Source organism: Beta vulgaris, chromosome 8 (genome assembly GCF_026745355.1).
Source record: "Beta vulgaris subsp. vulgaris cultivar EL10 chromosome 8, EL10.2, whole genome shotgun sequence".
NCBI classification, from domain to species: domain Eukaryota; kingdom Viridiplantae; phylum Streptophyta; class Magnoliopsida; order Caryophyllales; family Amaranthaceae; genus Beta; species Beta vulgaris.
This window is the reverse complement of record NC_079209.1, coordinates 2232761-2289475: the sequence shown is the minus strand read 5'-3', so window position 1 is coordinate 2289475 and position 56715 is coordinate 2232761. Positions and strand designations below refer to the sequence as shown.

General features: G+C 37.2%; 6 protein-coding genes and 1 non-coding gene across 13 annotated transcripts in view; 4 read left to right on the top strand and 3 right to left on the bottom strand.

Moving 5' to 3' along the window:
* The window catches only part of LOC104900593 (hypothetical protein), a 6745-nt gene extending 825 nt beyond the window's left edge, over positions 1–5920 (bottom strand). Inside the window, exons 1-15 of one of the 6 annotated variants that reach the window (XM_010688054.3) lie at positions 5630–5906; positions 5472–5538; positions 4921–5014; positions 4719–4802; positions 4536–4625; positions 3553–3618; positions 3282–3369; positions 3138–3187; positions 2783–2998; positions 2618–2688; positions 2308–2377; positions 1953–2018; positions 1217–1369; positions 798–928; positions 8–117 (exon numbers count right to left, since the gene is read on the bottom strand). In XM_010688054.3, the coding sequence (XP_010686356.2) occupies positions 15–117; positions 798–928; positions 1217–1369; positions 1953–2018; positions 2308–2377; positions 2618–2688; positions 2783–2998; positions 3138–3187; positions 3282–3369; positions 3553–3618; positions 4536–4625; positions 4719–4802; positions 4921–5014; positions 5472–5538; positions 5630–5738 (1458 nt within the window). In that variant the 5' untranslated portion in view covers positions 5739–5906 and the 3' untranslated portion in view covers positions 8–14. Of the gene's footprint in view, positions 1–7; positions 128–797; positions 929–1216; positions 1370–1952; positions 2019–2307; positions 2378–2617; positions 2689–2782; positions 2999–3137; positions 3188–3281; positions 3370–3552; positions 3619–4535; positions 4626–4718; positions 4803–4920; positions 5015–5471; positions 5539–5629 lie in introns of all 6 variants that reach the window. The other 5 variants (XM_010688055.4, XM_048634848.2, XM_048634847.2 and 2 more) reach the window with 5 other exon arrangements.
* Positions 5921–5945: 25 nt separating this feature from the next.
* On the bottom strand, positions 5946–6018 carry TRNAE-CUC (transfer RNA glutamic acid (anticodon CUC)). Its single transcript has one exon. It is a non-coding gene; the product is annotated as a tRNA-Glu (tRNA).
* A 1325-nt stretch (positions 6019–7343) lies between these two features.
* On the bottom strand, positions 7344–12216 carry LOC104900592 (peroxidase 19). The gene is made up of 3 exons (XM_010688053.4): positions 11882–12216; positions 10112–10312; positions 7344–8083 (listed from the first exon to the last, which is right to left on the bottom strand). The coding sequence occupies exons 1-3, from the start codon at positions 12140–12142 to the stop codon at positions 7505–7507; spliced, it is 1041 nt and encodes a 346-aa protein (XP_010686355.2). The 5' UTR covers positions 12143–12216; the 3' UTR covers positions 7344–7504.
* An 8717-nt stretch (positions 12217–20933) lies between these two features.
* On the top strand, positions 20934–38001 carry LOC104900591 (apoptosis inhibitor 5-like protein API5). Its single transcript, XM_048634393.1, has 17 exons — positions 20934–21072; positions 21162–21319; positions 22349–22510; positions 24090–24189; positions 24288–24353; positions 29027–29121; positions 29250–29324; positions 29822–29971; positions 30480–30545; positions 30624–30689; positions 34276–34386; positions 34638–34727; positions 34837–34943; positions 35429–35540; positions 35721–35786; positions 35868–35971; positions 37416–38001. Exons 2-17 carry the CDS (start codon positions 21188–21190, stop codon positions 37609–37611), a joined length of 1698 nt encoding a protein of 565 aa, XP_048490350.1. The 5' UTR covers positions 20934–21072; positions 21162–21187; the 3' UTR covers positions 37612–38001.
* Positions 38002–39168: 1167 nt separating this feature from the next.
* On the top strand, positions 39169–40104 carry LOC104899365 (uncharacterized). Its single transcript, XM_057391190.1, has one exon. It carries the CDS (start codon positions 39169–39171, stop codon positions 40102–40104), a length of 936 nt encoding a protein of 311 aa, XP_057247173.1.
* A 276-nt stretch (positions 40105–40380) lies between these two features.
* Positions 40381–40815, top strand: LOC130589697 (uncharacterized). The gene has a single exon (XM_057391189.1). It carries the CDS (start codon positions 40381–40383, stop codon positions 40813–40815), a length of 435 nt encoding a protein of 144 aa, XP_057247172.1.
* Positions 40816–52280: 11465 nt separating this feature from the next.
* Positions 52281–56246, top strand: LOC104900590 (hypothetical protein). Of its 2 annotated transcripts, none has more exons than XM_048634391.2 (3): positions 52281–53753; positions 54612–55682; positions 55934–56246. In XM_048634391.2, the coding sequence occupies exons 1-2, from the start codon at positions 52646–52648 to the stop codon at positions 55664–55666; spliced, it is 2163 nt and encodes a 720-aa protein (XP_048490348.1). In that variant the 5' UTR covers positions 52281–52645; the 3' UTR covers positions 55667–55682; positions 55934–56246. The 2 variants fall into 2 exon arrangements, with proteins under 2 accessions (XP_048490348.1, XP_010686352.2); XM_010688050.4 differs by having other exon boundaries at positions 52287–53753; positions 55947–56246.
* Positions 56247–56715: the final 469 nt, after the last annotated feature.

Below are 56715 nucleotides of genomic sequence, written 5' to 3'. Positions count from 1 at the left end.
ATATTACCTTTACACTATGTACAAAAGGAAAGCTCCAGAAGGATTTGAAAACGCCTATGACCTTGTAGACAGCACAGTTGCTGCTGTAAATAATGCTTCCTTACCAATAGGCAATATCTGCAAGTGCCTGCGTGTTAATTATAAAAAGTTTCAATCTACTCAATTCAAGGTTTAGCTGTTTAATGCAGCATAATTCCAAACAAAACTTCTCTAATAGATAAATAGAAAGACTTGATTACTTGAAAGTTGCAAAAGAAATGGAAATCTTGACCAGACCTTTAAGACTTGAAGTCGTGTATGCGACAGAGCTCTTAATGTATACACTATATGATCCCTTCCTTTCTTTTCATAAGGCATGCACAAATTTCGAGATTGAAATATTACCATTGATCACTTATAATACATACTGATAAAAATGGAGTATATAAGATAATATTATTGTGAAAGTACCTTTTAAGAATATTACAGAAGTAATTTTATCAACATACCTAAAGAGATAGATATTGGTAATCAAAGAAAAGTTATGGAAATCTTGCACATCTTAGAATAGGACATGGAGAGACTAGAGAGTAGTTGGCTTAACTACACTCTGCCACACGGTCCACACCATTGTTCAATCGTCCACGTGCATAGACAGTAAAAGACTCAACTGGACTGCAGTGGAGCTAGTATATCATGTCAAATCAGTGCAACAATATCATGCCACCTTGAAATTGCATAAACTCCAAATTTTGCAAATCGCCAATAGCACAAGACAGGAAAATAAGTAGGATTACATAGAGAGTTAAGACTCTTACTCATCTGTTTCCTTGAGCCTGGTGAAGGCAGAAATTATATTCTTGCAAATGCTTGCTAATGGACTGCTTCCAATCCCTTTTGAATCAAAGAACTCTTCAAGAAGTTGCTCCTTGGAAATTGACATGCAAGCCTACAGCATAACATATTGAAAGAAACTAAAAACATCATGCTGTCGTTATATTTTGTGTTTTTTAAGCATACTAAATTATATGCGAGATTTGATGTAGTCTGACATATTTCTAGTCCTTGTAGGGCAACAACCACGTCTTCCCGGAGAGTACTTATTAAATGTTCTTATAACCAAAAATAAAATCCGAATGTAAGATTGCAAGCACATTCCGTTAAACAAAAATAGAAATAACGTTTCAACTAAGACAAAATGTCTCATTCGAGGATTGGGGGAAGATAATATAATCACCTGAAGAGCATGTGCTAACAGTACTTGAACTGCTTCAGCACCAACTTTCTTAACAATGCCTTTCGTACTGGTGCTATTCACAAAGCACTTGAAAAATCCAATATTTGTTGCATCATCTTGTGAGCCTTCTGACTTCCTCTTGCGAGTAGAAGGCTGTGAGCCATATTAAGGTTAGTGTAACAAAGAGGAAGATGGTAAGATTTTTAGCAACACACCATGCTTCCCGATCTTAACAACCAACTAACTGCACTTTTTTATGGCAAAGGCAGCCACACATAACAAATGTGAAAGATGAAAAAGGATTAACTTCATTGAGTAACAAAGGGCATTTGGGTATTAAGCTGGATGCAGCTGGGAACAACACAGGAACAAGGAAAGAATGGCTCTCGACCTTCGAGGCTCTTGCGAACAGACATTAAATCGAGAGTGAAGAAGAAACAACATATCTTTATGGGAAAAGTAAGTAAGAAGCATTCTATGGCAAAGATTACCTATACCAAACAGGGTATGCTTAAATTCACAAAGAGAATCAAGGTGCAAGCAAAAAACTCTCCATTGAACGATTTCTCTTGCTAAAATTATCTTTAAAAGGATACACTATTTTGCACTCTAGAAGCTGCCAATCAATTTTTTTTTTTGAGTTGTCTTTTGACATATAATTTGGTCACATGTAACTAAGAGAAAACTAGCAACAGATTTTATTGCAACTTGGTATGAAATTGGATGTAGAGCTTACTTTGACATTGTATTTCTGGATGTATTGTGAAACAATTTCCAGCTTCAATCTAGGTTCATCTAAAGCCTGCAGAAGTGTTGCAGAACATACAATGACAATAGGGCATATTACAAAAAAGAATAGCTGATCCCCATAATTCCATAATGAATTGGCAAGAGTAAAGAGACTGCATTCATTGCAACCAAATATAAGATAAGACGAGTAAATACCAATTATTTCATGACTAAGTAGACGAGAAGTTTAATTTTTTAGAGAGATTCAGAACCCTTAATCCATATATAAGTGACTTAAGAGAGCAGCACTACAGGCCACTACCAAGTCTAGGCAATAAGACCTGTACTTCTAGGATATATACCTGAAGAAACGGGGTAATTATGTCTTTGTCATAAGAGAGCTCATCAATTATCAACTCAACCACAGGGACTCTGCAAACATGCCAGAGCATAACTAGGATTAACAATACACGGAGTAGTACCAGACTGACATTAGCAAGAGGGAGAATCAAGAGTCATGAGGATGAAGGGCAAAGGCATGCTAAAAAGAAGACAGAGTTCATGCACAAAATTACATTCCAGAGAGAGGGATATGCCTTAATAGAGTGATATTAAAACCTGCAAACTAGTAACAGATACTTCAGAATTTTTTTATAAAAAGATAGGGGATACCTTGCACCATCTGCTCTCGTAGTGAGGCTTTGCATATCTGCCTTCTTCCGTGACAGGTCAAGCTCCGTCATCTGAAAGCATCAACCATCATGAGTCGTGACTTTAGAGTTGAGCAAGGATGTTAGATAACCTCTCTCTCTCAAATAATGGAAGTTGCAAACATACCAATATTATAAGTTTTTTCACAGCTTTACATGTACACTTCTCTGCTTCTGGTAAACAAAGACCTAAAGCTGAATCGCTATTGTTATACATCACCATTGAAGCGCTTTTTGCAGTTAAACCAGTATCACGATTTACTGAAGCATTCCCAAGGAACAGATCACACAGAACAAAGATACTATCATAAACCAAGTCCTTGTAAGTTATTTGCCTCGACCCCTGTCACAAAATCCACTATGAGTAATCTTTATGCAAAATTGGTTAGAGATTAGTTTAGTGCATTAGAAAAGGAATCTTGGTCTCAAAAGATCTCCACAAAGAAATCATCGTATTCTAAATTTCCAATTTTGAGACATACCAGAAGCTTATTAAGCAACGAATCTCTAACACAAATCCAATTCGAATTCTCTGAGGTCGAAAAATAGAACTGGTCAGAACACCAAAAACGTAAGTTGTTACATAAGCTGTTTGATAAGCAAGGAGAATGGACATAATGAGTTACCTCGAAAGTGGTGGTTACGAGGTAAAAAGTCTGCTTCAAGAATATAAACTAAGTATTGAAACAGATACATTTTAGCAAGGAGCTCTAACTGCACCATAGTAATAAAGAAGATTAGCAGATTAATTCTCTAACTAAAACTCTACGCCATAGATCAATGAAGCAAATATCACATGGTGTCACGTGGATTCTGATATGATTGAAAACAATAATAATGATAATAGTAGTAAAAATTTACAGAACTATTTAGCAATGAGAGACAGCAACAGTATACCTTTGTGTCTGACGATTCTGGTTCATTAGCCACTTTACTGAGACTCTCTAATAGAAGCTGAAAACCCTGAAATAACAAGTGTGTAGTTAAAGGAAGCTCCTAGCTTAAGAAGTTAGAGTAGCTGTAAGAGATGTGGAGAAGGATTTGGACCGAAGTGAGGATAAGAATAACCTAAACTCCATTGCATGAAGTACATGTGATATAAAAAAAGACTGTTTAGATGTTAACAAAGGCCCAAAAGAAGATAATTGATATTCAGAAAAAGCCAAATCATCATCCTCTTCCCTTACCTCCATTTTCGTCAAATCAACCAATACATAACATTTACAATTACCAAAAATAAAGGACAAATAGTACAGTTCTAAAACTTTGACACTGATTTTTCTCCTAAACTTCAGTGAAACAAATGTATACTCCCTTGCCAAAATTAATTGTCACATTGAACAAATACCATACAACAATGATATGATAATTTATTTACAACAAGACCACCCAAGAAAATCATTCAATCATATGTATCAAGATCTTGATAAGTGCGACAAAATTGCCAATTTAAGAGAGGTGACAACTTTTCTAGACATCCCAAAATAGTCACTTCCTCCATTTGTTTTTTTAGTTGCAATACTTTCACTTTTCCATTATTCACATGCTGACTTTGACAGTATTTTCTAATATATAAAAACAAATGTTAATGTTAGTGTTGGATTTGTCTCAACTTATATTCTCTACATATCGACTTTTGATAATCTTTGCTAAAACACATGAGCTATATGACTATCATCTAAACAACGGAAATAGATTTCAAGCTAGATAAAACGTAGTGAAAGTCAAAAATGTCAAAGATGTTACAACTAAAGAAACAGAGGATGTCTATTACTACCAAATCTATACAACGGAAATAGTTTTCTAGCTAAATAAAACGTAAAATCTTGTCATTTGCAATACCCCTCATAATGACATGAAAATTTGATAATGTAACTCACAGCAGCATCAATCGGTTCCTTAGATCTCTTCTTTGCTGCATGCTTGTCACTCAAGGCAACATCTGAACCAATAGCAATCGGCGACCAAGCCTAAAAACACAACATGAGAGACCTCATCACATTTTAACCATCAAAACTACTGCACTCGTTTTATTCAAAATGCACAATTACAAGCCCCAGTACCTCTTCATAAACAACTAACTCAGTACGTTTGTCAGGATTTCCTTGCTTATCATCTCCATCGGATAAACAAACCCGTGGAAAGTGCTGCATAGTCAACAACAACAATTCCGATAATTCGTTAGCTATACTCTTAATAAGCTAATCAAATGTTTCCAAATTCAACAAGAGATTTTTACTTAATAATATTCACAAGAAGCAGTACCTTCTCTAATTCACAAAGGAGCTGATAACTAGCTACTATAAGTTCCAAAGACTTGGTCTCCCTCATAATCTCGAATATCGCCTTCATCATTTTGCTACAATTTTTCCCATAATATAAATTCACACATAAGCAAAAGAATATATATATATATATATATAATTGATAATTCCTCTATTTCTAAATACAAGCAACATAATGACTTTCACCCATGCCAATGCACCACTTTGACTGTTAATATATTTAATTATTGATTAGTAGAACGTCTACAAATTCATATTCCGAAAATACATTTTGTGACTAATCTAAGAATACATTCTATGATCGCATTTGTATTTGTATATTAGCTAAATGCGGTCAAGGTTATTATCTGAATAGTGCAAGATTTCCAATGTTGCATGTATTTAGAAACAAAGGTTGTATACTTAATACTTGTATATACTTCCTCCATTCTAAAATAAGTGAAACACTTTTGAAAGAACTGTTTCGCTTATTTTAGAACGGAGGAAGTACATAACATACTATACAAAAAGAAAATTAAAAAAACAAATTACTTGGTAGGAGGAGTTCCATTTTCTGGAACAATTGAAGCAAAACGAACAGCCTCAAGAAAAGCCAAGCCTAGGGTTTCAAAAATCAAAAATTCAGATTAGTAATTGTAATTGTAGATTATCGGAATTTAATGGAAGAAATTGGGGAGAGAGAAACTTACGATCATCATGAACATGAGAAGAATCAAGAGAACAGAAAGATTCAAGAATAGCTAAAGTGTTCTCCTCCATTCCTCTGTTACTCGTCGCTCTTCGTTTCGATTTCTCCATTTTCGTCGCTCAACTTTTTCTCTCTCCTCAGTGAAATTGAATTGGGGGTGAAATTGAAAACCCTAGATGTTGTAATTGCGAATGCTGTATAATGTATTGATGTTTGTGTTATTGTTACAGTGGTACTGATAGTATTTAGTTGATGTTCCCGCCAATTCTGAAGGAGGGGAAAGTGTGAGAAAATAAAAAATAAAAAATAAAAAAAGTTTCCGTTGCCGGGACTTGAACCCGGGTCTCTCGGGTGAGAGCCGAGTATCCTGACCAACTAGACTACAACGGAGTTGTTGATGAATTAGTTATTTGGTTGCAAAAGTTTGCGACTAATGGTTCTTCTACGTAATTTATCTACATTACTCCGACACGGATACGGGTGTCGTATCCGAGTAGGGATCGGAGGATCCGACATCCTACTCCAAAAATTTGGCCGATACGGCGACACGGTCAAGAAGGTGTCGAGACCAATATTCTAGATACGTCTATCATTGAAAGTGTCGGAAATAATTTCCCGACACTTTATTTTGATAAATAAAAAATAATTTTAAAATTATCTATTTTTAGAAAATTTATATAAATTCAATTTTATTAAACACTCACAGTATATATAGTATACAAAAATTGAAAAAAAAAAAGAAGAGTGAATTTTTAAAAAGGAGAAGAAAGAAAGAGGAAGAAAGGTCTCGTGGGAAGGGAGTAATTAGGAAAAAAAAAGTTAAAAAAAAAAAACTCACAAATCATAAGCATTTAAAATAAAAGTAAAGTTCACTAAAAATAAGTTGTAATCAATTTAGCTTTACAGTTGTCATGCACCTCACATTTATTATTTTTGTTGCACCCCAAGTTCCCAAAACTAAAGCATTACACTATTCATCCTTCCTATCACGCCATCTTCTATCTCTCTTCTCCCTCTCTCTGGTTCTTCTTTTAACCATTATAATGGCACAACTATTCCGGCCCGATATCATGCCCTAACTTACAAATTTTGAAGGCAAGTGCAATGAATTAGGTAATTGTTCTCCTTTTTCTCTATGTGTTTCTTTCTCACTTTTCCCAAATGGGTATCAGATAGGCAACATTTTTCTAATACGCGTATCGACACCCCATTTACAGGCATTCGAGCGTCGTGTCGAGTCGACACACGACACGCGAAGTAGAACAGGGTGTCGGAGTAACATAGTAATTTATCATACATCCGGGGTGTATTGCGAGCATGGTACACTCAAAGTTATATATTTGCTCATTTCTCATTGGAAAAATTATTTTTAATAAATTAACCTTTGCGCGTTCTTCTTAAAATAAGTCTACCTTTCGATTAATTATGAATAAGTTAACTTCGTATCTGTTTTTGCTATAAATGAGTTAAATCACAATGTCATCTTATTAAAATGTGTCATGTATCATTATTTCAATGTCATAATTTCAATACCTCATAAGTTAACAATATGACATAGTTTTATATAAATTATAGTATATAATAGCATTATCATTACAATTATCTCTCTCTTACTTAATTTAATTAGTGACATACAAAAAAGTACGGTATACTTAATATATAGCTAACACTACATCTCGAAAGATTGTCATAAAAAAAAAAAATAATCTCAACAATTAGAAAAGGGGAAAAAAAGAATTACAATAATCACATGTTTTTCTTTTATCCATATAAGCCATGAAGACAAGTACAAAGAAGGGAAGGGGAGATTCGAACCTGTAACCTCAGTACCTCAATCTTAACCACACGGCCAAGACATCCTTGGTTGTAACAATAATCACATGTGCACTCGACAATCAATCCTCTTTTCTCCATGTTTCTTTCCCCTTTTCACATGAATGTTTCCCATTTTCTCCATAGCTTGTGCAAATGCTTGGAAGAACTTTTGTTTATCCTTAGACAAGCTTTGAACAATAGGCTTAGTTCTAGGGTCCAAATATAACGCTTGATCCGTCACCAAAAGTCCCATATTTTTCTCCAAATTTCCATAATATGCATGATCAAATGTAAAAGGAGTTGTAACATCAAATGGTACCACAATATCTTCATTTCCACCATAATGTGGACAATACATTCTTAAAGCTGCTAAAAACTTAGGATCAATATTTGGTGGTAAATTTTTAGTACCTTTGTTATTGTAAATTCGATCTATAATATACTTGCAATGAGAATATCCAATTGTATGTGCACCCGAGAGAACAACAAGATCCTCCATTGTTAGCCCTTTTGAGGCGAAAAGCTTTAGTAGTTCATCAATAGTGGAATTAGTTTGAGGAATATTAGAAGATACAAGGGATGCTTTCGAAATCTTTCCATCCCATCTCCCTTTCTTCACTTCATAATAAGGACCTCCTGCCTATAACATCAATTGAAAAATAAATTACTATAATGTTAATTTAATCATCAATTCATGCTAGCTTATACTCCGACTCCGTTTCAAAATATAAGACACGCATGATGTTCGAGGTCGAACTTTAGCAATTAATTACTCTTAATTTACGTGGATACAAAATTTAAAAATTAATGTTATTATAGTATTTTTCAGGACGAATTTGACGGTATAATTTTTATTTATCATATTATGAATGAGAGATATTTGTGGTCAAAATATTTTGAAACGGGTATCATACTTTGTATAAATTTTAGTTCAATTAATTATTCCCTTTTGTCTTGATTTATTTGCCTAATTACTAATTAGTTTTTTTTTAGGTTTTAAGGCAAGCCTTTAGCAATTAATATCTTTTAATTTGTTCCATATTAAGAAAACTTACCTCACCTAATAGTATTTATTTATAAATAGAAAACATGATAAAACTTATCAACAAAACTTATAGGACTTTTTTATGACGGAAAACTTATTGGACTTGACTCACAACAAGAATAACTTGTGGATCTAAAGCTGCACCCGATTATTATCTTAATTAAGGTTTGGTTGAATTTTCTACTTTTTTTTTTTGTTTTTGAAAATTTTATATCTATATTTTTACATAGTTATTTATCTGTTGTAGATATGGCATGACATTTGATTAATAAAATGGTTATTTTTTCCTGTAAAAAAACCATCAACTTAACAATAAGTGGTTTATAATTTGGTTGTATGAGAAAATATGGGAAATAGAAATTCCTACGAACTAAAAATTTGGTGAGTTGTTTGGTTGACAATAAAATAGCAAAACGAAAGAATTTTGAGTTCCCATAAAATGAAAAAAGTTACTTACCTAAATCCTCCTAAATAAGTAGCAATTTATTTTCTATAAATTATCAACCAAACAATTTAACCAGGATTCATAAAAATTGCAATTTCATAAAAATTGCAATTTCATAAAAATTGCGACTTCCCGTATAAACCAAACTACCACCTAAAAAAAGCATCAACTTCCATATTTCTCTTCTCCAAGTGCAGTGTTACTGTTCAATTATATAACTCAAAGCACCATGATTTAATTTAACCTTGCAGTTTTTGAGGTGAATGTAACCTTGCAGTTTGTGCAGCTTTTTTGACTCCAAATTTCATGATTTGGTGCATTTAATTTGCTGTATCATATTTTTCGCGTATTATTTCAATAAAATTGGACATTGTTCCTACTTTCAACGTATCATAATAAGAAACCTAGAAAGATTACCAGTCACGGGTTTATTTTGTTCTAATTGGTTGATCTGATTTTTGTCGTTTTATTTCAGTTTTAGAGTGTTTTGTTTAAGATTACATAGAAAGCACTAACCAACATTAGTCTATTTGTTAATTTCCAAGTACTACTCGTGATTAGGTTAATAATAGTGATCTAAATTAGTTTTATTTGTTGTGCAAAAGTTGGCGTGCTTTTGTTTTATTGTCATGACTAGAAGTTGCACATTTTGCTCGTCATGCTCAAAACAAAATATTGATTAAAATACATATTGTTACCATCTTGATTCTTGTTTAATGGTTAACTATAGGTCTATAGCTCAGATTACCAATGCAATCATACAATAATTTGAAGACAGTTAAATTAGAGGGTTTGACATTATATTCTAAATAAAAGGATCACTATTATGTAGTTGCACCATATACTTTCTCACGTTTGCTAAGACGCTTTTTTTAACGTTAATATCTCTAATTGCGTATAAGTAAAAATTATATAAAAAGTTGATATTTTGAATCCTCGTTTTGAGATGAATTTAACCAGATTCCACTTGACTATATTTTTTCTTATATAATAGTGAGATAAAGCTTGTCAAAGTTGGTTGATGAATAGTGATCAAATGTCAAATGGTGCAACTATTTTGAAAGGGATAAAGTATATAGGATAACATTTTTCCTTTATATATACTCTTTCAAACCAATCAAATATTTCGATTAATTCTTTATCAAGTTAGTAAAGGATGTGGAAATGTGCAAACTTACCAAATGAACATAGTCTCTAGTCGAAATTGTAAGAATATCTGAACAAGACACAACGCCTGGACATTTGTTGTCTACCAAGGCTTTGGCTTTGTTGATAAGTTCAAATGCTTCAATAGGCAGATCCTTGTTTAGTGGTGCATCTCTTTCTACTAATTCTTTGCTTCCAGGATTGGACGATATCAATATCGATGCATCACATCCCTTTACAGAGAAGAAATAATTCATATATATATTATTGTATTTTAATATCGCTTATCTTTTTCAAAACATATAGATTAAAATAAGTAAATAACCTACTTTCTAAGACAGATGCACATATGTGATCAAGTCAAAATCAAATAGTAATTGGTCTAGTGGTAAGGTTTATATCCCACATCCTTAAGGTTGTGGGATTAAACGCCAATAAAGACACTTTGAGTATGTGATTCCATGACCTTCCCTCTCCCCCTCCCACCACCACTTTCAACGAGCCTTACATGTGTAACTGACTCGGGGTAATTTATACAAGGTTCTGATTCATTAGTACACTTCTCCTTACCACGATTTTTATCTAGACGAGTAGATACATGGATGATGCAAAGTATGGTTTCTATAGGCTAATACAATGATTGTGTTTTTGATAGTAAGACAACTTAAGGAAAAAGGAAGAATATAATTTAATAAAAGAATAAAGATAACTAAAGGAGTGTAATATTGTCATGTCTTTCCAAAAGACTCAAGAAGATTCCTACTTCCACTTTTAAGGAAGCCATTGTTTTATGTTCAACTAATGCAAATAAATCATCACCTTACTTACACTTTACTATGCAAGTTTGTAACAACTAGTCAATTCTCCACTTTTCTTTTCTGTTTTCTTTAAGATAAATAGTCCACTTTTTAGGACACCACAAGGAAAATTAAACTTCCATAATTTTCTAATTTTACAGATTTCCGTTTTTGGTGCAATACACCTCAAATCATTAATAGGCCATCATAAATTTCCAACATACACATATAAGTAGTGTATTGGTCCCCCTTCAAGCCGTAAAGAACCAAATAATTGGTGCATCACAATTCACATACTTCATATCTAAAGAAATTCAGGAAATAAATTAATGAAACTTCTAAGTTTTACCCTTTATATACTAAACTCAATAGACACAAGTATTCATGTCCCATTAAGCTAAATGTCACAAACACAATCTAAAAGATGAGACATGTGATAATCAAAGCCGAATCATTCTAATCAGAACTAGTTTAGTTGATTAAAATTTTATAAAAGCTACACGACTACATCATAACCCTTTACGTTACATGGGACTTCATTACATGAACATGCTTAGTCGCTTATGTATGTGGAGTACTACCTTAATCGCAGTGATAATAACTACTCCCTTTGTTCCAAAATATAGTTCCCATTTTCATTTTAGGTGTTCTAAATTATAGTTTTCATTTCTATATTTAGTTCCATATTTTTCCATAATTTGTCTAGAAAAACCGTCTCCCATCATTTATTTGTTTCTCGAATTATCTTTTTCCTTTGTTTATTCAACCAAAATGTTACAATTAATGCTCTTTCACCAATTATTTTCCATTCTCTCTCCTAAAATCATCTTTTTCCATACAATATTTATTTAAATAAATAAAAAATCTTTACTATCCTCTCAAATCATACTTGCCTAACTTACCGTGATAAAATAGAAATGAGAATTATATTTTGGGACGGAGGAGTACTAATTAGTTAAGCCAGCCATTATAAACCTAAGCTTAGAGAGTGTGCATGAAATGTACCTCAACAAAGCAATCATGGAAGAAAAGCCTGATAGTGGCGGAAGCAATAGCAGGGGCAGCTTTAAACTGCTCAGACGTGAAGGAACCCACAAGCTTCTCGACGTCAGGGCATGTCTTGGCATAGTAATCTACTGAAAGCTGTCGATGGTGCGCAGAATGAGAGGTGTTTATAGTGTTCAAAAGAATAAGAAGGATGGTGCATAATGTGGGTGTAACAATAGTAGTAGTAGAAGTAGAAGAAGAAGAAAAAAGAGAAGACATGTTTTGTTTGGGATAAGGGCAGCTTAAGGACAAAGTGAAAGGGTACAGGAACCATAGTGTTCAGAGAGAATATATGGAAAACATAGTGAGGAGTGAGGACCACTACAAGAATGAGAAAATTTTACTGTGTGCCAAGTATAAATTTAAGTACAATTTACTATAAAATCAATGTACCTAGAAAATTTAATTTATATTTCGTCGGTTTATCTGTTGTGAAATAAGTGAAACACTTCTCTCTTTTATATGAGAACTTTTTTAGAGAAGTATTTCACTTATTTCAAAAAAGTGTATACTGGCCAACTTTCTGTTATGTACTTTATGAATAAGATAGAAATAGGATTATAATTACTCAACATCAACATTAACACCACAATGTCATTAAAAAAAACTCCAGCCCTCCTCTTTGCTTGCCCCATTGAGTTTTTATCATTGTTTTTAATAATAGTTGGGTGGTGTTGATGAGAGATTAAAATGGTGGAACGTACGATCAAATTAAATACAGTGATGAATGTGAAAGTAAAATGGTGATTTCTTATGATAATTTTTAGTATGGGATGACTATCTTTTAGAAATATCGTCTCGGAAATTGAAAGGAAACTAAGGGCTTGTTCTCTTCAACATAAAACAGCTGAACTGAACTGAATTGAACTGATTGGAGCTAAACTGAACTGAACTGAAAATAAGCTGGAGAGAAACAGGCCTTAAGGTAAACAAAAGAGAATGATGGAAGAACATATGTGTGAAAGGCTCGGTAAAAGGCGGTTGAATATGTATGAAAGTTCTTCCCATTAACAAACTAAATTGGGAGAATTTGCATATATACTAATCTCTCCGACAAAAGTAAAACTTCATGTAAACAATTAAAAGTTTTCTATATTGTTCAAGAATTGAAACTTAACAATCGTCAACTAAACAACTACACATTCTTCTTATTTTAGGAACTTTAAAAATCGATAAATTTGAAAGCACCATATATCCACGGACACGGTTATTCTGTTTTTTTTTTTTTTTGGTTAATTCTCAACCATTTAATAATTCCTATATTTGGCAAATAGAATAGTAATACTTTTAGTGTATTCGGTGAACATTGCGCAACAGAAAGTAATGTAGTGGATCCATAAAGAGAAGCAATAAACACCCGTGAATGCCACAAAAGTAAACTAGGTCGTATTTAAAAAGATCCTACCAAGTACGTTACATGAATACTTGTAATGAATTTTTCAGGATGTTCTGTTAATAGTTAATTCGGCCGTTAAAGCCAAGGCTAACAATATTTATGATGTACTAAGGTACTATACACAATTTATTAAGTCATTGACTGTACTTAAATTATTAGGTTGGTTAGGTATTACTCCTACTAATGTATAATAATCCTTCATCTCAATTTGTGTGCCAATGCAAGACTACTGATATGGCAATATACAGTATACTATAAGAGCCATGTCTGTCTTTTGTGAGGTAATGACTTAATAAATTCTAATTTTGATATATAAGGAGTTGGATCGTATTTGAAATTTGGGGGTAATTGGTACATTGGGAATAAATAAAATGAGATCCAACAAATTTTCATTGATAAAAGGTTTGCTTGGGTGAAAAATATTTTTATGGAAAATAGATTTTCTCATATTCCTTTATTAAATTTGGAATTTGGGGAAAATGGTCTTCCTAATGATGGAAAATAGTTTTCTTCCGTGTGAAAAAATTTTCCTTTCAAGTAAAGGAATGCCACGTTTTCTCTCTATTCCTTACCTTATATTCTTACTTTCATCCACGTTTTCTGTTTGAACTTCATTTTTCCTTTTCCCTCTAACTTTTCATTTTTCAGAAATAATATGAAAACCAAAAAAAGTTGTTTTTAGTTGTCAGTTCTCAAAATTAGCATGATTACTATCATTATGATCAAGTTTAAGTTTATAATACTACTTATATCATATGATTCTAAAATCATAAAAAATCAAAAATTGAAAACTGCCCGTGATATCCAACGGGCCCTAAGCTTTATGGGTTGTGTGGGGGATTTTTTTTTGGTTAACAAAGCCATTCATTCATTAAATATTAGAGTTCAACATATTACAATCCGAGATAAGTTGTTCGTTACAATAACTAGGGGGTGGGGAAAATCCTAATTATAACACATTCACCATCTATGACCCTACATGTCTTGGCCATGCTATCCGCCAATTGGTTGTGCATTCTGCTATATATAGTGCTTAATCTGAATCTTCGGCCGTCTCGCTAGCCACTGCCTGCATGTAATTATCACATTTGCATACAAATCACAATTACCTAATTTAAGAATATCGATTGCATTTTGGCTGTCGGAATAAATAATAGCCTTGAGTAGATTATGTGCCTCCCCAAAGTATAAGGCTTCGAGGATTTCAAGGAGTTCGCTACAAGGGAATTTTGAGCGTAAATTCTTTTCGCAAACCCCACAACCCATGAGTAATTTCCCTGACGAACCACCACACTAATCCCCGCAGCGTCAACATGAATCATCAAGTAGTCCGGAGGATGAACAAATTAAACTCCATGGGAGCAGGTTGTATTGTGCTTAATCCTCTGCGTTGAAAGATATTCCCGAGTATGACCCATAGCCCGAAAGCACAACACCATTACAGGCGAAGGTTCTCGGCCATGGAAGACATAGTTATTCCTATCCTTCCAAATTTCATGACACAAGTAAGGGAAGATAGACACCCCCAGGGAATCTCTCTATATGTTTTTGGCGACGACACATTCTCATAAATCTAGTCCTAGAATTCCCTTCTGAGAAATACAGGCATTCCAGGACACCTTCAAATTTCACTACTCTTTGCACAATCCCTCATGATATGAGCGCCATGGTCGGTATGGTTATGACACCTAGGGCAAGCAGAATCCTGAACAATAATTCCCCTAATAGCAAGGAGGTGTCTATGGAGAATACGATCCTGCCATAGTAGCCACATGAAAATTTTGATTTTTGGTTCATATTTCCTTTCCAGATCCAGGATAGGTCCGCCACATCCTAATTTTGGGGCAGGAGGGAAGCATATGCAGAGCTTAATACAAAACCTTAATGACTGACAAACTTTGAGATGAGAATATCCTCCGGAGAGTTTTGAGTAGAAGGGGGTAAACTAAGGATACGACTGACGATATGGCTTGGAACGAAGAAGAATGGTTAAGGGAGATAAGTCCCCAATAGTGGGGGATTTGATAGTCGACTATTCTCATAGATAGATAAAAAGATGGTATAGACCCTTGCTTAGATAGCCATTTTTTTTTTCTTAGCTTTTTTGCGTTGCTGATTTATCACCCTCCAAAAATAAGTATCAGAATTCTCTTACATATATGTTCGACTTTATACAAATAAAAAATTCAAATTGACAATATAGATATAAATCATATAATCTGTGAATTTTTTTTGAGTTTAATTCTCTTGCTCTTCAGCCCTCAAGACAATGAAAACTCGACCATAATATAAATACGTGGTTATGTGATTTTGCAGAGAATTGATGGTGCGCAATTGTGCATATAAAAACTGAGGTCCCAGCTCCTTGCAGTTGCACATGCTCTCAACTAAAGCTTCATAACACTCGTGGCAAATTAGGCCAGCTTTTACTCAACATTTTCCCAGTTCTTTGTCACCACTATTTCTATAAAATTCTTTAACGTAAAACATGTACAAAGCTACTCAAGTGGGTAGAGCACTCCCCCTTGATCCCTGAGGTCAGGGATTCAATCCTTACCCCCATCATTATGCTGGGGTACTTCCGTCCTTAGCATGTTATGCATGCCTTATCAGCTAATGTGTTGGTGTTTCCTACAGACTAGTAGCCTTGTAAAAGTTAGCCTTTGAACTGACTTAATTTCCTAATAATAAAAAAAATGTACAAAGCTACTCAGTGGCTCAGTACCTCTCCATTTTAAAACATAAACATAATATACCAACACATAAACACTCAAAATCTAAGGGTTAAGGCCTAAGGCATTGTTTATCCTACTATTGTGAAAACATAAACACAAACATAATGTTTTGTGGTACTACCATGAGTGTCAATTGCATGCCAACTTTAATCTTCATTTTAAAAGGATCTCCTACCAATCAATTATAACGTAAATATTCTCACTTGCATATTGCATCACAACTAAATTTTTCGTCAACATGTTGATTCATCCTATCCATTTTTTAAAATGTTGATTCATTGTGAAAATCGTTATCTTAACTTAGGACTTAGGAGTACTACAAGGATGGTGAATTTTAATAATGGGAACCAGGAGTACTTTTTGAGCAATTTTTGAGAAAATGAAAGAAATGATGCAAAGAGATAAGAGATTTTAAGAGGAAAACTTCCTAAATCCAATAAGAAGTGAAAAATCTCGACCGTAAGAGATTTTAAACTCAACTCATATACTAATTGTAGGTCAATCTCTAAGTAGAACCTATCATACTTGAGTTTCTTCTCTTGTTCTACTAGGAACACTAATACAACTGTTGTTCCTCTCTTGACTTCACTCAAAGTCATCTCTTTTGCTTCACTCAAAGTCCTCTATTTAGCTTCACTCAAAACCTTCTCATACAATACAACAAAAACTCACTCAAGTTCTCCCCCATGTGTTGCCATATATGATAACAATATTTATAAAATTGTTTTCCTCTTACCACTTATTTCACAAAATATATCAAAAAATATGCATTTGACTCAACTAATCAACCTTATCCCAATTAATCTTGACCAGATATATCTTATGCATTTCCGGGTTTCGTTTTAATTAGCTTTTGGATTGAAAATTTATGTCCAAAACCTAGAAAATAAAGCGTGTAAGAGTTACAAGTCAAGTCATTATTTGACATGTTTAGATTATATACATTTTTTTCTGTGTTTTTTCTTCACCTTACATATTTAATTTTAAATCTAGTAAATTCATTTAAGATCCAATAAATTATGCTAACTTCTTAAACCACATAAGATATGATTCATCAATAAGTTCTAAAACTATATAAGATAAGTTCTAATAAGTTCATATAAATTTCAATAAATTTAGATAAGCTCATTTCAAAAAAGTTCATGCAAAATAAGATAGAATCAAACATTCTTACTATTACGTTTTTTTTTTTGAGGTACTTGCAAAATTTGATGATCTCTAACAAAGTAATGTATATTGTCATGAAAAACATATTGTTACTCAAAGGTGACATACAAGTCATTCGGATCGTTTATATAGGATTATGTAACTTTCACTTAGATTTGTTTTGACGTGGGTTTGAATTAAATCGGGTTTATTTCAGGCATATGTAATCAGTTTAGGTCAATTATAATAAGGTCTTTTTTGGGCTGATTCTGCATTTGAATTAAATATATATAATATAAAAAAAATTAACTCGATAATTGCAAATAACATATAAGTAAGAGATTAAATTAGAGTAAATTACAAAGTATTAAAATAATAAAATAAAATTAAAAAATGGTTCAAATTGTAGTGAGGAATCATAATTAATGGTATAACTTGGGTTGATTGGCAATAATATTTTTTGTCGGGTCAAATTCAAGTCTGTTTAATTTGGTTCTCGTTTCGCTCGGGTTATTTTGAATCTTAATCAATTTCCAAGAGAATTCAAGTGTCGAATAGCAAGATGATTCAATTTAGATTAGGTCAATTTTGCCAATATTCACAAGCAGTTTCAAAATTTATTGATCATAATTTCCGAGGGTCATTTTCAGGTCTAATTCAAGTATCGAATAGCAAGATGAATCAATTTAGATTGAGTCAATTTTGCCAATAACGTTCACAAGCAGTTTCAAAATTTATTGATCGTGGCCAAAGAAATTGAATCTGTTCATGCAAAGAAGATGCGGGGATCGAGGAGCATACCTTTTCCAGTGAATAACTTTAAAGGCGTGGGACCATCTTCACACATTTAGCAATATATGACATTAAGTGAAGATTTCTTACAAGAGTAAAAATGTAAAATTGGAGGTGGTAAGTGGTAACTACTCGATTGTTAGAATTGATATATTGGGTTGAGTTGGTTATTTTAGGTTGACTTTATTCCATTCTATCCTTGTAATTAGGTTGGGTTCATTTTCTTTTGGGTCTTGGGTGATTAGATTAGGTCCATTTGACTTGGGTAAGGTCTGGTCATTCGCCCATTTAGGTTAGGTATTCGGTATGGTCAATTTGAAGTCAACTTTTCTATCACAAAATCATGAAATAACATTACATAACAGTCTAATCATAACAATGTATATGTAGATTTGATAACAATAGATACTAATAAATCATTCAACAATAACAATTAGTAATTTGTATAATAAAAACAATAATCTACCCAAAATCGCATATTTATGTAACCATAAATAACAAACAATTCTCAACTTAGGCTATGTTTGGCAACACTGGCTGAAATGAAGCTGAAACTGATAAGGTGGCTGAAATGGATTAGATAGTAGTTGAAAATGTTAAGGTGCTGAAACTTATAAGCTAGCTGATTGCATAACCTATTTGCAGCTTAAATATCTTTTTTAGGCTTATAAAGATAAAAAAAAATCAGGCTTTAAAAATTTTTTTAAAAAAATTCAACGCTTTATTTTACTCCAACTCAATTTCAGTCAAATTTTGGACTTAAATTTTATTTGAATTCCTCCACCAAACACCACAAATAAGGTGACTTAAAATTGTAACACCTTATCATTTAAGTCACCTGAAATGCTTCTCCAAATAGAGCCTTACTATTTTACTACCTATATTCCTTTCGTTGAAATTAGGAAATTTTGTCAAAAAAAAACCTTTTAAATGTTCAATTTTACGAGAAAAAACCTTTTATAGCATTCTTTGCGCAAAAAAAACACAAAATTAATTTTCTTGCAAGATAAAACCTATTATCATCTTTTTGTGTGGTTTTTGAGATGCATAGGGGTAGTGATGCAGTTAATGAAAATAGGGAGTTAAGGAAAGATAGAAGGATCATCATCGAAATTGAGAAAAAACACACCGCAAAATAGGAATAAGTATCTTCTTGCAAGAAAAAATTAAGTTTGTGATTTTTTCTTATAAAGAATGCTTTATAAGTTTTTTTTCGCAAAATTAAGCTTTTTTTTTGACAAATTTTCCTTGAAATTAATCAATTGTGCTCAGGATTTTGTTTTCCATCCGCAAAGTAGGATAATAATCATAGAACTGGGCTTGGCCCCTTCTAAGTTCTAATCTAGTGCTGGCCGTCATTTGTATTCCAATGGGAATGAATGTACTTTTTGCTTGCTCCTAATTTGGCCCAAACTATTTGCAAGACCTACTTTCAATGGACTTCAATTAATGCTCCTTGTATTCAAACTATTTGCAAGCCTTACTTTTGATGGAATTCAATAATGCTCCTTCATCCTTGTATACTTGTTGTGATAGTTTATTTCCCTTAATATAGGGTAATTTGGTGTAAATTTATCAAGATTTATTTTATCAGGTTTAAAACTTTATAGTCTAGTTTGATCTCCTATTTGATTATGCTTGATTGTATTGCTAATCTATAAGGAAAAAAACATATTCATGTAAGATATTATAAATTCGTCTCGTCATGAATTTTTCAAATGTTCAGTTTTCAATTTTTGAACTAATACAGAATATTATACATTTGGTACTCTAGTAGATGAAACTAAGAAGGTTTAGTATGTGGTCTAATATGAATTTTTTTAAAGTTTGGTTTGGTTTGATTTTAACAAGAATAAGTAATAAGGTCTTGAAATCCAGCGGATAAACATCACTTTAGTCTCCTTATTTCACCTATGCCTTGACCTCCTCCTTGGCCCTATATGCCTCAACCCTTCGTGCTTCTCCAACACTGCCTCCTCCTCCTCCTCCCATCCACCATCCACTATCACTACCTTGATGTCATGTTCACTGATTGTTACATTGCCTTCACGACTTAAATAGACATATAAGCGAGATTGATATCCACTCCTTGTTTAGGGGTATGCTTCAGAGGTGGATGAGTTAAAATATACATCACCACCCCCTTGTTAAAGAAAGGGGAGCTAGGCGATAAAGGTCTGTGCTTGTGTCATACAAACTTTGCTTAGAATCTTCATTATGGTACGTAAATTTTGAATCAACTTAAATAAATCAACATAATATATTTATTTGGCTCATCCTTTATTATAATATATTTATTTGGCTCGTCCTTTATTCCTTATTCAGAACGTATATGCTTAGATATACTGTGTCGGTAATATTTGCTTGTGAATATGGACGTGATTTATGGTTTTAAATTGGTGGAAGATTGTTGATAGTTGTTGGATACTTTATAATTATATATAAAATGTGTAGAATAGCATTTTGGTTTCGCACTTTAACCCATTTTCGTAAACTAATATTTTTTTTAAAAAAAAACCTTATGCTCAACTAGCGGTTTCATCAGAAAAAATCACAAATTCAATTCATGACTTTATTGAGAAAATCACTATTTCAGTTAGCAATTTACTTCAATTAGCATTTTTGCTATGAATCTAACATGAAAAAGTTTTTAGCGTGCATCCAATTCAACACGATCAAGTATGCTCAAAATATACTCTGAAAAATACCTAAATTTTAAAAAGCTTCAATTTATTCGATTAGGTAAGATAGCTAATCAGATAATAATCTCTAATAAATTACTAGCTTACCGGACATACCAACATAGCCGAGTAGTCGAATACAAAACATTGCATTCCATAATTACGAGTTAAGACTGAAAAAACCTTGATCTCCAACTCTAAAGCACTCAACTTGTGAGTTGTAACTTGTAACCAAAACTCAATAGTATTACTTCAAAAAAAAAAACCAACCCCAAGCAAAAAAAAAAACTCGCAGTTTCCTCTTTCGGTCCGCTCTATCCATACTACAAAAACCTGAAAAGTGAAAACTCCTCACTCTCTCTCTCTCCTCCGCAGACTCACACCATTAACAACCACCTTGTAAACAATTTTTGTTTCATGTTGCAATTGCATTCAACTCATCTTCTTCATCTTCATCTTCCTCACTTCACTCGTTTTCTACTTTCCAGGATTTTCTCTCTCCTCTCCTTCATCAATGGCTGACGCCGCCGCCGCAACCACCAATACAACCACCACCTCCGCCTCCGCCATCGTCGACGATGCCAAAGACATCGAGAAGCTTTACGAGTATGGCGAGCGTCTTAATGACGCCAAAGATAAGTCTCAGGTTCGCCTCTCTTTACTCATTTTTCGAGGTTCTAGGGTTTCTGGAGTTGTTTAATTGTGTTTTGTTGTTAGTTCAGTATTGAATTTGTTTTTGATTGTAGAATGGAGTTGTTCAGTTGTGAGTTGTTGTTAATTGAGTATTGAATTTGTTTTTGATTGTAGAATGGAGTTGTTCAGTTGTGTGTTGCTGTTAATTGAGTATTGAATTTGTTTTTGATTGTAGAATGAGCTGTTCGATTGTGAGTCGTTGTTAGATGAATATGGAATTTGTTTTTGATTGTAGAATGGAGTTGTTCAATTGTGAGTCGTTGTTAATTGAGTTTTGAATTTGTTTGAGCTTGTAGAATTGAGTTGTTCAATTGTCAGTTGTTAATTGAGTATTGCATTTGTTTTTGCTTGTAGAATGGAGTTTTTCAATTGCTAGTCATTGTTAATTGAGTATAGAATTTGTTTTTGATTGTAGAATGGAGTTGTTCAGTTTTGTGTTGCTGTTAATTGAGTATTGGATTTGTTTTTGGTTGTGGAATGGAGTTGTTCAATTGCCAGTCATTGTTAATTGAGTATAGAATTTGTGTTTGATTGTGGAATGGAGTTGCTCAATTGTTTGTCGTTGTGAATTGAGTTTTGAATTTGTTTTTGATTGTAGAATGAAGTTGTTCAGTTGTGTGTTGCTGTTAATTGAGCATTAAATTTGTTTTGATTGTAGAATGGAGTTGTTCAATTGTGAGTCGTTGTTAATTGAGTATTGAATCTGTTTTTTATTGTAAGAATGGAGTTGTTCAATTGTGAGTCGTTGTTAATTGAGTATTGAATCTGTTTTTGATTGTAAGAATGGAGTTGTTCAATTGTGAGTCGTTGTTAATTGAGTATTGAATCTGTTTTTGATTGTAGAATTTAGTTGTTCAATTGTGAGCTGTTGTTAAATGAGTATTAAGTTTGTTTTTGATTGTAAGAATGGAGTTGTTCAATTGTGAGTTATTGTTATTGGAGTATTGATTTTGTTTGTGGTTTTGTTGTTGGTTGGTTGTAGAACGTGAAGGATTATGAAGGGATTATACAGGCGGCCAAAGGTAGTACGAAGGAAAAACAGCTCTCTGCTCAGCTTATTCCGAGGTTCTTCAAGTACTTCCCTGACCTTTCAACCAGTGCGGTCGACGCTCATCTTGATTTGTGCGAAGAGGAAGATCTCGGGGTCAGTTTTATATACAATAAGTAGTATATATTTGGAATTTTAAGATATGATCCAACTTCGGATTGAAATTAAGAGCCAAAAGTGTTAGTACTGTAGTATTTCTCTGCTTAGAGATTGTGTGAAGTTGTTTCCGCACTCGGCAAAGTCCCCCCCCCCCCTCCCCCAATAAGAAGTTCTTATTAATGTCTGCCTCATTTTTGGAGCTTTTGTTGTGCTTCTGATTGGCTAGGTGATAGAGACTGACACTTTAATGGATTAGCTATTGGTTGTCGATGATAGAAATGAATTGGTTAAATGTTGGCTAGCTATTGTATATGGTAGTTAATGATTGCTTTGGGAATTGATGCAATGGCTCTTGGAAGGCTTTTGTCAGCTTTTGTAATCTGCACCATTGATGGTATCGAGCTTGTTGCTCAGAAATGTTTCTCAAACAACTATATTGTTTTCATGTTTCTAATTTCTGCGTCCCCTGCAAATGGAGACAATGAGACAATATTAGAGAATAAGCTATGGCCTATGAATGAAAGATTATTTGGGAGCAAAGGCCCAGCTTATGGAGCAGTGAGTCCGCTGTCAGATGTATATTAGACCCCCACTTTTAGTTTAAAGGTCTGTTTCAATTTTATGAGCTTACTTTGTTGAGAGATATGGTTGCGAGACTATGGGGCACTTTGATTAGTTATATATGGTGCTCACTGAGAACATTGGTGTCAGAGACTTTAGTTTTGCCTTGGAGGTAGTGATTTGAATTTATTTTTACTCCTGTATTATCTTCATGCGACAAGAACACACTGTACCCTAAATGAAGACCGGGTGATATATCTATGGCTCTTTTAATTATGTCACTCAGGGACTGAAGAAGTTTTTGTTCGGCTCTTTTGGTCTTTTTCATGAGACAATAACAGATTAACAGATGACAAATATTTCTGTCACTGAGAAATAAGTTTTTTAGACTTGCACAGTCTAATGTCTAATGGAGGGAAATAAATAGGAGACTTTTATCCTGCAAAACGTGCAAGGTAGAGACGACTTAGAGCCTTGCTAGTATCTTTGGTGTTACAGTAGGTTTTTTTAAATGCCTGATTTTTGCTATTTTGTCATGTCTTATGGAGGGAGGAAGGGATACATGTTTTCCCATATCTTAGCTGTTTGAAAGGTGAACTAGAACTTAATGCTCTTCTATTTCTTCGAGGTTGAAGTACAGAACTACATATCCTCTTGCTATTGAGTGTATTGGTCAATTTGCTGAATCTTGGCTTCTTTATTGGTCTGTTGATCCTCTGCAGAATGTTTTGGGAAACTGTTTTTCTTGTAACTCCAAATTTTATTATTGCCAAAGTTGTGTTGCTATGGTGAAATCCTGTGGCCTCCTAATTCAAGTCCTAATATAGCTCATGTGATGCATCAATTCAAGTACTTTTTTTTGAATGCTATAGTTTTACCTTAAATCTGAGGATCTCATTATGCTGCCTTTAGACTTTTAGGGTCTAACATATCACTTATATGTTTAAAGCTTAAGTTTGTTCTATCTTTAAGCGTTTGTGTAGATATAACTCTAACTCCCTAGTCTCTTTTGCAGGTTCGTGTTCAAGCTATCAGGGGTCTTCCCCTTTTCTGCAAGGATACACCAGAATATGTCTCTAAGATCGTTGACATTCTCGCTCAATTGCTAATGGCTGGTATTATATGCATATTGTTTTCTATATTCTAGTAGGTAGTAGCCTAGTAGGTACCCTTCTTACTTCCTAGATTCTGATGTTCAACTTTATATTGTCAGAGGAGAATGTGGAACGGGACGCAGTTCAGAAAGCCTTGATGTCTCTGCTGAGGCAGGATGTGAAAGGTGTGTTGAACTGGGTTGCATATTGTTTATGCCACTTTGTTTCTATTATCTTTCGAATTCCCGCTATGACATCCTAATTCCTATGTCTCTTAACTTCCCTTGATTTTGCTTAATGATATTTACTATGTGTTGACATTCATGGATGGTTCAGTAGTTGTCGTAAATGCTTTGAATATGCTAATTTGTCTTTTGTTTTGGAGTTGATAATTTGTAAGTTTTGTTTAGTTTGACTGATGAGGTTGCTGAACTTCAGGTTACCTTTAACTGCCTTCTTATATTCGTTGCAATTATTAAGAACTACGTCGTCTTTGTGCATAATTTTAAGGACACTTAATTGGAATTGAGCTGTTAAAATTTCTTAAAGGACTCATTTATATGTCAGATTTAATATCCAAGTTAATATGAGAGTCTATTGCTTTTCACTTTTCTCCAAGAATTCAATAATAAGCAGTTGTAAGAGAGCTTATGAAGGCAACATTAGACAAGATAATATTACTTATCTGTTAATATGAGGGAAGACTTGAAGTATCTAGAATGTGGCTCTTGCGAGTTTTGCTCTTCCTTCTGAGAGTTGCCACTATAAATAATAAAGGCTCGAGATCAGACTTATAAATCCAGTATTAATGTAATACGTCAAGGATCACTGATATAGGTGCTTGAGGATGCCCTCACACTGAAAAGTATTGAGCAAGTTGAATGGTCTGATCTGTCACATGATTTAGCCTCAACTCTTGATGTCTCAGTATGGCTAGTAGATGTATGCAGGTTGTGAATTAATTGATTTGGAGGATGGAATACAGGTGTGAGGTTATTTCACTTGTCACTTTTCTCTGCCTGAGTGTTCACACTTATGCTTGATATTGTAATAATTTGAGTCTGCAGTCTCTAGTTGCTGTACTCCATTTCCAGGTAGGTTGATTTTTTCAGAAATGCTTAGGCCCCTTCTCAATCTTGGGAGTTTAATTTTAGGAGAGCAAATTATTTTGAAATTAGAGGCATTAAAGTAAAGAGCTAAGATTTGGTAAAGGAGTTGGAGAAATGAAGAACATGAGAAACAAATTTTACTGGAAAGTGGAAATGATTGCTCGACTTTTTGAAGGCTGTCATGACTCATAAGAGAGTTCAGAATCTGAGGTTCATGAGAAATCTGGCATTGAGCTCATTGGAAATACTATTTTAGGAGAGCAAATTATTTTGAAATTAGAGGCATTAAAGGAAAGAACTAAGATTTGGTAAAGGAGTTGGAGAAATGAAGAAATTGAGAAACAAATTTTACTGGTAATTATTGATCGATTTTTTGAAGGCTGTCATGACTCATGAGAGAGTTCAGAATCTGAGGTTCATGAGAAATCTGGCATTGAGCTCATTGCAAATACTATATTGGGAGTAAGACTACTTTGCGAGATACTTGATTATCTGATTATACCAGAAAGGAGTAGAATGAACTCATGAGTTTGAGCAAGGATTCCATTAGCATAGAATTTGGTTTCCAAGTATTGGCAAGGATCTATCTATAGGATACGGCAAGGATGTAATTCAAGCTCTTCGAACAAGCTGAGAAGGCATTCAAGAGCTTAGTCCTTTGAAGGATTCATGCTCCGAGGGATCTTCTGTCTTTATAACTCAAGCATGCAGGAAATGCTTGTTGCAGCTGTTGTTGCTTCTTGTTTATATGCTCAATGTATGCAAGAAAGACATCTAGGAGCGGGGTGCGAAAGATAGTAGTTTAGTTCAGGAACGAACCAATCAAGTGAGGATCATGAACTCGTAAGAAGTTTGAATTTATGACTATGGTGGTATCTCAATATTTCTAATAATACGATTTTTTTTTTTAAACCAAGCGCCTGATGACAATGATGAAGAGTAAGACACGTTGCAGGTTGCATTGTGAATGATCAAATTGTTTCAGGCTTTGGTTCCTTGTATAAGGTTTACCTCAGGTTGGATCTACATCTACTCAATCAAAAAAGGAAGAGGGAGAGAAATACTATGATAATTTTAGAAACTTGGACTATAACAAGTCAGGAAGTTTTGATCTGAAAGCCGTTTCCTATTTACAAGAAAAAGAGCCAAAGGGCATACAATAGGATCGTCAGAAGTTGGACATGGCTAAATATGGAAGCAGATTTTGCTTGGATTGTATATTCATTTTGGAATGTCCTTGTGAAGGGGATAAGCGAAGACCCATCTGGTTAGACTCAGGGCCTTTAGAACTACTTTTGGTGCCAAGAGGTTTTCTTATGAAGTTGATTGGATGATGTGCTCCTCATGAGGATGCATCTAATATCTGTTTTGACGAGTCTTCGCCAGGCATATCTAAATATGTAACAGTTCCTAGGTTCTATGTCAGTATATTGTACATCTCTCTTCCACTTGCAACGAATTTTCAGCTCCTCCCCTTCCTTTCCCATCGCGTTGAAAGGAGAGCTGATGTTCTGCTACGATAAATCCTCCCTCGAATCGACTCAATGCTGTTGTCGCTTCTACTGTTGGCAATTGCAACATTATTGGAATTCTCGTCATATTATAGTCATTGTATTTTATGTGTTGATCTGTAAATGTCATACGTACAAGATGAACTGGGGCATTGCTTCTATCTTGTTTGTTGTTTCCGTTCTTTTACTCTGCAGCCTTGAGAAGATTTGCCATTTTTGGTCCATCTAGCTATATATAGATATGTAGAATCCGAATAGATTCACATAGGAATTGACATTGGTGCTTCTTTTTCATGCCAAGTGTCTTTACTTTTTAGGTAACAAATTATAGTGTAGTGTATGGAGACATTGATATTACTAACCATATATAATCTTCCATAATTTTATATATAATCATAATAATTAATAAATAGGATGTTAAAAAAATTGGGAAGTGTATTTTTTTCTAATCATATTCAGAATTTTCATAACCTATAATTTCAATCAAGTATCATGTTATTGGATTACTATTTACAATAATTTTAATTGGAAAATAAAAATAAATAGTAATTTTTTCAAAAAGGAAATATATTATCTAACTAAAAATATTTAACCTGTGCTTGACACGGCTCACAACTCACAACTCACAAGTCTAGTTTGGAGTTAAAAGCATAACATTTTTCTGTAATTTATAATTTCGATCAAGTTTCTTGTCATTTAATTACTTTTTTCACTTATTTGAATTAAAAGTAAAATACATAGTAATTTTTTCAAAAAGGAAATATCTTATCCAAATTAAAAATATTTAACCCCTGTATGACACTGGTCACAAGTCTAGTTTGGAGCTCAAAAGGTAGCAGGTGCTTGGTGGGTGTTAGTGCAAATTTCTTTTGGGGTACTCTTTTCACTTGTTAAGGGGAATGGCAAGTGTATGGAGTAACATGATGCTGGTTTCGGCAGGATTCAATTGTATTTAGTTCTATTTCTCAGCTGATCTAATCTGGCTACAGTTGATGGAGCTCTACTGAATCTTTTTCTTCTTTTCTTTACTTATTTTGATCCATTGTATGCCCTTTTAGATCCAGATGACCCTTTCAACTGCCGTATGTATATATATACATATAGATCCTTACTGTGACTACCTTTCTTTTACTATCATCTCTTGTCATCTTCTCCCAATTTTCTGGATCAAGGTTTCTGCGTGCCAGCACATAGGATACTTAAAATTTCTAGTCTTACTGAGGTGTCAGATCTTGGTTTCCAAGGGCTGATTGGGAATTCTGTGGCTGAAAGCATCCTGACTCGTTAAGATTGGGCTACTAAAATTCATATTTTTTTATTTGTGGTATTCTAAGATTCAATGATGACTTTTGATTGTGGTTAATCCTGGGATATAGCGGTGTATTGGGTGATACATGTTGATGTTTCTGCTTGCCAAACCAAGTTATAAATGGCCATGTGTTGGTCAATACAGGCCAATGTGGCTGCTATGGCCAATATAAATATCTGATTATTTTACTGGGAGTCTGTTTATGCTGTATCATTTTTATACTTCTGTGATGTGTGTATATTGCATTGTTTACATTCGCAACTGTGATGCAAACCGTGCTTTTGATGGTGCGATTGAAATATTTTAGATAGTGTGTGCTGTAATAACATTTGATGGGGACAGTCATATAAGGGTTGTAGTGAACAATGTCTTGCTGGCATATGGTTTTTCAATTATTAGGATAAACGTATACTCTTGCGAAGTTTATTTTTTGTAGTTCAGATATACGTTATGCTGGTTTACTAGTGTCGGTAGAGCTTGAGGCTGAGGGAGCTAATGGCTTAACAAGCAGGTTTCCCCTGTTCTTGTTGGCAGATTTGTGGCCAGTGGGGTGCATTCTCTAGTCTACTAAGCTCACTTCAACTTTACTCAAATAACCGTATGCATTAACCTTAGGTCTTCTGCTTCGGCATGACTATGGTGCTTGAATATAAAGCACAAGCAATTTATTTTGTGGCTGTAGCTCTGGGACCAGAGCTGTGAAATCTGGCTGTCATATTCCTTTTTGTTTAATAGGGTTAGAGGAATGACTAATGAGGATTAGAAAGCTTGATTTAAGAACAAGGAGATAATTTGTTATTGAACTTATTGAAGCTTTAATATAGCACAATATACTGGTTCTGTTCTGAAAATTTGCAATATGGCTTCTGGAATTTGCATTACTAAAATTGCATCTCTTGATGTTGAGTTTGATGTTATTTCAATTGCAGCATCATTATCAGCATTGTTTAAGCATGTTGAGAGCATAGATGAGAGTACTGACGAAACTATTCGGGATAAGGTTTTAACCTTTATCAGAGACAAGGTACCGATTGTCATATAGCTGTCACTCAATTCTCATTTGCTGTAATTTGATGTTCCACCCTCAGTTGTGTGCAGCAATGGTAGCACATAGACTCTTCTGTATCATAACTACATAAGTTGTCTTTGCAGGTTTTTCCCCTGAAAGCTGAACTTCTAAAGCCACAAGAGCAAATGGAGAGACATATAACTGAGTTAGTTAAAAAGGTATCTTTTACATAATGATATTAATCTAATTTGTGCTATGGAAGTTGCTGAATATTCTTTTGTTGGCCTTGTTGCTGTGTGATTAATATCAATTACTCCCTCAGCTAGTCATCCCCATAATGGATTCCCAATTTTTCATATTAGTTTGCCCTGGTTAGATACCCCGTTTCCTTTTTTAGATTGGGTCCATTATCTCAACTTGCTTTCTCCTCAATGTAATATTAACCACTATCTCCAGTCACATTTACTTTTCCCTTCTTTTAGATGAAATACTACCTACACTATCTTAATTATATCTAGTTCACTTTTCTCATTATAATATGGCCTACTATTTGCAATCACATCTATGTTTTCTCTCTTCTCAACATAATATTACCCATGCTACAACTATGTATCCAAAAGAAATGGGTAATCCTCAAAGGAGAAAGGGAGTATATTAACAGTCATCTGCTTTTGTTGGTTTGTTTGATCATTATTGACTACTGAATGTATTGCAGAGTCTGCGAGACGTAACTGGTGCTGAATTTAAGATGTTCATAGACTTTTTAAAGAGTTTGACCCTATTTGGTGATAAAGCTCCTCCAGAGCGTCTCCGGGAACTTATTGAAATTATAGAAAGCCAAGCTGATCTGGATGCACAATTTGATGTAAGTGTAATAATGGGTTTCTCCTTGACAATACCTTATATAGAAGTTTACTTTTCGTGTTTTAGACTTCAAAACATAGCTGTTAATCAGACAGGTCAGCAAACAGGATGCATGTGTTAGTCTAGTAAATCAGTCTTAGGTGTGAAATGGGATGCATATATACTAATATTAATTTTTAGTCCTCAAAGCTGTAAGATTCCTCGCTCTTTAAGACGTAAATCAACCATGTTTAATCTGGATGATAAAAATTAAAAAGATAAAGAGTAATAGTATTCTTGCATTTTGGACTGTCTTTCTCATTCCTATTGATGATAAAATGACAGGAAATAATGCTGCTTTTGGATATCTTTTGTTCTTTATCTTATATTTGTTTCCTTTCTCCCCTTTTTTTGGGGGGGAGACAATGCTTAGCTGGATTTGCGTTATCTGAAAAAAAGAATCTTTTTGGGGGTGAGCTTGATTAAAATAAGCTTCCTAACTCGAATTTGTCAATGTCTCTCAATTGCAGGTCCTAGATGTAGACCATATTAACAGGCTTATATCATGCCAATACATTGCCATTCCCTTTTTCATGGTATATAATGTCTTTTATTTCACCTTAATTTTTTAAAGCAAATACTCTTCCTTGTACTTATAGCCTTATTTTGCACAGCGGGGTGCAACCAACAGCAATTTTCTTAACTATGTGCACAAACATATAATTCCAGTTTTTGATAAGGTAATTTCTCATCTAAAGCAACTTATATTGTGGTGTAAGTCATACTCATTATTTTTGTAAATGTGCATTTTTTTTCTTTATGTTTAAACTCTTAAATTTGATTCTTACATGCCTATGGCATCTCAGCTAGTAAGTAGTCTGTACTAGTTTATTAGAATCATGTATCGGTGTGGGTTTATTTAGAAGTACAACTGTAAGCATGAGGCATATCAATCACAATGTTGGTGAAAGTAAGCTAAGCTATGCCTGATGCAAAATACTTAAACTTGATGAAGATGAGATGAAATTGAAAACCTTGAGTGTAGCCCAGAAGTGCCTTGCTCATATTTGTCTGCTTTTAAGTTTTCTTAGTTTAGTCAAACGTGAAGTTACATTCTTTAGCTCTAACCTTTTGGTGATTTTCCAACCAAGCTTAGCTCGTGAAGGGCTTGTACCCAAACAGGCATTTACAAGTCATCAATAGAAATATTGTAGCATACCAAGTTTTTGTGTAATTTTAACTTGTTTGTGGGCTTGTCAATCTATTTACATTTAAGAACAAAATAAATTTCTCCTACTAACTACTATATCATTTAAAAACCTTGTAAATGAGCTGAAGCTGATGAGTTTTAATTGATCAAATGAACAAGACGATTGTTGAATATATGTAATTATTAATAAACATATATGAGCTCAGTTAGTACAAGTTGCTTAATAATTGAACTCCTTTATGGTCCGAGTAAGTGAAGGATTTTCTATGACGACTTTAAACAACATCTGTTGTCATGGTTCTCAAAAGTTTCACATGGAGCAGATTGGATTGAGCATTAGGGTGTGATACCTCAATCGAAGCGGCATGGTGAATTGTAGAGACTCATGCTTTTGTAAAATGAGGTAGAAAAAGGATTTTCCTCAACGTTTGGCAATGGTAACCATCTTGGAATGTAAGAGGTAGTCGTGACCTCAGACGCGTCAAAAATTGTGGACAAAGGTTCATCTCTATATCTCCATCAAAAGTATATGGCACTATTGGTGATTCTTCAATAAAAATCGAGGAACTCGAGGATATCTAACATTTTTACTTGTTGCCTTCAATAAACTCTCTTGTCTGTCCCTTTTGCCTTCTTCAAATTCATTGAACTCTTTTGAAGCTTCTTTGCCATAGCTCTGTCTCCAAGCTGGCAATACTACAAGCATGAGTCCCTATTCAAGGGCATAGATAGGAATGGCAATAGGTCTGATCGTCCATGTATGGTCCACCTCTGTTCGAATTCGGATTTGTTTAGTCAGATTCGGATATTATTTATCATATTTGAATAAGATTAATTTTTCCCAGACCGGGTTGGGTTTGAATCTGATTCAGATTTTGTTATCACAGAGGTCACAGATAAGAGTTTTAGAAAACAATTATACTATATTTACTTTATTTCGATTGATGCAAACATACTTATACTTCCTCCGCTTCTTTATTAATCACTACATAGTACATACCCATCGGGCACACACATTAAGATAATGGATATAGTAGACACACATGAGACTTTGAGAGACAACTAGACAAGTGGTCCCCAATACCACGTGAAAAAGAACAACCTATGAGAGAGAAAAGTCACCAGAAGCGGTTATGTAGTGATAAATAGTGAACTTCCATAAAGAGGAAATGCAGTATTTGATAAAGTACGTAGGACGTATATGGTAATATAGCCTGAAATGTATTCTTATATATGGTGAGAGTAAGCATGTTATGCCATCAACACACGAAAGCAACCAAATAGCCATATTGATTATTGGATCCCAAATTATGACCTAATTGCAATTTAAATCATTTTAAGCTCATATGGGGGGGGGGGGTGTTTCATTCCAAGGTATGGGCTGGGATCCAACCAAACCAATACCACTTGTTTGGTTCACAATTTGTGCAATTTTTATACCTGGGGATACCTCTTCCACTCATGGAATCAACAAAAGAATTCAATATTGTGATTCATGTATGCTTTTGCAGCCGACCATCATTTGCCCCATCACCCACCTCCTGTGATACCTCTTCCAAATCCATTATTGTCAACCACCATTGTAATTAACGTATGCAAAATAGTCACTTCTTTAATTGTGAAATTTATTTGATATAGACCATCAATTCTCATTTTCGGCCATTAAAGTTCCAGATCTGGAACTCTAATGGACAAAACAAAGAATTTATGGTTGAAGTATTACATTCTGGTGGCAGTCCGCTCAGTGGCAGTGGTGGAGGAAGATCAAGGTTTTCTTGGAAGATGAACCAGTGTGGTGGAAGAGCCAAATAGCTTGTTATATTTATATTGAATGGGGCAGCCATGTTTATAGGAGAAAGAGAGAGATGCTTAAAAAAAAGAAAACGAAGCATTTGGGTTGTGTTTAGACTTGGTTTCAAGTATTAAAAAAAAGAGAGAGATGATTATAAATGTTGCTCATTCCAAACCCATGGGTTTCATATCTACCCCAATACCTGGCTCCAAAACTGAACCAAACACTTCCGTATGGTGCTCATGCATCACTGTACAACCTATCTTCGTATCTCTTGGTCTTGGAAAGTTGGAAACTACATGTGGACTAGTCTTATCTGTATATGCTAGTTGCATACATCTGGACCTTCCTTTTATTGCTTTAGCTTGTTTGGATTTAAGAGAACCAGATAAGTCATACTTCTAGTTGCAACTAACCTCTTTGGCACACAGATTTAGGAGGATGCTGGATAAGTACATGCACAAAGTATTCAAATAATTTAAACATCAAGTAACCTAATCACTCCCTTTCCCGTGTTTAAATCATACTTCTTCCATTCGTTTTATAATTGGAACGTTTTGAATTCTAGAGTGATCGTATACTAACCTTGACCATATTATTAATGTAGATAAAATAAATGTTATTCCATCATGTAATATAATGTTGGATTAGTGCTGAAACAAAATATCAACTTTTTATCATTTTTACTAAATAGATTTATTAAGCAATTGATGCCTTGATGGTTAACGTTATGTGTTGGCAATCTTGAAATTCAATACGCTGCAATTATAAGAGAATGGTGGAATAATTAATCATTTTGTCTATTTACTTTCTTTTTCATCCCTTTGAAATTGCATGTCAAAGAGGTTGGTTTGCAAGTATTACGAAATTGAGAATTTTTTTTTTTTTTTTTTTGTTGTTGTTGTTGTAAAATACTTCAATTTTTATCCATGGATGTGATCATCTCTGACAACGCAAGTCTTTTTTCTGGACTATTTTAATCTTAAGATGTAAATTGACTGAATGATATTTCTCTTCTGCTGTTTGCTTCTTTCTTGCTCTTAAGTACTACGCCAGTCAGTTGACTTTTGGTTCAAAATTTAAATGTCTTTGTAAAGAGCCTCTTTTTCAGTTGTATATGTTTAGACTAGAATTCTTTGTTGAGATTGGGTGTTACTGCATATAACTCTCGATTCAAGGTGGTAGCTTTGTTAGAGGCACTGTGGTAGCTTTATGCCAACGTGGTAATGCGGTAGGCATTACTACCTATGGCTTTTGATTTTTGCTTTTGTAAGGGTTTTACAACTTTTTTAGCTCCCTTATTTGTCTTTTTTCCTTCACTTAGCTTCCAGAGGACCGGAAGCTGGATCTGCTGAAAAATCTTGCTGAAAGTTCTCCGTATACCACACCACAGGATGCACGCCAGATCCTTCCTTCCTTTGTTCAGCTTCTAAAGGTATCTATCGTACTACTTTGTGTTACACATTTTTGGAAGTGCAGCATATCATATTCTTCTGCGTTCTGCCAGACAAGAAAAAGACTGAAGAGAGAGATTGGGAGCACTTTTCATTTAAAATTCTGTTACACGTGGTTTTTCCATTTTAAACAATTTTGTTTTGGTTTTCCTTCCTGTGAAGAGAGTTATGTGTGCTCCCAAAGGGTACTGCTAGAGTCCAGGACCTTACCATATCCCTTTCTTTGTTTCAGAAATACATGCCTCGGAAGAGGACTGGAGAAGAGATGAACTTCACTTATGTCGAGTGCTTATTGTACACGTTTCACCAATTGGCTTCAAAGGTTCTATAGTTTCCTCAATGTCCATTTCTTGTCCTTCCACAATCCGTACATGTGGGCTTTTGATGTTTCTCTTACTTATGCATGTTTTCTCTTGCTTTATTGTGTCCAGGCTCCCAATGCCAGCAACAGCTTATGTGGTTACAAAATTGTTACTGGCCAACCATCTGATAGGATAGGGGAGGACTTCTCAGAGCAGTACAAGGACTTTACTGAGAGGTAACATTTATCTATTGCACTTGATCTGCTTAGAGTATTTCATTAAGAATTGGAAAGTGAGGTTTAAATGGTCAGATTTTTTTGATTTACCTACACTCTTACTGTTTGTTTGGCCAACGATTGCTAGAGAGAATTGACTAGTCAATAGTGGAAACAGGCAGCACGATAAATAGAACGTATGAGATGCACATCTACCACGTGTCTTAGTGAAGGCAGTTGTGGAATTTGAAAATTGGACTGAGTGAGCAATGGAGAATTCAAAATTCTAATGTTCTATTTTCTGACATAAATGTGTAGTATAAAAATGAAAACTGATGTATGTCTCAAATTATTACCAATTTTAGTGTACCCTATTATCAGATTTAGACTCAGTTTGTAATTCGTTTTAGTATGCCAGTTATTCTATTATAATGGATTAATGTATTAATTCTTCTCTAATTGTTAGAAATCTGATCATAAATACTCCCTTTGTTTGGTTGCCACAGGTTGAAATGTGTTGAGGAGCTATCCAGGGCTACCATGAAGAAGTTGACTCAGGGTATGGATGAACAAAACAAGAGGATGGCATCTGCATCCGACGAAGTTAAAGAGAAGATTGTAAGTTTATGCTTTTCTATTATACTACGTCAATGCAAGGTAGATGCTTAACTTCTGGATTTTTTTTTGGGGGGGGGAGTGTGGGATAGAGTTTTTTATTAAAGTAAAGGGGTGGCAATAATTTCCTTGGAAGGCTAGATGTTGCTGCATTGTTTGATCTAGGTCTTGGCTCTTCTGCAGAAAACTGAAAAGCAAAATGCCACAACAGGACTGAAAACCTGCAACAACATTCTGGCTATGACACAGGTATGAAAAAATTAGAACTTTATGTCTTGCGTCCTTTATGAAGTCCAGAAGCAATGTACTAACTTCCATTTCCTGATTCAGCCACTACATAAAAATTCACCTTCCTTTATTGGGGACAAGAGGATCAACTTATCATGGAAAGAACCAGTAAAATCAGCCGTTCATTCAGCTACTGCTAATGCTGGGTAAGAATTACATGTCCAACTCTTAGAATTGTTTTTGGGTGTACAGGCTCATGGCCACTCTTACTTAGTGAGCATTGAGTAGAGTAGTTTCTCCCTAATCAAGTAATAAGACATTTTATTCCTATAAAAAAAAAGAAAAATATAATCAGACATTTTACTTTTGACTTCGTGTCCTTAGAAAGGATACTGCTAAAGAATCCCCCTCGGTGCTGATTAAAACCATATTAATTACAGAAGTGTATCTTCACATAATTGAATCTCTTATTGTAGTTCCAAAGTTAAAAATATCATTGACAATAAAATTTACCCCAATTTCCAAAACCTTCTGTTGACAGCTTTTCCCTCCTCTCTTAACCCTTATTTTCTGGTACCTGGAATTGGATGTCACTGATATGGTGATAATCTCAGCCAAGTTCATCCACACCAACCTGGAAAGCGTGAAGATTTGATGTGTTGCCATCTCCGTCACAATAATCATCACCACTTAAAAACCCAGCCATTGTTTCCATGGCCGTTTGAGATGTCTCTTCACCACTAAGAAAATCGCTTTAAAGAAGAGAAGTTTAGAAAAAATCAAGTAAAAGATAACAAAAAGTAGAGAGTAGTTCTGAGAACTTCAGGATTCATAAGAAAACTTCAGGATGTTAAGAAAATTTTAGAAAAAAAAAAAAAGAAAATTGCAGAAAAAAATAAGACAGGCTCCGAATAAATAAGGTGTCGAGAACATACCTTAAATATTATCGTGCAAAACCTAGTTCTGTTAGTAGCTAAATCAGTAAAAGAAAATTGGTGATCATTTGTTTAGCTTGTCTGCAACAGTTGAGCAACAGTTTCTAGCTTCAAAGTCAGAATGTTGATTTTCAATGTAGTTAATAGTTCTGTCATGAATGGAAGTTTGTTTAGCTTCTACAATCTAGAAATATTAACTATCATTCATGGGAAATTTCTAGCATTTGCTTCGGATAAAAGAATAACTTGAAAATTTCTAGCATTTGCTTCGGATAAAAGAATAACTTGTAAAAAGGAATTTTTTTTGTGATCTACTCCCTCTGTTTCTTAAGGATCTTATTTATTGTAGCAAGGAAGCTAAGGCAAGGAGAGAGTGTGTGAAAGCGGGTCCTTTTTGTTTATTTAAATAGGAGAAAGAATGTGGTTGTGAGAGATTGTATTATTATGTGGTTGAACAAGTGGAGTAAGTAGTGAGAAGAGAACAAAACTTTGCCGAATAAGGAATTAAAGTAAAAGTAGGAAGATCTATAAGGAACACACTTAAGCAGAAAGTAGGAAAATCCTTAAAAGATGTAGGGAGTACTAGGCTTGATAAAGAGCCAATTTCAGAGGCTTGCGGCTTGCCTCGAAATACGTGTCTAAAGTATGTGGCTAGAGACAATTCAAATGATGTATATGTTTTTCCGGGGAAATTTGATACATGGTACTTTTGCAGGGGGAAACGACCTGCTAGCTCTTCCCAGAATGGTTCCAACAGCCATGCTGCCAAAAAAGGCCGTGGAGGCGGAGGATATCAGAACCAGCTCGTTAATAGGGCGCTGGAAGGTATTTCTTATGGAGGGAGAAGCGGTGGTAGAGGGGGCAGAGGAAGAGGATGGGGTGGACGTGGTAGAGGGAGGGGATTTCGGTAAAATCCCGAGTTCTAGATTTGCTAGGTAGGCGGAATGCTATTTAAAGTGGCAGTGTGGTTGAAAGCTGGAAATTTTTACACAAAGAACTCAACTGTGCCGTAGAATGTTCAGAAGTACACTTGATTGGCAAATGACAAGTTTTGTGTTATGGGGAAGTGGCTGAGCTGATGTTTAGTTTGTACTTTGTAGGGATGAGATTTTCTTGATTACATTCTTAACTGGATATTTGTTTATTTTGGGGTTTTTTTAATAGGCTTTGATATTTCTTCATCTGTCTAATTTGTATTATCTAGTAGCTTTTTTTACGTGGTTATCTGTAGTTTTAGGGATTTTGCTTGTTTTGCTCAATTTTCTCAGTTATAGTAATGGACTAATGCTATCTTGCAAGTACGCAGATGTTTATTCTAATACAATTGATATGTACACTAGGTGCGCCTCAAAATCTCTAAGCAATCGTGTATGGGTGTAACCCAAATTTGCTAGCGGACATTGTATATTGGCCGAGAGCAAATCAAGGTGACGTGGGCTCACAAAAGGAGTGACCACTCCAAATTCGTCATCTTTTGTCTTCATGCTGAGACCGCCGTCACGGCCAAGGAAAACGACAAGTAAAGGGAATCTTCCCTCTGACAAGATCAATCACAACAGTACAAGTGTCACAAGATTACACGCCCTGTCAGGTGAATAGTACGCCTATAAATAGCCATCCAGTACTATTCCTGCAGGTACATTCTCTCATACTAAAAATAGCCTATATCTCTCTCTAAGCTCTCTCTCTCTCTAGAATCCTCTTGAGTAATTAGCTGACTTGAGCGTCGGAGGGGGTTTCCTCGAAACACCCCCGAGGGTAGCTCACGTTTGTTATGTTGCAGATCCCTCACGGACATCCATTACTGTCGGACAACTCTCAAAGAGTCCGGCACCGTTTTCGATACCGAAACAACTGGCGCTAGAAGGAGGGGACCTCACCCTTTCTAAGGTATCAGTCATGGAAGCACAAACAACGCTACCCTGGTCAGCCTGAGCTTGAGCAAGGCCAGAATTCCTCGCAGCCAGTCATCACTGGTGCGTTGGGAAATCCACAGTTCCAATACCGGACACCAGGAAGCGAGGAGCAAACCCCAAATACCAACGTACCATTCAACTTGGCACAGCTCAGTCAATTCTCTCCTGAGCAATTGCAAACGGTCGCATCATTTATCCAGATGCTGACAGGTAATCCTCAACAAAATGCTCCTCCCCAACCCTCTGGCGGTACACGTAAGCGACCACCAGCTCTGGCTGGTAGGAACGCGGACGGGACCCCGCTCCGAAAAATGCAGTCCTTGGGAAGAGAGGGACGGGAAATGGAGAAGAAAATAGACCGATCTGATTATGAGGAGGAATTCTGGAAACTGAGGAGGTATACTATTCTGAAGAGGAAACGCAGGGTCACTCCCGCCGTGAGTACAGTACCGTCGGTGCTAGTAACTATTCGGCTGGGGGTCACCTCTTGATCAAGCCTAAGCTTTCCCCTTCACTCTGGAGATATTGAATCATCCTATGACACGAATCAAGATGCCGTCCTCTAAGTATGATGGCACATCAGATCCCGACGATCACGTCGCGGCTTACGAAGGACACATGTTCCTCTACACTCAAGTCGATGCCATATGGTGTAAAGTCTTTCCCTCAACCTTGACTGGGATAGCTCAGACATGGTTCAAAAGTCTCAAGCCAGGTAGCGTCTCTAGCTTCTCTTTGCTGTCATCCATGTTCAGTACCCACTTTGTAAGCAATAGGCGTCGCGAACGCACCACTGGGGAATTGCTGTCAGTGAAACAAGGAGAAAATGAAAGTCTGAGAGACTACATTGGCCGTTTTAACGTTGAGGCAGTTTCCATACCTCGTCTGCAGCAAGACGTGGCCGTCTTGGCCTTAATGACTGGGCTCAAGGAGGGATCACCCTTCAGGAATTATCTGGGCCGGAAGTCGTACACAACCCTGGGTCCCGTCCTTGGCAAGGCCAATGACTATATAAGAGGGGAGGAATTTGATAAAGCTGTAGGCAAGAAGGATGATAAGAAGAAGGAGAAGGCTCGCGAGGCAGACCGGGGCCGAGAGGAGAGAAAGCAGGAGTCAAATATGGTCAAAACGTGGCCGAAGGAGAGCCGTAATGACCGAGACAGGGAGAGCGAAAGGTATGACCGCGATCGCAGGGATCGTGAAAAGAATGGCCGGGAAGGAGGTGAACGCAAGGAGAGGTTCGATGCATATACCCAACTTACCACTTCTAGAAGCCAAATTTTTCTGATGAATAAGGATAGCGATAAATGGCAGCGTCCGAAACCGATGTTCCATAAGAATCGTGATAAAAGCAAATGGTGTGATTTCCATGGGGATCACGGCCACATAACTGAGGAGTGCCGGCACTTAAAAGATAACCTGGAGGATTTGATAAGAAGAGGTTATTTCAGTCAGTACAAGGCCCAAACTGGAGAAGGGATCTTGTGAAGCCCGTGACTCGAGCTGTTCAGTCCCGGCTCGGCGAGATTCACGTTATTAGTGGGGGTCCCATCCATGGGGGAAGTGTTAATGGTGCCAAGGCAAGTTTGAAGGAATTTCGACATCAGGTCAACTTCAATGCCAGTTTGCCCTGGAAGAATCAGCCGGCAATGCCGGCCATGTCGTTTACCCTGGAGGATGCGAAGCATGTGGTATATCCTCATGATGATCCGCTGGTAGTGACCCTAAAAGTCTCAAACTGTCTGGTACAAGAGATTTTGGTGGATGGAGGAAGCTCCGCGAAATTCTGTACTTATCAACGTTCGAAAAGCTCATGTTGGGCGAGAGTACTTGAAGCCGGTCCGATATCCTGTCATTGGATTCACAGGGGCATCAGTGGTGCCAGAAGGGTTAATCTCACTCCCAGTGCGTGTTGGGGAAGATGAGTCAGCCAGAGACGTCATGACTGAGTTTCTGGTAGTGGATGTTCCGGGAGCATACAATGCAATCATTGGACGTCCGTTCATTCACGACATTCAAGGTGTCGTCTCAACTTACCACCTAACCATGTTGTATGTTTCCAATGACGGATCCACATCAAGATTGAAGGGCAATCAGGAGATGGCAAGATCATGCTATTTAACAACATTAAAGCACCAGCAAGAAGGTTCCCGGTCGAAAACCCAGATCCCCCCTCAAGAAAGCAAAGGAGGGCTATGAGAAGAACTCAGGTAGAGAAGAATGACAGTAACGAAGAAGAGGAGTACTCATTGTCCGGAAGGTAAAGAGGTGCCGCTAGAAGAGTTGGAGTCTCGGCCAGAGGATGAGCCGAGGCCACAACCTGATGGGGAAACAAAACAAGAAGTTTTGGCAGATGATCCTGCTCGGTCGGTCGCGGTCGGATGGACATGGACCCGGAGGTCCGGGTAAATTGGTAACTCTCCTGAGAGAAAATGCTGACATATTTGCTTTCTCAGCAGACGAGATGCCGGGAATAGACCCGGCCGTGATGGTTCATCGATTAAACGTCGACAGCACAGTCCGACCGGTAAAGCAAAAGAAGAGAGCCTTCTCAGCCGAAAAAAATAAGGCCATCAAAGAAGAAGTAGAAAAGCTGATAGCGGCTGATTTTATCGAGCCTTGTGACTACCCTGAATGGCTGGCAAATGTAGTCATGGTGAAGAAGGCCAACGGCCAGTGGCGTATGTGCGTGGATTTCACAAACTTGAATAGGGCATGCCCTAAGGACTGCTATCCTCTGCCAAGAATAGATCAGCTAGTGGATTCTACTAGCGGACATGCACTACTGAGTTTCATGGACGCCTTCTCAGGGTATCATCAAATAAGCTTGTTGAAGGAGGACCGCAAGAAAACGGCATTCATCACAGATGGAGGTGTTTACAATTATAAGGCAATGCCTTTCGGCCTGAGAAACGCTGGGGCAACGTACCAGAAGTTAGTGGACAAGGTGTTTGCGGCTCAGAAAGGGCGTAATATAGAAGTGTACGTGGACGACTCTATTGTCAAAAGTAAGACGGACCGAGAGCATCTGACGGACCTGGAAGAAACATTCAAAACATTGAGAAAATACAGCATGAAATTGAACCCAAAGAAGTGCGTCTTTGGAGTAAGAGCAGGAAAATTTCTTGGATTTATGGTGAGCAAAAGAGGCATTGATGCGAACCCAGACAAGGTTCAGGCAATTTTAAGCCTTCCGGAGCCCAGAGGTGTCAAGGACATCCAGAGATTAACGGGCAGGATGGCCGCTTTGACGAGATTCATATCGAAGTCGGCTGATAAGGCCCTTCCGTTTTTCGCGTTGCTAAGGGGGAATAAAAATTCGAATGGGGAGAAGAGCAGAGCAAAGCTTTCTCGGCCGTCAAGGAGCACCTTGCAAAGCTGCCAACAATAACAAGGCCAGAGGCAGGAGACACATTGCAGTTATACGTCTCGGCCTCCCCCAAAACGGTAGCGGCAGTGCTGATAACAGAAAGGGAAAAACAGCAGCATCCAATATACTTCGTCAGCCATATCCTTAACGGCCCAGAAAGCCGGTATCAGCAGATAGAGAAAATGGCACTGGCGGTTATTGTAGCGGCTCGGAAATTAAGGCCCTATTTTGACTGTCATCCAATTCAGGTGTTAACAGATCAGCCGTTGGAAAAACTCTGCAAAAGATGGACACCTCTGGGCGCCTATTGAAATGGGCCATTGAATTGTCGGAGTATGATATTCAGTATAAGCCGCGAACGGCCATAAAAGCACAAGCACTGGCGGATTTCATGACGGAGGCTTACGAAGAGGCAGAGATAAAAGAAAAGGAATCATGGCTGCTGGAGGTGGACGGATCTTCGGCGCGAGCGGAGCTGGGGCCGGTATTGTGATAACCAGCCCAGAAGGAAACACCTTCGAGTACGCCATCAAATTCGCTTTCCCAGCCTCAATAATGAGTCGGAGTATGAAGCAGCCATTGCTGGCTTGAGAATGTGCATTGCAGCAGGAGCTAAAAGCGTCCTCTTAAAACAGATTCACAGTTGGTTAGCAGTCAGCTTAAAGGAGAATTTGAAGTCCGAGAGCCCAACATGGTTAAGTATGTGGAAAAAGCCAAGGAAATAATAGCACAGCTTGAGCAGTTCGAAGTAGAAGCGATTCCAAGGGCTGAGAACATGAAGGCGGACTCCCTATCTAAGTTAGCTAGCTCAGACTCATTCCAGGTGGAAGGATGGTCACGGTGACATCCTCAAGGAAAAAAGCATTGCCAAGAAAGTGGCCATGATATACAGCATTGACCAGCAAGGGGAATGGTTTACAGAGCTAGTGAGGTACAAGCAAACAGGAATGCTCCCGGCAGATCCCACAGGCCGCAAAAAATTGCAGAAGCAAGCAAGTTGGTACGTGATATATCAGAATGAGTTGTACAAAAAATCATTTAGCCTGCCACTGTTAAAATGCGCAACATCTGCTGAGGCCGTGAAGATAATGGAAGAAATTCACGAGGGTGTCTGTGGAACCACATTGGAGGTAAAGCATGGCTTTAAAGGCACTCAGGGCTGGATTCTACTGGCCCAGCATGTTGTCCGATGCGCAAGGCTATGTGAAAAGATGTGATAAGTGCCAGAAGTTTGCACCGGTGATAAAAGGCCCGCCAATGACTTACAGCCCATTCTGTGTCCGATACCATTCGCTCAGTGGGGAATGGATATTCTGGGACCGTTCACAACCGCGACGGGAGGAAGGCGTTCTTGATTGTGGGCATTGATTACTTCACAAAGTGGATCGAAGCGGAGCCGACAGCGAAGATAAAGGCCAACCAAGTAAAAAAGTTCATCTGGCAGAACATTATGACTAGGTTTGGCATCCCGGCCGCGATCGTATTCGACCACGGAGTCCAATTTGACTGTAGGCCCATTCAGTCTTTTCTCTCGGACTTCCGCGTGAAGTTTGCATATTCCGCAGTGTGCCATCCTCAGAGTAACGGTCAGGCAGAGGCCGCCAACAAGCAAATTCTGAACGCCTTAAAAAAGAAGCTCGATGAGTTTAAGGGAAAATGGGCCGAGATGGTACCGGCTGTTCTATGGGCAAATAGGACAACTGAGAAAGAAGCGACGGGGGAAAGCCCTTTCAAGCTAACATTTGGCGCAGAAGCAGTGCTGCCAGTAGAAGTAGGCTTGCCCACCTATCGGATAAACATCAGGCCCTGGAAAGGAATGATCAGGCACTGAAAGAGGATTTGGATTTCTTGCCTGAGATAAGGTTAAAAGCGGAATTGAGATCAGCAGTACAAGGACCGAATCCGTAAAGCCTATAACAAGAAGGTCTTGGAGAGACCGTTAGCTGAAGGCGAGCTAGTTCTGCGAAGGACAGCCGCCACGGAAAAGCTCACACAGAGGGTAAAGCTAATGCCAATTGGGAAGGCCCATATATCATAGCTCGAAAGATAGGTCCGGGATCCTTCATTCTCAAAGGAATGGATGGGAAAGAGCTGAAGAACTGCTGGAATGCTGACGTCCTTAAGAATATTATGTATAATTCAAAGAAATGTAATGGGCCAGGAGCCTTTGATGGCATTATACATAAATAAAACTCCGTTAGCGTTCCGACATTCTGTTTATGTTTGCTCATCATTATCCATATTTTCGCTAAGTAAAAGATTGTTACAAATGTTAACAGCCATATAACAGGCTAAGTAATCATATCAGCCGCATAATAGGCTAGGTAGGGTTAATAGCCATATGACAGGCTAAGCACATATATCAGCCATATGACAGGCTATGTAAACATTAGCGGCCATATAACAGGCAAAATAAACGCTAAATAGCCATATGACAGGCTAAGTAAACATTAGCGGCCATATAACAGGCAAAATAAACGCTAAATGGCCATATAACAGGCGACATAAACATTAGGCCATATAACAGGCAAAATATGCGCTAAGTGCCATATAACAGGCAACGTAAGCATTGGCGGCCACATAACAGGCAGAATCGCTAATGGCCATATAACAGGCAACATAAACATTAGCGACCAAATGACAGGCCAACAGTTACTGGAAAACAGAAAAATTAAATAGAAATATGGCTAACATAGAGCAACGGGCACAAAAGCTTCGGATTAAATAAGAGAAGAATGTGTATCAAAGGAAAATCATAAATTACTGGCTTGGCGGCCAACTACAAACAAAATTAGTCAGCCACTCAAAAAAGGCATTTATGGATCCAGTAACAAAAGTCAAAAATTAGTTTACATGCCATTCAAAGGCTGACAATCTAAACTATTACAAACTATTGGACGCTATTGAGGAGGTTGAAGATGACCGCCAAAGTCTTCATGAAGGAGGCGCATCATCTTCAGCAGTAGGCAAAATGTTGGCAATAACCTCCTCGGAGCAGATATAGGGCTCTCCGCTAAGGGTTGCCTGTGAACACCCTCGCCAAAGGCGATTTCCATCTGCTCCCAATCAAAGCTTGGATGGGATGGCAGACACACCTCTTAGCGGCCACCCAGCCCCGTCATATCGCTCGCCGAGAAGGCCAATGAACTCCTCAGACCTCTTGAAGTCCGCCACAGCAACTTGATGAGCTTCAGCAGCAGCTTCCTTCACAGCGTCTCCTTCTCATCCTGGGACGCTTTGAGAGCATTCCAAGTTGGAATTCTTCAGCCGCAGGTCCTCGAGCTCCTTGGCTTTCAAGCGTAGCTCCCCAGCTCCTTGTCAGCCTCAGCCTTAGCCTTCTTCTCAGATTCCAGGCTGGCCTCCAATTGAGAGATCTGAGCAGAAAGGCCAACCTTGTCGGCCTCCAAACCTTGGATGGTTCCACCAGCGCTCTCAGCCAGACGCTGGTACTCCAAGTATTGAGCTATAAGCTCAACAGCAGATTCCCGGCCTAAAAAGCACAGCACAGAAAAAGATAAAAAAAAAAAAAAAAAAAAAAAAAAAAGAGAAGAAGACGAGAACAGAAGTAAAAGAAAATACATGTACTTACCACGACAAGGTCGTGAGCTAATTGAGCAGCAGGCGCCACCAACTTATCGGCTGGACGGTCAAAGGGCAGTTGGAGTCCTTTCAGAAGACGATACCCTAATTACCGCCATTGGCAGGGATGTCAGCAAAAATGGACTCATCCTCCCTCACATCCAGAACCGGTCTGAAAGCTCGGCCGGCAACAGAAGGAGGATGAGAAAGGGCAGCCTTGACAGAGGCGCAAAGAGGGACGATGTTAGTCTCAATCCACTCTTGCGCCCGACAAAAGATTCCCGGACCAAGGTCCGAGAGGAAGGTTGGCCTGCTGAGCATCTCGTACACCCTTTGGCGGGTAGAGCAGCTAGAACCAACGGCAGCATCTTTGCTGCGAGCTAAGGAGTCCGAATATTGCTGATCTCCCGGGGCCGGCTCTCGTACAGGCGAAAGAGAGAGCCCCTGATTGTCATTCACGGCCAAGTCCGTAGAGTTAACTTCTACAGACTGGCGCTTGTTAGGGGCATCAATCTCAGGCTCTCGCGGACGCCGACGAGAGGTACTACCGCCACCCCTGTTTATGGGGACCTGGATGGCGGAGCGAGAAGGAGTCGACTCCCCGCGGCCAGGGCCGCGACCCTGAGTCCTCCCAGCACGACGGGCCGTCCTCCCAGCCCGATTTCCGCGACCGGGATTCCTATCAGTTCCCCGAGGGCCGCCAGTGAGCCCGTGGATAGTGTCGTAGTCAATAAGAGGCTCGTCAGGATTCGGGGCCATGGGTTGTAACTTGTCGTCCAAACCCAATTCCTCTAAGTCCAAGCTGACGTCCCCTGAAAGCAAATCATACAGAGCAGTCAGAACGGCAAGAAAAGTTAGGGCATAAACAAAAAATAAAAAAGATATATAAGAATCATGTCGGACCAGAAGTCACTTTACCCACCTTCTGGATGAGTCCGGCACAGGAAGACAGCGGACAAAGGCTCATTCCCAAGGATGTATTTGGCGTGAGGAAGCCAAACACGGGGAATCCTCGTCTCACCCTCATCCCCCTCAAGGACCACGTCCACAGAATCAAAATATTCGAAGGCCTTCAACTCGGCCTCCGTCAACTCATACTTAGTAACGTCCTCCATCCTGGGAAAAGGTTTGGTGAAGTGGCGGCGAAGAGGAAAATTGTCCGGAACCTTCAGCCAGTAAAAGGCTCCCTGCCACTTTTAAGCCCACTCATTTTTGGGTAGACCGTCATCTTGTCTGCGGCCGTCATCAGAGACCACCAGCCCTTCTCGGCGGAGCCGTTCTTTCTCAGCCAGTGCAACCGCCGGAATAAATTCAAAGTCTCGGGAAAGCCATTATAACGGCAAACCCAAACATAAGCGACTATATTCCTAACGGCCAAAGGCGTTAGCTGGGCAAGGCAGACATTGAAAGCTTGGATGATTTTAGCTAGTACCGGGTCCAAGGGAAACCGCAGTCCATACTCTAGGTGATGAGCATACACGGCAACATGACCGGGAGGACAGTCTATCACTTTACTCCCCTCGGCCGGGACCACTAGGTTGTACTCAGCAGGAAAGCCGTACAATTTCTTAGCAACCTCGCAATAATTCAGCTCTAAGGCCGCCAACCGCCAATTCTTGCATATAACGGTCTTCTTTGGGCCGTCACTATAGTCTACTGGCAACCATTTCCCTGAGTGAAGAACATCTGTCCGGGCCGGGATCACCTCAGGCCGCGGAGAGGAAGGCATAGCAGAACTCTCTCCAACGTCAAATTGACTGGGACGGGATTCAGGGTCACGGCCAGAGAGGAAGGAGCATCATGTTCCATGCTGGCAATAGAGTCGCTATCAGAACCTAAATTGACAACAGGAGGATGAGAGGGATGAGAAGGAGTTGGATCTCGGGCAAGACGGTCGAAAACGCTGGGATCGGTCACGACCCCGGCATCAGCTAGGCTCTCAAGCCAGGCATGCTCTCTCAGAGGTTGAACATCCAACCCAGGGACGGCATCAGGGGGAGGGTGCCTAAGTGTCCTACGGGCCAGAATTTGATGTCTCAATTCCTTAAGTGTTTGATTATCCCCACTCATCCTAGCGGTCAAAAACTGGGTGGTCAAATTGGCCAATTCGGGAGAGGAACGGTCATTTAAAAACTTAGACCTAAGTTCTTTTTCCCGGTCAGAAGTAAGAGGAAGGTCAGCCAAGAGGCGAGTCCTCCCATCTGGGGGGCTAGAATCGGATGAGCTGGACCCACCATGAAGAGAAGGAGAAGAGGGTTCACTCTCAGTCATCAAGTTAGTTCCTAAAGAATTCTGACTATCTGACTGGTCCGACATGATTTCAAGAAAGAAAAATAAAAACAAAAAATGAAGAGAAAAACTAAAGGATAGAAAAAGAGGGTACCTGAACAAGGGACAGACCGAAAGATAAGAACCTCGACAAAGAAAAACGTCCCAGGAAACGGTTCTCTAGCAAAAGCTCGCCGGAGAAAATGTCGCAACAATGTCGATAGAATCCCCCGAGAATAAACCCAGAAAACGGAGCCAAAAAGTGACCTTTTTTCGGAGAGTGTGAAGAGAACAAAGAAAAGTAGCAGGATTTGGTAATTTCGAGGCGAAAGAAGCAACCTAGCACCGAGAAACAGCGAGTTCAAAGTTCGCAAGAAAATGGAGAAAAACCAGAGAAAAGTCTGAAGGAAGGAGAAGGAGTTGAGTAAAAGTAGAAAGAAAAAAGGAATTTCGCTTTTAAATACCGAAATAAAGGGCTTGGATTGAAACCGTATCAACTGCCTCTGCGGATGCATGACAAGTGTCGCTCGCGCAGTACACCCTAAAGTCCAAAAAGGAAAAAACGAGCGGGATTCCAGAGTTTAGTAATGATTGCACTTTTTCAAAAACCAACGACTCACCCCAGGTTGACACGTGGAAACAAGAAAAAGGCCAATTAATAGGGGAACCTTAAGTCATCCACGTCACCAAAATAGAACATCCATGACGGTCGCGACCGTCAAAGATGCTGGGGGGCTAGTTGTATGGGTGTAACCCAAATTTGCTAGCGGACATTGTATATTGGCCGAGAGCAAATCAAGGTGACGTGGGCTCACAAAAGGAGTGACCACTCCAAATTCGTCATCTTTTGTCTCCATGCTGAGACCGCCGTCACGGCCAAGGAAAACGACAAAGTAAAGGGAATCTTCCCTCTGACAAGATCAATCACAACAGTACAAGTGTCACAAGATTACACGCCCTGTCAGGTGAATAGTACGCCTATAAATAGCCATCTAGTACTATTCCTGCAGGTACATTCTCTCATACTAAAAATAGCATATATCTCTCTCTAAGCTCTCTCTCTCTCTCTAGAATCCTCTTGAGTAATTAGCTGACTTGAGCGTCGGAGGGGGTTTCCTCGAAACACCCCCGAGGGTAGCTCACGTTTGTTACTGTCGCAGAATCCCTCACGGACATCCATTTACTGTCGGACAACTCTCAAAGAGTCCGGCACCGTTTTCGATACCGAAACAAATCGTTTGGAATGTTCACTAAAATCACTGCACTTCCTTTTGATCCTTCATGAGTTGGCTTTTCCTCGATTAATTCCTATCGAGGTTTCTCTTGCTGCTTAATCTTTTAATGGTTTCGAGTTTAAAGATTTAATGCTTGATTTTCATGTACCGGCATCTCCAGGATTTGATGATTTTCGGCTAGACTTGTGATCCTAAGGTGGTTCTCGGCATTAGTAGCCTGAACCTTTTAGTGCTAATTTCTAAGGCGGCTGTCTTTGGAAGAGGTTAGCCATAGATGATTAAACGACCCTGGACCAGAGCTTTACTAACAAGGTCTAGGCAAGGAGAAGGATAAGAGTATCACCTTCCTAGTGAGAAGTCGAGCTCAGAACCTTCAAATCACAAATTAAAATCCTTACCACTAGGTTAAAACTAAGCTTGATTAAAAGTATACTCACAATACTGGGGCTCAAGATGATATTGGATGCCAACATTTGGGAATACATGATTAGGGACACAGTAATGGGATCACCATCTATAAGCATTTCACCCGTCATGGTTGAGAAGAAATGCGAAAAGAAAGGAAGGAGGAGCTTGATTTTGCTTGGCTTGTTTCTCCTGTTGAGTGAAAGCAAGTTTCGAGCTGCTTCGTCTGGACTGAAAACTTTGCCGATTGCTATCTCACTTGGCAAGATTTGAACCCCATATATCCTTAGGATCTGATTTATGTAAGTACTCTTAAAGTCCTATCAAGTGAGTAAAATCTTGCTTTTTTTGTTTTAAGGAAAAAGGAAAACTTAATTAAACCACTAAGCATACAAATACTTGAAATTGTGTCTGAGTTCAATAATTGGGGAAATTTGTGCAGCATGAAACAAAAAGCAGATTGCCACTTAAGTGACAGAAGATCATGATTCTTTTTTTTTGAAAGGAAAGAATCCCATGATTTCCTTCTTTTACGATCCAAAAAGAGGAATGCCATAAGACTTTGAAGAACACCATTACCCAAATACATTACACTTTTAGAAAAGTTAGCAATATCTTTTTTAGTCTTTACCTTTTGCTTAATCATCAATTATCATCTGTTTTTAGTTAAATTGGTTAATCAATAATTTTCTTTTCTTGCCTCCCCCTTTATATAATTGTTGTTTAGTTTATTAATTAAAATATAAAATTTGCTGTTTATGGTTTTTTTTGTCAATTCTCCCCTAATTATTTTTTAGTTCAAACTAGTAGTTCATTTCTATCATGCCCATGCATCACATATGGATTAAACTTTTTCACCATAACTTGATTTTTTTTTTTTGACTATGTCCCTTGTTTACATATTTTCTCTTGAAACACCTTCAAATTCAGGGCCCTTATCTGATAAAATTTAATCTTTTGAGAGTTTTTTTTTTTAAAAAAATATACTTTACTAAACTAATGAAGGTTAATACTCGACTGCTCGTTCATGGTACATTAAGTCAGAGGCGGTGATGAACCACTAGATTTTGAGCGACTGCATAGGATCCAAACAGTAGTAGCCCTCAAGTTGTGTTTAGTTCTATTATTTGCAAAACATACCAATATTAAGTCTTTGGTATCACTTTTGTTAGGAAACACCGTCAATTCTAACAAACTTAAATTGACAAGGGACGAATTTATGCGTTGCTATAGTGGTCTCAATATCAAAGATGTGATTTGTGAATTGCTTTATAAATATATTGTAAGGACTTACTAATAATTACACACATCTGTCGGTTATTCATCCACAATGGAGGACAAACTTTCTGATTATAGGGACCATAAATTTACCTTTCACATAGCATTATAGCATTTAGCAACATAAGGTTGACAGGCTTTTTACTTAATTTCATACCCTTTAATTGAACCATTGAATTTGGAGGAGCGTATGACAAAAATTGGAAGATGTGATTTTTTTACAAAACAGAGGCTCCACTTGGGCCCCCATCCCCTGCTCACTGGTCCACCACTTATGCCGACCATCTCCTTCAGCCTTCTCATATGTCTTCACCATATCAATACTAGTACTTCATACACGAGTTAAAAGTAGATAAGTTCTTTTCTTCTTTGAGAAGGGAGTGGTATATGGTTTTTTCGGGTTTTAGAGAACGATTAAACGCAGTGATATAAATGAGATTCAATCTTTAATTTTGGGTACGGTTTAATAATTCAATTCATAAGACTTTACTGACTAAATTAGATGTTAGCTGCATTTACGTTAAAGTTGATCAAAAATAAGTTTCTAGGAAAACTTTACTAAATGTCATTTGGTGTTGGGCTCATTTTATTTTTTCCCTTCTATTGTCATCTATCTAACTGTAATTTTGCACCAAAAAAAATTAACTGTCCCATGTATGTGTTTTTTGTTTATTATTATTTTTCCAAAAAAATCGCTCTAAAACAAAGAATCTATTTAACTTGTAGACTTGTAGTGCTTTATGTGCTTTTTAGTGTCCAAAGTAATCATAAGAATCATAATTAGCTCATTTCTAAAGGCTAATCAACCATGCATTGTTTTGGCTATTATTCATGTCCCTTTCTGAGGTTGTTTTATATAATAGTGATATGTGAATAGTAGCATATTACAGGGGCAATTTGTATAGTTTTGGTCAAAGTTATGGACATTTTAGAAATTTCTCAAAAAAATAAGGAGGGTTTTGGATGATATTTTTCTATTTTTTTCCTCCATAAATATAATATTCATTATTCACATATCACCGTAATAATTTATTAGCTTATTTTTTGATACTTCATATTTCTAATCGAATAGTGAACATGAATGTAAAAACATAATTACTTTCTCGTATTATTCTAATCTGTCAAATATAAAAACATTTTTTTTGGGAACCTTGTAAAAACACAGGTAAAAAAAATAAAATAGCTAATTAGCATGAGAAACAGGTAATAGTGTTTGGTCAAAGACCACTAATACCCACCATCACATTATTTACCTCCCCACTTAGGGCCGGTTCTCTCCAGCTTATTTTTAGTTCAGTTCAATTCAGTTAAGTTTAATTCATTTCAGTTCAGTTCAACTCAACTCTGGACAATACTTTTACTCTCACATGTCACTATGAATTTCAGTTCAGTTCAATTTAATTAACTTCAGTTCAATTCAATTTAGTTCAGTTAAGTTCAATTCAGTTCAATTATTTTACGCCGAAAAAAAAAGCCCTTAGCCATCATTCTGAAAGTACTCCAAAGTGAAAGATGAAAGGTACCTCAATAGTCCAATACCAGAACTTTAATGTCAGCAGATACAAAATTTAATGGAAGAAAAAGAAAGACACCAACATAAAGTACCCTTCCATAGTCCCCACACACACTAAAACTCCATTTTATAAAGGTTTGTATCACGCTCCTTGTTCAAAATTGACACCTAATAATTTTATGCATAGCAGTTGAAATCAGGACAAAAAGGCCACCCACTGAAAAACCAACTAAATTTCCTTGGCAAAAAACCATCTAATCTCTTAACTTGTTAGAAATGCAAGAAAACACAAAGCTTATTATGCTTCCCTTTCTTTGAATGAATTTCCTTCCTCTTACAAAAGTGTAAGAAAATCCCACACTTTTTTTCATCTCTTTGAAGATGGTGCAAAGAAAGGTGGAATTCAATAAAAATGAGCTTGATGTTCAAGCTCATAGCCTCAAAACAGAGAAGAAACAAACTATCATCAAACCTTCCCTTCAAAAACATGAAGGCAAGAGCAAAGGAGCTGATTTGAAGGTCATCAAGATGAAGAAATCTCGGCCTACGAAACGTTCTAACGTCGAGATTAGCCTTAACTCGTCACCAGAGATTCACAAACCTTCCTTAGTCACACCAATAAACACACCAAGCCCCAAGAAGCCATCATCATATATGTCGTCTTCGTCTCCGAATTATATGAAGAGTACAAGCAGTTCTGAGGCGAGAAAAGAGAAAACAACTCCTACTAAATTAAGCAACACAAAGATATCTAGTTTAAAAAAGATGAGGACCTTAATAAAGGCTCCTAGTTTTAAACACACAAGATCAGCAGGAGCCTATAAAAAAGTAGTTGTACAAAGAGCTACTTGCTCATCAACCCTGAAAGATTCAAAGTTTCCTACATACCTTAAACTCAAACCTGGGGGAACTGAAGCTGAAGGTAACTCAGTTTTTAAGGTCTGTCCTTACAACTATTGTTCTCTTAACGGTCATCACCATGTCTCTGCACCTCCCTTGAAGCGATTCTTATCTTCGAAACGAAGGCTGATGAAGACTCTGAAAGATAAACCAGAAGTTTCAGAGGGAGACATTTTCATTGAAGTCTATGTCCCACATACAGAGGTTGAGTCTGAGGATAGTGTTGATCATACTGGTGACAGTAATGTATTGTCAGGCATAAGATTCAGACTTGAAGATGAAGATTATGCAGCAACTCCTGTTCGAAGACAGACATCAGTTGACAGCGAGTTTTTTGGTGAAAATTCGGACATGGAGTGGGAAGAGGGGCAAAGTGTTGCCACCAATTTCGAATCATGTGACATTTTTGTTGAGACAGATTGCAGTAAGGAGGAAGAGAAAGCAGGTTATGAGTTGGATAAGAGCGTTAGCGAGTATTCGGAGTTTGTAGCTGCTGATGAATATTCACCATATTGTCAGGATGAAATTGTGGAGTGCCTGCATTTCACTGATACTGATTCTTTGCCAGATAGTGAGTTCACTGAAACAGGTATCCTCACTATATTATTGTTCATTATATTTTGCTAAGGTCATAGTTAAGGTACTAATTTCACTACTTTGTTAAAGATAATTAATATGGAACATGAAGACACTACATCTAGAATCTAGGTGTACTGTAAAATGAAGTTTACATATACGAGTTTTTGGTAGCATGACTAGCATCTGCCTTGCTCAGGTTTAACTATATAGTAAATAGTTTGTGGAGAAAATATATAGAAATAACTTCAAAGTAAAATTTCTGTACAGAAAACATGGCCAATTAGCCAGATTGATAATAAACTTAATATACCTTTGCCACATTGGTAATTTTTATTGGCGATGGCGACAAAATAATATCAATATAAACATAGACGACATATATATGCAGCTATGTGTGTTAAGTAGTGATGTGTGCTTTTTCCCCCTCCTTTGCAGCTATGTTCTACTGTGGCGAAGGTATGTTAACTACATAGTAATTTTGTGAAAGAAAAACCTAGGATCGTTGAATCCTGACTACATCACTGTTGTGCTCAGTCGCTCATTTACAACAAAAATATTTATGCGGAGAAAATATGAAGTTACACATAAAAATCAATCTAACAAGACTTCAAATGACCATATTTTTGTTATATTATTTGTGACAATCAACGATCATGATCTTGGAGCTAAAATCGAGATATTCAATTGGCGAATATTAAATAAAATCAGGAGGACTATCAAACAATTATGTAGGATTGATTAGAGTGGCGGCGGATCCCCACTTGGGATAGTGTGTTAAGTAGTGATTAGATCAATTATCCACAAAATTTTTGTTTGATACCATAAATAATTGCATCCTGATTATGACATGTATTGACATCTAATGCAGGTGAAAAGCACATGGAAGAGCTAGTTATGGTCACAGATGATATGAATATATCTCAGCCAAATAATGAGAGAGCTGAGGATTTTCACCTGGCTGATAAAGCAACAGTCCATGCAGGACAGCTAGATAAGTCCAATGATTTCCAAGCCAGAAATCTGCCTGATTTCCCCGTAGAAATTACATTAACAGTAAATGAAGAACCTGACTCTTACCAGGTTGAAACTGATGATGATGAATCAGATATCGGAAACTACACAGTACGAGAAATCAGAGAAGAAGATGCTACTGAATTCATGGAAGAAAGTGAGCCAAGTGAGGAATCAAAACTACCAATTACTGATAATTTAGAAGCTTTTATTACAAAGGAAGAAATTTGTATGGTGGATAATGATGATCAAGCTGCAACTGATGAGGCCGGATCTGGGAAGGAAGATGCAAGCTATTGTAATACTGATGATGGGAATTTCTTTCTAGTGAAAGGCGGCGATAACTGTGTCAGCAAAAGATCAGTAAACTCTGAGGAAAAAAATGAATTGAGAAAGGTAAAACTTCATATAGATGAACATGATATTGCTGAAGTGAAATCAGGAATACACAAGACAGAAGAATCAGATGCAGTATCTGTTATCAGAAACAGTATGCAAGATGCCAGGAATCTGAGTTCCAACACAGGAGAATCTGATGCCAAAATGGAACTCCTGGACAGCTGCAACAAACTAAAGAGATTGTCGCGATGCAGGAAAGCACATGAAGATGTTGAGGAAGCGAGAGAATTCAACCCACGAGGTCCAAACTTTCTAACAGTTGAACTAGAACCAGAAGCAGAGAAGGTGGATCTGAGGCACCAAGAGATGGACGAGAGGAGAAATACAGAGGAGTGGATGCTCGACTATGCACTGCAGAAGACAGTCAACCAACTTGCTCCAGCTCGAAAAAAGAAAGTGGCATTACTGGTTGAAGCTTTTGAATCAGTTCTACCGATCCCAAAGTATGAAAACCACATCAGAAGACATTCAACAGGTTTCGCTCGTGCAAGCCCTATTCAAGCTTGCAGCTAAGTTTCTCTTAAGGAAGGTAATTATAGAACCACCTACTTTAATATAATCCTATGTTACTCAGACACACGCATGTAGTCGTGTTGGTTCCAAGTGCCTGACTTGGCATAATTTATGAAAAATTTCAATGTCATTGCTTCAATGAAGTGCCAAAGTGTTCGTAACCATGTGGTAGTGTCAAGGATCCAACACGATACTTAGACGATCAGAGTAGCTTATCTTTGATCGCTCTTTTTTTTGTTATGATGCGTATGGTTTACCAGCTACTAGTTTTGTAATGCAGATTGATAATTGATAGTAAGGACATGAAGTTTACAAGTGATCTTACTATGCCGAAAGATGGCAAGGAGATGCCGCTTGTAAGTTATCATCCAGCTAAAGAATGTACTGAACATGAGTTGCTGCTCAGATGATCAGAATTTCAAATTAGAACTCTTTGTGTATTATACATTATGTATTGACTTTGTAATCCACTCTCATTACATTTACTGCAAACCTTTTGATGGGAGTAAGAAATTGAAGTTTGTGATCGTACAACTTAAGTTGTGATGGATTTGTGAGAAAGAAGTTTTTCCCTCTCTGATTTATGGCCTTGTTCTGCATTTGTGTGGACTTTGCTTTTTATTATTCTTCATTGTGAACAGTTATGGTTATTTATGATACGTGCTACTTCAATCACACAAACTAAAGGAGTAAGGACATGAACAATTCATAAGTCTTCGTTAGGATGTTCGGACAAAGTTGTCATATATCCTGAAAATGTATAGTTTTGGTTTGTCATTGAATTTTCCAAGACATTTGAACTTCTTTTAAGTGTTCAAGAGTAAGAGAAGTAAGAGATTCTAAGTCCAAATTCCTAACGACTATCAATCTAGCAAGCAATTTCAAGCAATAAACAACGAATGAAAAGAAGGCAATGAAGAGACAAAAACAATTTTTTTCATAAGTCATAATAGTGCTGCCAATTTTGAATTATTCTCAATACAAAATCATCGAATTTTAAATAGCAATTCCATTTATTTCTTCTGTTTCAAGGTCAAATTTTGAAAATT

Coding starts and splice junctions, on each gene's coding strand:
- LOC104900592 (XM_010688053.4), bottom strand. CDS start 12,142: ATGTCTTCTCTTTTTTCTTCTTCTTCTACTTCTACTACTACTATTGTT. Junction 10,313..11,881: donor TCCATGATTGCTTTGTTGAG/GTACATTTCATG, acceptor TTCTCTGTAAAG/GGATGTGATGCATCGATATT. Junction 8,084..10,111: donor CTAGAGACTATGTTCATTTG/GTAAGTTTGCAC, acceptor TTGATGTTATAG/GCAGGAGGTCCTTATTATGA.
- LOC104900591 (XM_048634393.1), top strand. CDS start 21,188: ATGGCTGACGCCGCCGCCGCAACCACCAATACAACCACCACCTCCGCC. Junction 21,320..22,348: donor ACGCCAAAGATAAGTCTCAG/GTTCGCCTCTCT, acceptor GGTTGGTTGTAG/AACGTGAAGGATTATGAAGG. Junction 34,728..34,836: donor TTCACCAATTGGCTTCAAAG/GTTCTATAGTTT, acceptor TATTGTGTCCAG/GCTCCCAATGCCAGCAACAG.
- LOC104899365 (XM_057391190.1), top strand. CDS start 39,169: ATGCCGTCCTCTAAGTATGATGGCACATCAGATCCCGACGATCACGTC.
- LOC130589697 (XM_057391189.1), top strand. CDS start 40,381: ATGGAGGAAGCTCCGCGAAATTCTGTACTTATCAACGTTCGAAAAGCT.
- LOC104900590 (XM_048634391.2), top strand. CDS start 52,646: ATGGTGCAAAGAAAGGTGGAATTCAATAAAAATGAGCTTGATGTTCAA. Junction 53,754..54,611: donor TAGTGAGTTCACTGAAACAG/GTATCCTCACTA, acceptor CATCTAATGCAG/GTGAAAAGCACATGGAAGAG.